The following is a 72,089-nucleotide window of genomic DNA, read 5'->3' as shown; positions in this document are numbered from 1 at the left end:
TCATGGGTTTTTTTGTGGTTAACTTAATTGAGTATTTTGGATTCAAATTTATATTCGTATGTGATTTGTTATGTCCAAAAAAATCCTTCTTTTCTTGTGAAAGTAAGGTCGCTCTTGTTGTTCTTAATTGCCATGTGATGGGGGAGAGTTCATTTTGAACTTATTCTTAAATGCCAAATCTTTGTGGGGAGTGCGGCTGTGGTATTTTTAGGGGTTATCTTGTATCTTTATTAACTCCTTGATGAATGCATTTAGCTTTGGCTTTATGATTGCATCTAAATTTGTTGGTATGTTAATATATCTTTTGGTCATGAAGTATCTCCGCGGAAATTTCATTAGGATCCCACTAATTTTTGTACCTTTGCCAATTTTTTTGACAAAAAGGGGGAGAATTAATGTGTAGTTCACACTACAAATACACATGGTTTACGAATCACTATGTAAGGGGGAGTGGTTTTCATGTTGAGATATGTATTGACTAAGGGGGAGTGATACATATCACCATAGTATTGTTGTCAAAGTTGTGACACAATTGTGTAATAATACTATGACACTGTATACAATGATTGAGAGAATTTTGTTTTCTCATTGTTATAGCTACGGATCTTCAACAACTGTGATGCTAAACTTACAACCTTTAGGATCATGGAGTACTTGGAAGTGTCGAAGATTTCGAGTCGCGTTGAAGATGCCAAGGAGATCAAGCATGTGGATGAGAAGCTATATTTTTTTTTATCTTTTTTGTAATCCATATGTATTGATAGTTTTGTCACTAAAATTGACAAAGGGGGAGATTGTTAGAGCATTGCTCGGTCGAACTCGCATGTGTTGCTATCTCAAGCATGTTTGTCAATGTTAGTGATCAAAACTATAAGTATTGATTTCTAGCCTATTTATAGATGTCTCGTACTAGGACATAGATAGTGTAGTTGAGCTTAGATCTCTCGACGTTCATCTCTTGAAGACGAAGAACTATTAAGGGAAGCTTGTGGAACTTCTTCGACAAAAGGTATGTGGAGACTTGAACTCATCTATCACTTGGAAAGTCTATTTATACTATCTCCTATATTGAGACATAAGTCGTGTTACAATATAGTTTTCTCTATACACATTTGAGATTTCGAGCTGAGTATATCTCGCTTACATATTTCTCAAAATATGTGTTGGTAAGCTTTCGCTTCGACCAAGTACATCTTACATCATGAGAAAATTTCCGAGTAACATCTTACATGGTTTGTGTGATACAATCATTTGATGTAGGCTTGGAATGTTTCGATAATGATTATTTCAATATCTTGAAAATTTCTTTGATGCTAATAGTGTGTGAAAACGGCTATTGTCATTATAGAAGAATGTTTGAATGATTGAAATAAAGAGTTGGTGATATAACCATCTTTGGATATAAGCATATATAGTGTGTTCGCACATTAGTGTATAAATCCATAAACCGGGAACCAAGAGTATGCATATGTGTATACGAAATTGGTGAAGGAGACAAGATAAGTATGCGTACCCGTACGCATACTGGCGGAAGTTTTTGAACCGAAAATATCTGCTGAGTTTGGGAATTACAAACTTCTAAACTAGTCACCTTAAGTATGTGTACCCGTACGCATACTGGCGGAAGTTTTCGAACCGAAAGTTTCTGCTGAGTTTGGAAACTTAACAAACTCAAAATCCGGTTGCTTAAGTACGCATACCCGTACACATACTTAAGCTGGTTACTTTGTCAAATCGGTCAGTTCATGGACTTAATTATTTAAATCATAAGGAATGCAATCTTTGCAAACCGTGGCTATAATGTCCATGATTGATTCAAGTGAATCAAACTAATTTGGTTTCAATTGTGTTTTCTATACAATTGAACAACTCTTTAACTAGTTTCATTTGAGTTATTTGAACTAGTTATGGTTAAGATGAATAAGGTTGATATGAGAGTAATCATATGGCTAACCTCGGTTAACTATTTGTGAACCAACCTGGTATACACGTTTAGGTTACATAAACCTAAATGAGGGTACATTTCATTTGTGTGTAACAAGCTAAGTTCGATCTAACGTTTGAAAGATATTAGCTTGGTTGAATCAGGTTTTTCATCTAACGGTGGTTATTGAATACTTTGTTACCAAGGTAACTTGGATTGCAAACCCTGATATGAAAACTATATAAAGGAGAACTCTAGCAACTGTGAAAACTAATCCCCACACCTCTTGTGTGTTACTAGTTGCATAACTAGAGTCGATTCTCCTTTAACCTTAGGTTTTTTCTCGAGACCCTGTAGGTTAACGACTTGAAAACTTCATTGGGATTGTGAAGCCATACCCAACTATTATCTTTGTAGTTGGGTGATCTGATCTTGCTGTTTCTATCGTGTTGAGTGCAATTGAAATAATTGGCTCGAGATTTTATATCTCCGATAGGCAAGATGAAAAACTAATCACAAACAAACTTCGTCTAATCGTTTGTGATTCCACAATAACTTGTTTCTCTAGTCGATTAAGTTTATTGTGAGGTGATTGATAATACTAGGCTGTTCTTCGGGAATATAAGACCGGTTTATCAATTGGTTCTTGTTCACCTTGATTTATCAAAAGACGGAACAAAAACTCTTGGGTATTTCTGTGGGAGACAGATTTATTCGATCTTATAGACTTTTTTGTGTGGGACAGATTTGTGTATCAAGTCTTCGACTTTGGGTCGTAGCAATTCTTAGTTGTGGGTGAGATTAGCTAAAGGAATCAAGTGTGAAGCATCCTGCTGGGAACAGATACGTAAGGAGCGCAACTGTACCTTGAATCAGTGTGATATTGATTAGGGCTCAACTACAGTCCAGTCCGAAGTTAATTGGTAGTAGGCTAGTGTCTGTAACGGCTTAACACAGTGTGGTGTTCAATCTGGACTAGGTTCATGGGTTTTTCTGCATTTGCGTTTTCCTCGTTAACAAAATTCTGGTGTCTGTGTTATTTCTTTTCCGCATTATATTTTGTTATATAATTGAAATATCACAGGTTGTGCGTTAAGATCAATCAATTAGAATATCCAACCTTTAGTTGTTGATTTACATTGATTGACACTTGAACATTGGTCTTTGGTACCGTTCAAGTTACTCCTCTTAATTAATCGGGCTCGCAGATTTCTATTTGCTGATTGCGGATTGAATTAAGAATTAAAGATATTAAACTCTTTGATATACTTTATTCTAGATTGAGTCTGACAATCTAGTTAATTCTCTAGAAAGTATATTGGAGTAAGTCCTCTCAAATTGCCAAACGAATTGTTGGGTGTGGTTGTTAGACCCCCGCATTTTCAATTATGACTCCCCCTTAGCCGTTAAAAAGAATCCACTTAAAATTAGGTATACCCTAATTAGTCTGGGTATACCCCAATTTGGCCAGGTTGAAAATGCATTGCCTGTGTAATGGTAAAAGTGAATAAAATTGCTGGTGGAATATTAGTGCCAAAGAAAGGAAGCACGTGCATGAGTGGGCAAGGCCACATATTGAGCGAACGACGAATGTACTAAAGGAAGGATATCATTTATTTACTCATTGGATTTTATGTTGAAAGATATTTTCTTAATTTTAGTAAAATTATTTGCTTATTTGGCAAATGAGAATTTTTATCAAAGAAAGGAAAGAATCTGGTCTCCTAGTTATAAAGAGGGTGAACCAATTCATTACTGGGGAGAGCGAGTAGCCAGGAGTAGTTTTGGTTTTGATTATCTTTTTCCTATTCTTCGAGTTTTTCTCTTTGTAATAATGAGGAGTTAAACCCCATTGTTGGGCTATGGAGAAAGTCTTGTTCCAACAACAAAATGATATATTTTATTTAATTATTTTTCTGCAATTTCTTTTATGAGTGCTTGCATTATATTAAAATTGGATTTATGATTTTTTTTAAGTAGTTGTGGTTTCTTTTGATGGTGCATACTTAGTCTAGGACTTTTGATGCTTCATACTTGCGATTTACATCTACTGTTTTGAAAATCTACTGTAGGCAACATTTTAGAATCTCTTTTAACGTAAGAATTGCATGAATATTGTTGTAAACTGAATCACTTAAAAATTGGTCAATGCTGGAATCCATAGTCTCAGTTTTCTCCATAATCTTTGTTCAAGTTTTCTAGTTTTAATATTAGAATTTAAATCTAAAATCAGTCATAATAAGTCCGAGTGAACGATATTTTTACCACCACTCTAATAATCTATCAGAAATCATTATTATTTATGAGCTGAGCTTATTCTAAGCAATCAAGTACAAAAAACACACGAATTCAACCTAGGTTTCGCTTCTACATATAATTGCATGGCAATATCTTGTCCTTAACAATTATATTATGCTACTTCTAACAAGGATTATTCGGCAATTCTGGATTTAAACCCTAGTTTAGCTATATATGGAGATGAAAACATGCTCATTTAATTTGCAACTTAAATAAACTAACAATCAAGCATACATGGAGCTATAAGCGGTACAACATAAGCGATACTAGCAAATTATGAATGAATGAGAATGAATACTTCAATTGAATAACATATTTTCCAAATTAGGACTACATCTGTAACCAACAAGAAAGGTTTAGTTATTCATGGATTTCTTAAAACCTACGTAAAATATTAAAGAAAAAAAAGTAAAGCAAACCCTAGAAATTGTGGAAGAAACCCCAACTCCAAAGCTCTGTCTCTTCTCTTCTTGTGTGTAAAACTAATCGGCAAAATAAAAGTAGAAATGTTTCTTTTATAGGGTTCCCAAAAGTGTAAGACCCGTCCATCAAATCCGTGAAAAAACAGTTGGCAAAACTAGCCAAAACCCCCTCGAAACCATCATGCCAGAGCTTGGTCGTGCATAGAAAATGTTAACAAGCTTAACGGGCCGCTAAAATCTTGTAGAAGTACAGCAGATCTCGTCCATGGCTTGACTCTTTAACAGTTAGTTTTGTGGAACTGATAATATATTCTCTTTACTCAATCCGCGGACATATGTATATCCATGAAGAAATATTTCTTCTGGATTTTTATCTTCTCCGGCCAGTGACTCGCGTTCCCTTGTGTCTCTGTGAAAACTCAAAACATCTGAGTTTTGGTTTTGAACTCCTTCCTTCCCTTGGACCCTCATCTGTCAGTAAAAAATCAAACTCCATGACTTTATATTATTTTCCGTTCAGTTCCACGTATACCCGGCCCTCTGTGAACTACCAACATCAATACAACTCTATGTTCATCAATAGCAGTAGGAACTCTTCCTCTCGAATTATCATCGTCTCTGCCAACATCTCTTCTTCATATTCAATCTCGTTGATCATCATTCTCCATCAAAACAGCAAACAATCATCTTCACCTGTCTGTAATTAACAACAACCAACCACCAATCACCAACATCTCCCATTCTTTTGTAAAACTCTGTCCAGCACCTTTGCTTCTCTGTTCGTCAATACCACAGACTCACAGCTAACAACACCGCGTCTTCCACCAACCACAGCTGCAAATCCATTCTCGGTTAATAGGAGATACGTATATTGGTATATATATATATATATATATATATATATATATATATATATATATATATATATTGTATATATGGTTAGGAAATTTGTTAGTTAGGAAAGATATTATTCAGATATTATTTTATGTAAATATCTTTTGGGGTTTCTCCCTATTTAGTCTTAGAGGAACCGTTTGTAATCTCAAGCTTTTCAATAATAAGAAAACTTCCATCATTCTCTACCTTGTCGTTACATGGCATCTGAGCCAGAATCGAAATAACCTAAATAATTGAAAATCAAAATTTAATCTTTCTTTTAGCGTCATAGGGAAGAATCGACTTCTAATGGTAAACATAGAATTGTTTCACTTTTACCGGAGACATCATCATACCCGTATGATTTGAAGGATGTAAGTAATACAGTGAAATTGAATGGCGATAATTATAAACAAGATGGACAAGTTATTGTTAATACCGCACTTATGAATATTGATGTGACTTCAAATCGAAGTTATCTTTCATCACAAGATCGAGTACCACTTATTAATACTCTCACTGATGCACAACGGGAAGCTATTGTGAATATGCTTAATTCCTCGAATAATGATGGTTCGAAGGAAAAGATTTCTAATAAGTGAATACTTGATATAGGTGCTTCAAGGAATATGACAGGAAGGAAAGAGATTTTGTGTAAAACATATCAAATAGGTTTTTCTTCCGTAAAACTTCCGAACGGCACATACACAATTGTTCCATGTGAAGGCAATGTGGTGTTTGGAGACAATATGAGATTATATCGTGTGTTTTATATGTTCTTGATCTTCAGTGTAACATGATTTCGTTGATTTGAAAAAGCGGGAGTCTAACAACCACACCCAATATTTCGTTTAGGCAATCTGTATGGACTAACTCCAATATATTTCCAAGAGAATCAACTAGACAGTCAGGCTCAATCAAGAAAAATACATCCAAGAGTTATATCTCAATTTCTCAAATCAATCTGCAATCGAACATATAAAATCTATGATCTGGATTAATATGAGAAATAACTTGGATGGTATCAAAGACCAATATCCAAGCGTCAATCAATTTCAATCAACAACCAAAGGTTGGATTTACCAATTTATTGAACTACGCACAACCCGTGATATTTCAATTATATAAAAATATAATGCGGAAAAGAAATAACATAGACACCAGAAATCTTGTTAATGAGGAAACCGCAAATGCAGAAAAATCCCGGGACCTAGTCCAGATTTGAACACCACACTGTATTAAGCCGCTACAGACTCTAGCCTACTACAAGTTAACTTCGGACAGGAATGTGGTTGAGCCCTAACCAACCTCACACTGATTAAAGTACAGTCGTGTTCCTTACGCCTCTTGAACCACGCTGGATTCTGCACACTTGATTCCGTTAGCTGATCTCACCCACAACTAAGAGTTGCTACGACCCAAAGTCGAAGAATTGATAAACAAATCTGTCTCGTACAGAAAAGTCTATTGAATAGATAAATTTGTCTCCCACAGAAATACCTACGAGTTTTTGTTCCGTCTTTTGATAAATCAAGGTGAACAGGAACCAACTGATACACCGGTCTTATATTCTCAAAGAACAACCTAGTAATATCAATCACCTCACAATAATCTTAATCGTATGGAAGCGAAACAAGATATTATGAAATCACAAACGATGAGACGAAGATGTTTGTGACTACTTTTTATCTTACATATCGGAGACTAAATCTCGAGAAAATCTTAGAGAAAATAGCAGTCAACACAATAGAATAAAGTAAGATCAGAACACGCAACTACTGAGAAAATAGTTGGGTCTGGCTTCAAAATCCCAATGAAGTCTTTAAGTCGTTAACCTATAATGGTTTTAGGAAAAAACTAGGTTAAAGAAGAATCGACTCTAGTCGCAACTAGTATCACACATGAGGTGTGGGGATTAGGTTTCCCAGTTGCTAGAGTTCTCCCTTATATAGTCTCCAAATCAGGGTTTGCAATCAATGTTACCTTGGTAACAAAGCATTCAATGCCGTTATATGAAAACCTGATTAGAGTCAAGCTAATATCTTTCAACCGTTAGATCGAACTTACCTTGTTATACACAAATAAAATGTGACTTCATTTAGGTATGAGTAACCGTATCCAAACGTGTGCACATGGGTGTTTCAACAATAGTTAACCGAAGTTGGCCATATGAACACTTTCATATCAACCTTGTTCATCTTAATCACAACTAGTTCAAATGACTCAAATGAAACTAGTTATAGAGTTGTTCAATTGTTTATATTCTCATAGAAGTATATAAGACACAATTGAAGCAAAATCGATTTTGATTCACTTGAATCAATTCATGAACATTATAGCCACGGTTTGCAAAAGATTGTATTCCTTAATATATAAATGTACTTGTTCATGAACAAACCGATTTTAGAACTTAACCCACTAAAGTATGCAAACGGGTACGCATCCTTAGAGTTCCGGACTTGGTTTGGGTTCGCCAGTATGCGAACGGGTACGCATACTGTTATACGTGACCAAACTCAGTTGAATTCCTGGACTTGAACTGTTAAGCCGGTATGCATACGGGTATGCATACTAAGTTCCCGGACTTCAAAAAAAAAAATTAACCATGCATACTATGGTTCCCGGAATTTGAATTTAGCATACAAATACTCTTACTGTGCTATATCCAATCAATGGTTAATCGTTCTAAACTCCATGTTAATCATTGAAACATTCTTGGAAGATGGGAATAACTGTCTCACACAAACTATTAGCTTCAAAGCAATTTTTAAGTGATCAATAGATCAATACGAAACATTCTGAGTCTACATCAAATGACTGTCTCACACAAATCATATAACATGTTACCAGGCGATTTTCACATGATCATCTTTTGACTTTCGTCAAGAATAAAGATGAACTTGGTTAAAGCGAAAGCTTACCAACACATATTTCGAGAAATATGTAAGCAACTCATCTCGAAATATCAAATGTGTACAATATAAAGTCTATATTGCTATACGAATTTTGTATCAATAGGATATAGAATAGAAATAGACTTCTGAGTGATTGATGAGTTCAAGTCTCCACATACCTTTTGTTGATGAAGTTCCACAATCTCCCCTTAGTAGTTCTCCGTCTTCAATCGATGAACGTCGTGAAGTCTAAAGCTCAACTATATATTCTATCCTAATCCGAGACATAGCTATAAGTAGACTAGAAATCAAGACTTATAGTTTTGGCAGCTAAACTTGAAAAACAAGCTTGAGATAGGAACGCTTGCGAGTTCGAACAAGCAGTGCTCTAACAAGCATGTTTAATTAAAGATGTGAAATGTATTGTCACTTTGACTGATAAGTTATGTGTGACACAGGACCACACTTCGAGGACGTTGATTGGTGTGGGAGAGGAACGAGATGGGGTCTATATATTTCACAGTGGAGCGCAGATTATGGAAAATCGAGTTACTATTGGTGAAGATTATTACTTATGGCATAGGCGTTTAGGTCATCCTTCTAATAAGATTATGTCTTTGCTTCCTGGTATGAACAAAGTTGATTGTCAGAAGTTTCTTAATGAACCATGCTATACTTGTTTCAAGGCTACACAAACTCGTGCTAGTTTCCCTATTAGTGATAATAAAGCTAATGACATCTTCATTTTAGTTCATTGTGATGTATGGGGTGCGTATCGTACTTCGTCTTCTTGTGGTGCACACTATTTTCTTATGATTGTTGATGATTATTCTCGTTATGTTTGGGTTTATTTGATGGCACATAAAACTGAGGTGGTGAAGAGTTTTCAAGATTTTTATGCTATGACTAAGACACAATTTGATAGACAAGTTAAGCAAGTTCGCAGTGATAATGGTACGGAATTTCGTCCGTTGTTCCATTTTTTTCTGAACAAATAATAAAATTTCAAACATAATGTGTGGATATACCACAGGAAAATGGGCGAGTGAAAAACAAACATGGTCATATATTCAATATGTCGCGCGTTTTGCGTTTTCAACCAAATTTACCTCTTCGGTTTTGGGGTGAGTGCATTCTAACAGCTGCTCATATTATTAATCGCACGCCTACTACCTTTCTCAATGGGAAAACTCCTTATGAACTATTACATAGAAAGCCACCTATTTATACTCATACTCGAGTATTTGGATGTTTGTGTTATGCAAGTATTATCCCTCGTGATCGAAACAAGTTTAATCCACGAATTCGTCGTTGTATTTTTGTTGGTTATCCTTATGGAAAAAACGCTGGAGGTTATTTGATTTGGAGACGGAACAATTTTTTGTGTCTCGTGATGTTGTTTTCTTTGAAAACAAATTTCCTTATAGGTCTGTTTTGTTAGATAGTAACAATGAAGACCGTTATTTCGATTTAAATGACAGGTTGGCAGAACAGTCAGACTCGAGATAATTTGACACAAATAGTGACGGAGTCACTGTGTATCTGGAAGATAGTGGGAGACCCACGGTACCTGCTGTGTAAGAGAATGCATCAGGTGGTGTACGGACAGGTGAAGATGAGTCACAGACAATGTATACAGACATGTCAGGCAGTGTCTGTGAAGATGAGTTACAAACAGTGTCAGGTGATAAACTTCTTTACAGAATGTGATGTTCCTGAAACTGATACATAACCAGTGACAGGTTCTGAGCATGCGCTATAGACAGGTGGTAAGACTATGTTACCGATGTGTGGTAAGACTGTGTTACAGACACGTACTCAGAATGCTTCAGGGACAGGTACAACAGTCTTACAGACACGTATTCAGACTGCTTCAGGGACAGGTACAGTGTCAGTTGCTCAGACAGGTACTCAAACCATGTCAGATTTTGTCTCACCTGATGAGAATTCACAAACCGTATCAGGCTCGGTTTCATCAAGTAATGCTCAGATACCTGACAACAGGTTGTCAAAAATTATTTTACATGCTACCGGAAGTCATGAAGATATCAGCGACACAACAGTTCGACGAAGTGCTCGGTCCCGATTTTCTAATATTCGATTAAGAGATTATGTATGCAATAGTATGGAAGCAATAAACCCCGGCTCCTCCACTCCTCACTCGTCAACATCCTCAGGTACGCCTTATCCCATAACTAATTATGGGTCATATGAAAATTTTTCTGCCAATCATACTCGTTTTCTGGCGGCGATTACTACACTTAAAGAACCTACCAGTTATGCTGAAGTTGTTCGTCTTCCCGTTTGGCGTGTAGATATGTCTAAGAAAATTAGTGCTCTTGACAAAAATGGTACGTTATCTGTTACTAATCTTCCCCCAGGGAAGAAGGTTATTGGTTGTAAATGGGTTTACAAAATTAAATATAATTCTAATGGTACTATCGAGCGGTATAAGGCTCGCTTGGTTGTCCTTGGTAATAAACAAGTAGAAGGGGTGGATTATCATGAAACATTTGCTCCCGTGGCTAAAATGGTTTCGGTTAGAACATTTTTAGCAGTCACAGTTGCTCGTGATTTTGAGTTACATCAAATGGATGTTCACAATGCCTTTCTACATGGGGATTTTGATGAGAAAGTATATCTGCAACTTCCTCCAGGATATTCGACTAATTCTCCTGGTAAAGTGTGTCGGCTCCATAAATCTCTGTACGTTCTTCGCCAAGCTCCTCGTAATTGGTTTGCTAAGCTTGCAGATTCTCTTAAAACTTTTGGATTTGTACAGTCTTATGCTGATTATTCTCTATTTACCCTACGACAAGCTGAGAATTCTATTAATGTACTTATCTATGTGGATGATTTAATTATTGCTGGGAATAATTCCGCTGCTATTATTTCTTTTAAAGTATATTCAATCTGTTGTTTTCTTATGAAAGATTTGGGAAATCTCAAGTATTTTCTTGGTATTGAAATATCTCGAGGAGTTGATGGTCTATTTTTATCTCAACGGAAATATACCTTGGATATTCTGTCTGAGACTGGACTTCTTGGAGTTAAACCGGCTTCCTCACCTATTGATCAACATCATTGTTTAGATCTTGATGATGAACCTCTGTATTATGATTCATCACAGTATCGTCAGCTTATTGGATGTTTGATTTATCTGACCATTACGCGTCCTGAATTGTGTTACTCGGTGCATATATTGGCTTAATTTATGCAGTCTCCTAGGGTATCTCATTGGGAAGTTGCTCTCCGAGTTCTTCGATATCTAAAGGGACATCCTTGTCAAGGGATTGTTTTACGCAAGGATAGTGCTCTTCAACTTACGGATTATTGTGATTCTGACTGGGCCTCCTGCCTTCTTAGTCGTCGTTCCGTTACTGGTTAATTTATTTTTTCGGGAGTCACCTATATCTTGGAAGACAAAGAAGCAACACACAGTATCTCGTTCTTCTGCTAAGTCCTAGTACCGTTCCATGGCTCATACTTAGAGAGCCCATGTGGCTAAAGACATTATTGAAATTCTAGGTGTGTTGCACTCTCAGCCTATGCGTCTTTACTGTAATAGTTAATCCGCTTTTCATATTGATGATAATCCTGTTTTTCATGAATGCTCCAAGCATATTGAGATTGATTGTCATTATGTGCATGATCAAATTCAGTTCGACGCTATTATTACATCTTATGTTCGCACTAACGCTCAGGCTGAAGACGTCTTCACTAAAGCTCTTAGACGTCCTCAGTTTTAGCTGCTTCTTCGCAAGTTGGGCATTCGTGATCTCCATGCTCCAACTTTAGGGGGAGTATTAGGAGATGTCTTGAGGGGGAGTATTAGGGTAATATATATATATATATATATATATGGTTAGGAACTTTGTTAGTTTGGGAAGATATTATTTAGATATTTTTGTGTAAATCTCTTTTGGTTTTTTTCCCTATTTAGTCTCAGAAGAACCGTTCGTAATCTCAAGCTTTTCAGTAATAAGAAGACTTTCATCATTCTCTACCTTGTCGTTTCATCGATAATAACCTATGCTCCTACTCTTCTCGACTGCACCATCAGAACAACATCATGATCATCTCCAACACTGATAATGGAAATAAACCACCGTTAACGACAATAACCTACTCGAGCAAATCTTATCAACCAGTAATCTCCAGAACAATCAAACCCCACTGGTAGTAACCCAACACCCTATTCGTTCTATCCTTTGATTCGTCAATCTCCAACAACAACACCACCGTGAACCAGAGAAAACCGGTCGGTAGTAGAGAAGAAGAGGATGACCTGCCCTGTATACTTTGCACCAGTGTTGTTAACCATCTTCAAGCAGTGGCATCCCCGAGTAATCCAAGTGTACTGACAGTTCAATTCCTTTCTATACTTTCCTTGAGCATAAAGTACGTATGCCTTTAACAATTCTGTGCATTCACCTTTTTTCGTCAACTTAGACTCGCTTCAAATGCTCCTAACTTTGTCATACGATGTCTGTTTGACCTAATTCTTTCGCCGTTGGCTTCGTCTTTTCGTTCCCTTCAAGATATCGAAGGAATTTCTGATTTGGACGAGTTCCACTTCCTTTTGGTCAATTCAGCTAATGAGAGACATAAAATAGAAAAGTAATAATAATACAAAGTAATTCAAACAAAATAAGTGTAAAAAATGATACTCAAAACATGTAGATTATGCACTCATCAAATTCCCCCACACTTGCCTTTTCTAGTCCTCGAGCAAACTAACTACCTAAACTAAATTACAACAACTCCCTTTTGTCGAGGATACGGTTGCACTTAGCATATGCAACAAGCCTTTAAACCCCTAGGTGTCCCTAGTGGACGAGTTATAGTCTCTTGAGGGTTTACAATAGGTATACCCACAAAACCTTCACCAACTTCAAAGCGTTCCAAAGTCCCAAGCATCAAAGGAGATAGGTGATAGGTGTCTAAAACACCTTGATTTACTATCAATCGATTATGCTTCTTTGATATTTTTCTTGTGAATTTTGTGTATTACGTTTGTTTTACATTTTATGGGTATTTTGGAGTCATGTGACGAGAAACAATGGAAATTAGAGCTTAAGTCATTATTTTGCGAGCTTTTGGTGAGCTCAAGAGTTGATGGACCCGAAGCGTAGTAAAGGAGTCTACAATGCGCCGGAAATAGAAATTACTGGAGCACCAACACCATTGTCTCAAGGAATCCAGTGAAATACAATTGCAGTTTACTACAGGACAACCTAGTTTTGCTAAGGACACCATAATCATCTTATATCTATGTCAGGACCGGGAGAAACCAACTTCTCCCCATTTCTTCCCCACGACCAAGACAACTGCACCAGTTCCTACCATCGGCAAGCTAGGGTCTTGTGGATACTTCGAAGGGGTATGACAGGTTCTTAAAGGCAAGAACAACACGGCAGACTTATGTACGAGTCTGTGATATTTCTGGGTTTAGTTTTAGAACCGAGAAGAAAACAAGTCTGTTGCCATGAAATTTGTGGATGTTTGCAAAGGTTTAGGACAGATACTTGAAGCCGAGATGGAAACAGAGTTTGGGTGCTCAAATTTGTGGGAGTTTAAAACTCGAAATAGCAGGAGAGTATGGGATCGAAATTGAACTGATTTGGGTAATGGTTGGAAGTGAACGATGCAGATTGTTGCATTTGAATGTTTGTGAATGACTGGCAGGAGTCTGATGATAGGTGTCTAAAACACCTTGATTTATATCTATTGTTTATGCTTTCTTTCCACGTTTCTTGTGAATTATGTATCTTATATTTGTTTTTGAGTTTTATAGGTGTTTTGGAGTCATTGGAGCAAAAGGAGGCGAAACCCGCTCAAATCTCGTATTTCTTCTCATCATGTTGAAGTGAACGAAAGGACGAAGCCACCAGTAAAAGAATGACGTGATTACGACGTCATACAAGAAAGTTATGAGCGAAAGCATTGATAAGGCGGAACTGACAGGCCATAGATGAACTGGGTGGCCCTTATCGACTGCACCTGAGTGGCTATATCCGTTTGCTATTCCTACACAGACCCTAAAAGTCGGAGAAATGAGAAATCATTTCTCTTATCATGAAAAAATTGAGAGAGGAGTGAATGGCGGCAGAGAAATTCAGAGACGAAATTGGGTATTACATCTGCAGATCGAATTCGAAGAGAAACAGGGAAGAAAATGAGTGTAGTTGCTCAGTTGATGACAGAGATCGAGAAGAAGCTAGGGTTTTGAGTCCAGGGTGATTGAGAACTGAGATTCAGATGATGAGTGAACTGTAAATGTCAAATTAGGAGATGGGTTTGGTGATTCTAGAGCCCTGAAAGGCATTAGAAGACGGGGGTTGCTCTCAATTGCTCTTGACGATACGAATTAATGGGGTTCTGAAGCTGGTTAGGGTTTGGATAGTGGTAACTTGATGGTGGTGGTGGTGGTCTCTGTTGAGTTGTTCCCATGGAAGAGAAACAGAATCGTGGTGCTATGTTTCTGTGTTGGTTGCAATGGTTCATGGTTCTGGGACTTGAGCAGATGCTGTTTCTGAGAAGAGAAGGAACTGGTGTTTGTGAAGAAGGTGTTTTGAGTTTGGTGGTTATGACATGGATGAAAACTCATAGTGCTGTAGCTGCTGACATGAAGAAGAGTAAGAAGTTGTTGCTTCTGCTGGAGGAATTGACCTGAGAAGATTGAGAAGGACGGAGCTGAACTGGTGCTGTAAGCTGGTGTGCATTGGAATAACAGAATGAGGTATTGCTGGTGATGTGAACTATGGCAGAGATGAAGGAATGATATGAACAATAGATGAATGCTTAGGAAATTTGAGCAGGAACTGTATATGCGCAGCTGAGTTGAAGCACATGGAGTCTGAGGTGATGCCTGAAACAGATGAGCTCAACTGTTGGCGGTGGTTGATATGAATGAGATGGAGCTTCTACCGGGTTTGAGATGTGCTGGCGATGCTGTGTTGCAGAACATGAAGTCGCAGCTGTAGTTAAAGCTCAGATGGAACTGGAATTGCAGGTTGTACTGAAGTTGAGTTTACAAAGTCAGTGAAGCAGAAACTGTGGCGATGAGTCTGGTGGTACTAGTGAAATTGCAGGAGTTGTGGCTAAGAAAAATGGGTCTTGTGTTAGCTCAGAAACTTATGTAGATGCAATTGAGCAGAGTTGGAGCTGATGAAAATGGTGTTGCCAGTGAAGATTTAGGAACCAAAATGTGCAGGGGAGATGGTTTTGCAGGCATGTTACAGCTGCATTTGCAGGTGATGGGAATTATCAAATGGATGAATGAGCTGGTATTGCAGAGTTATTGGCCTGACCCTGGTGGTTTGCAGTTGATGCAATGGCTTTGAAGCGGCTTCAGATGCCAATGAAGACAGTTCTGGTGCTCAATGGCTTACAAGATAAATTGCAGGTGAACATGAGATTCAAGACTGACAATCAGTTGAAGCTGCTGCAAGCCATGGTTTTGATACAAGAATTAGGAAGTGCACAACCAATTTTGCTGGAGTTTGATAAGGGTGTATGGCTCCAGAATGAGTTGAAGGCAAGGCTGAAATGGAGTTGATATCTTTTGCAGTTGAACACAAGAACAAGCAGGAATTAGTAATGAGGATGTGCATTACAGGGAATGGAATGAATGAATGTTTAATTAGATGAATGTTAGGTTTGCAGGGGAGAAGAAATTGGCCAGGAAATTGCCTGAAAAGAAAGGAAACTCTGCCAGATTTTCTACTGAGGCGAGTTGACTCAGTGATCCGATATGACTCACCTGATCCAGTACTTACTCAGATGGAGATGGACCTGGCTAATGGGCTGTCTGAGATTCAGTTTTGGCAATGGGCTAAGCTAGTTATGGGAGTCGAATCGAAGGTGACCAGAAAGGATATAAAAGCAAGACCTTTCCTATCTCATAAGGGATCTTTGCTTCTACTTTTTGTTCTAGGGTTTAAAAACATGGAAGCTTTTTTTTTTCTGCTTGTTATGAACTCCTTTGATATGAGTACCTAGTTTTTATCATTGGTTAAGGAATAAATTGGACATCCAAGCATGAGTTTTGTTCAATAAATTAGTTTTGTTTCCATACTTTGTCGCTTATGATTCACTATTAATATTGTTACATGATTTGAATGCTTGTTTAGTCGAGTCTAAAATCGATTGAGTTTGTTTTCATCTCTATTGCTAGATTCCTGATTACAAGTAGCATAATTGTGATTATACGCAAAAGTGATAATCATGTAGTGATACATGATTATCACTAAATGATAATCATACGCAAAAGTGATAGATTATTGCTTGTAGTGATAGATTATACGCAAAAGTGATTATTGCTTGTAGTGATATAGATTATACGCAAAAGTGATAGATTATACGCAAAAGTGATAGATTCCTGATTACAAGTATCATAATTGTGATTATTGCTTGTAGTGATACATCCTAGTAGTCACAAGTGAGTCATAACCTTTGTTAAATCAGATTAGTGCTTTTACACGTTCGATTACTTTGATTGGCCTGATTTCATAGAACTTAATGCATCTAGGGAATTAAACTTGATTATTGCTTTTACACGTTAGGTTGTTCTCTTAGGTAGAATTCATATTCACATCTTTTAATGTGTTTGTTGATGACAAGAGGAAATTAGCGGGATATTCTTGCGATCAAGGTATGCTAGGGCTTTTGATTAAGTTGAGAGTAAATATCAATTCTACTTATTGTTAAAAAGCATGTTTGTGAATGAAGATGAATCCTTAACTGATATCTCTTCTACTTGATTTGTGTGCTTTATTTCTTTGTTTTGTTTTTATTTTATTTTAGTATATAAAAATCAGAAAAGCCTCCATTGTTATTTATAGGAAACCGAAACAACTTGACAACCCAAGACCTCTCTATGGGAACGATCCTTTTTTGCCCTTGCTATATTATATATTTTGTGTAGTGAGAAAGTAATTTATTATTGACGCATACGACAACAATCATCTGGGTTATGAATGATGTGAAATTGCTTGCAGGGAAGGAGAAGTGGAAATATTTAGAAATCAAAAAGTGCAGTTGTTCTCCATTGTCAAAGTCAGGCACATCAAGTGTTTGCAGAAATGCCTGAACGAGTAAATTTTCACTTTAACTTCAGCCACGACAAGTTGTTGTACCAGGTTTTCCATCAACTTGCCATGAGTCTGTGGGTTATCTTCAATGGCCTAGTACGTAATTTGTAAACAAAGAAGAGGTGGTTCGATTCTGAGTTGTGGTGCTTGACAAAATCTTGGCCAAGAAAAATAAGGTTAGAACGCGAGGAGATTAGGACAAAAAATCGAAGTTTGTTGTTGCCATGGAACCGATGGGTGCTTGCCAAGGGTTATTTCCGGCAAAGGTAAGGTTCTTATGGATGGTTAAGATGGGTTCAGCTGGAGTTTTGAGTACACAAGGCTTTGGTTTTTTTTTGTTTGGCGACTAGATACTTGGCCGAAAATTCGGTCACAAATATAGTTGTTGTGGCTAGTTTTTAGGGTGTTGAACAACTGAGAGAATTTATAGGTAGAAAAAACACTGGAGTTGGGTCTTTATCGGGGATTGTAGAACAAGAAACAAAAAGATATAAAAGAAGACCTAAGCTACAAAGAAAGGATATATCCCCATACCCCCTCATCATTGTTCGCATCTCCATCAGAGAGGAGCTTTGCTCCTCTCCAGAACTCTACACCATCTCATACACCATCTGCATCACCGCATCATCTGCATAACTATCATACATCACCTGCATACATCCACATCAACCCCAACTTCGCATACCACCACCACTACACTAGCATATACCATCACCACCAGCACTTCACGGATCACTTGAAGGTCCTGAACTCATTACTTGCTCGCTGCCATCGCTGCCTCACCTTCATGCCACCAGTCCGTACATTCAGCTCCACTATATCAGTAGCAAGAAGAGATCGCTGACCACTACATCACCATTAGGTCGTTCCATCACAGTTACAATCGCGGCATCCATCACCATTCCATTGTTACCAGGCCACAGTTCCCCACAACCACAACATCACAACTCACTTCATCTCGCCGCAGATGTGTTGGTTTGCTTAATTGGTTTCGTAGTCAAGTTTTCTATATGTGTTTTGTTTCTTTATCATGAACTCCAGTAGCTAATTGCATATTGATACGGGACGATTTCAATGTCCGGGACTTGAATTCAAATTGATATTTAAACTGCCTGTTTTCTTGCAATTATATTGTCATTGTTTATTTTCTACCATGCCAAAAGTGTTTGTGAATTATTCTTGAGTCATTTAAGTTGCAAATTGAATGGTTGATTAATAATTCTATTGCTAGTTAAGACCTCTGCGACCCTTAATTGTCTAGAGATTATTAATATGAATATTGACGATGGGATTTTGTTAAGTATTCGTATGTATTGAATGACACTAGTAGGTGATTCAAGCTTTATAATTCATCCCTAGGAGCAACCTTATCTCATAAAACGTAAAGCACTTGTTTAAGTCACACCTAGAGAGCATACTTCTAGGAAACTTGATAAGTAGAATCTAGTAGTCGAGCGCTTCCGTGTCTGGTGAACTTAGGAGATAATAACGGAATAGTTGAGCGTACTAATTTTTCTAGGGTTGTTAGTAACAAGATACTTTGCGGAAACTAGCTATATCAATAAGATTCACGTTTTGTGACTGAGAAGGAGTTCTTGATCATTCTCATCCTCATAGTTTCATTAATATTTGTGTCCATATAGTCTTGCATTATTCTTATTCAGAAATTAAATTGACAAATTTAGCTCAACTCTCTCTTGGGACGAACCTGCTTATCCGTATACTACTAGTTAGTTTAAAGAGAAGTGAGATATTTATTATTTGCGAGTTGACACCTCGTCAATAGGAGAACATAAAGATTCTCAGCTTATTGTCAAGAAGTCGGAAGTACAAGAGAAAATTCAAATATAAAGTGCGATTAACCGAATGAAGTGTGACCGGTCAACCTATGCCTTATGAAAGAATGCAAGTTCGAGTTCATTATGTAAGGGGGAGTGGTTTTCATTGTGAGATGAAGTATTGACTAAGAGGGAGTGATACATATCACCGTAGTATTATTGTCAAAGTTGTGATACAATTGAATTTTGATGTTGTGTAATAATACACTGTATAACAATGATTGAGAACAAATGTTTTTCATATGTTTTTTTATTCTTATGGCTACGGATCTTAAACAACAAAGATGTTGAGTTGAATACGTTCATAATTATTGGAGTACTTGGAGTGATGAAGAATTCAAGGAATGTTGAAGAACCAAGGAAATCAAGAATGTTGGATGAGAAGCTACAAAGTTTATTTATTTTGTAATCCATATGTATTGATAGTTTTGTCACTAAAATTGACAAAGGGGGAGATTGTTAGAACACTGCTCGGTCGAACTCGCAAGCGTTGCTATCTCAAGCTTGTTTGTCAAGTTTAGGTGATCAAAACTATAAGTCTTGATTTCTATTCTACTTATAGATATGTCTCGGATTAGGATAAAATGTGTAGTTGAGCTTTAGACTTCATGACGTTCATCGATTGAAGACGAAAATCTACTAAGGAGAGCTTGGAGGAACTTCATCAACAAAAGGAATGTGGAGACTAAAACTTATCTATCACTCAAAAGTCTATTTTATTCTATCTCCTATTGAGACTAAGTCGTATAGCTATATATACTTTTACATTATACACATTTGATATTTCGAGCTGAGTATAACTCGCTTATATCTTTCTCGAAATATGTGTTCGAAGCTTTTTGCTTTGGCTACGTTCATCATTATTCTTGACGAGTTTAGTTGGAAACAATTTATTTGTTGGAAACTAAATAATAAGTCAAAATATGATCATGTGAAAATTTCCTTGAAACACCTTACATGATTTGTGTGGGACAATCATTTGACGTCGACTGGGAATGTTTCATATTGATCATTCCATCACTTGAAAATTACTTATAAGCTAATAGTTTATGTGAGACAACTATTGTTGTCTTCTAAGGATGTTTCAATGATTGAAATGGGAGTTTAGAACAATTAACCATTGTCTGGATATAGCACAGTTTGCATACCAGTATGCAAACTGTTGTGGTATTATTCAGGTCCGGAAACCAAGTTTGCATACCAGTATGCGAACTGTTTTAACTGTTAAAGTCCGGGAACCAAGTTTGCATACCAGTATGCGAACGGTTCTAACTGAATTAGGTCCGGGACGGAAGTATGCATACCGGTTTGTGAACTGTCGAACATACCAAAGTCTGAAGCTTAAGTTTGTGTACCCGTTTGCAAACTGAATTGGTTTAAGTTCTAAAATCGGTTAAGCATGATTTCATACTCATGAACAAATACATTTGTTAATTAAGGAATGAAATCTTTGTAAACCATGGCTAAATGTTCATGAATTGATTCTCTTGAATCAAATCCGATTTTGTTTCAATTGTGTTTTGTATACTTCTATGAGAATATAAACAATTGAACAACTCTATGAGTAACACAATTAGATTTATTTGATTATCATTTGATCTATAAGTGTTAGATGAATGTGGTTAATACAAAAGTGTTCATATGGATAACTTCGGTTAACTATTGTTGAGCCAACTCAATATACACATTAAGGTAGGATTACCCATATCTAAATGAAGGTATATTTCATTTGTGTGTAAAAACTAAAAACCTAAGATCATATAATGGTGAAGAGATATTGCTTTGGTTTTAAGCAAGCTTAGCTTGAATCTTAAATTAAGATTTCATCTAACGGTGAATGTTGACTATATAAGCTATCAAACCCTTATTTGAATACTATATAAGGGAGAACTCTAGAACCTGAGATACCTAATCCCCACACCTCATGTGTGATACTATTTGCGTAATAGAGTCGATTCTCCTTTAACCTAGGTTTTTCCTAAAACCTTTAAAGGTTAACGACTTAAAGATTTTATTGGGATTCCGAAGCCAGACTTACTTGTTCTGATCTTACTTGTTCTATCGTATTGAGTACTATCTTCTCTAAGATTGGCTCGAGATTTATCTCCGATAGGTAAGATATAAAAAGTAATCACAAAGCTCTTCGTATCATTCTTTGTCATTCCACAATAACTTGTTCTACTACCATATAGTTAAGTTATTGTGAGGTGATTGATTTTTCTAGGCTGTTCTTCGGGAATATAAGACCGGATTATCAATTGGTTCCTGTTAACCTTGATTTATCAAAAGACGGAACAAAAACTTCGTAGGTATTTTTGTGAGAGACAGATTTATCTATCAGAATAGACTTTTCTGCGGGAGACAGATTTGTTTATAAAATCTTCGATTTTGGGTCGTAGCAACTCTTAGTTGTGGGTGAGATCAGCTAAGGGAATCAAGTGCGCAGAGTCCTGCTGGGATTCAGAGGCATAAGGAACGCGACTGTACCTTAATCGGTGTGAGACTTGGTTAGGGCTCAACTACATTCAAGTCCAAAGTTAACTTGTAGTAGGATAGTGTCTGTAGCGGCTTAATACAATGTGGTGTTCAAATATGGACTAGGTCCCAGGGTTTTTCTGCATTTGCGGTTTCCTCGTTAACAAAACTTCTGGTGTATGTGTTATTTCTTTTCCGCATTATATTTATTTATATAATTGGAATATCACATGTTGTGCGTAGTTCAATCAATTGGTAAATCCAACCTTTGGTCGTCGATTGAAATTGATTGACACTTTAACATTGGTCTTTGGTACCGTTCAAGTTATTTCTCATACCAATCAGGCTCATGAATCTCTATCTGTTCGGTTGAAGATTATGTTGAGAAATTGAGATGTAACTCTTGGATGTTTTTCCTTTATTGAGTCTGACTCTCTAGTGATTCTCTTGGAATTATATTGGAATTAGTACATACAGATTGCCGATTGGGTGTGGTTGTTATACCCCCACTTTTTCAATATGGTATCCGCCAACTTACAAACAACTAGAAACTATTCCTCATCCCGATGCTTACAAACTCATTATGTACCATGAAAGCGACAAAAAAATTCTCCTTGAACACCAAACTTGTATTGTCTCGGATCAGGTTGTTCTTCTAGAAGATTATGAAAAGTTTTTAGCTAACCCTAAAAATTGTTTCCTGAAAGCAGTATTTTGGGCCCATCTTCTTCATCTACCAGTTTATCTTGTTGATAAAGTTTCTATTGAACAACCAATGAAAGATGCAGGGACGGTGTTAGAAGTTGACTTGCTATCGATATCCCCGAGAGCTAGGGTGGAGATGGACCTCAATAAACCTTTCTTTCCAGGGCTGTTACTCAACACTAGAGAACCTACGTGGATTCAATATGCTTATGAGTATCTTCCCAACATCTGCTTCAGATGTGGATTCATTGGTCATCTAGCCAGAGACTGCACCAAGTTCACTAGCATGGACCATGCACTACAAGAACAACAGTTCCGAAATTTCCCTTATCATCGTCTCAACAGCAGGATTAAAGCTCAAAGACCACAAGAGAAGAACCCAAATACACACACCTCCCCTCCACCCACCTTCCCATCTCACATATCACTAAGAACCCCATCCTCATCTCAACCACCAATGCCTACCAATACTGGATTCGTTACCACCACCACAACCACCACCGCACATCATTAACCACCACCAACAGCAGCAACACCACCACCATCACCTTTACCACCTGCAAAAACCACTGTGGCTAAACCGATTCCAACCCGTCTGTCAAGCATCATGACTCAGAAAGGACTCAGTTGGAACCCGGTCCCCATAAATCAAGGAAAGACAAATACTTTACCGGCTAAATCCAAGGGAAAAGAGCACTCTGACAACCAGCCTGCTACGGAATCTTCAGTGAATGAGCACCATGTACCTGATCCAAGTATCGATAAACCAGCTGGCCAGAAGAATGTCCCATCTGATAGGCCTACCCCAAGGACCTATGGATCTGGGCCAAACCCTTCACAGTCGGAGCATCCATCAAATACCCGTATCCATGTGGGTACACCGGTAATGTTAGGAATTCCCAACCCAGCAAAAGTTGTTCCGGAGATGACACAGGTCGGGCCCAGTGGGTCGACTGATAAAGGAAAAGAAGCACTACACCCACAACTCCACACCTCTTCAAATTTCCATATCAGAGATATATCCCGACAACCTGTGAGCTCAATTGGCACTGCCACGTGACAACTATTCCCTCTCACCACTTATTTTTCCTTGAATTTCTCTCAATTGTTTGCTAACTTTTTGCAGAGAAAGGATGTTGTTATCCAGTTGCAGGTTACCAGGGTCCCCCAATATGAAAATGACACACAATCATTCAGAAGAGCCCGCCAACAAACACTGCCACTACTTATGCAGCTGATAGTGCAACATCACACGAGCCTACCAGTCCACCAAATGTGGTCACTCTGATGAGAACATATAAAAGGAAAGCTAGTCGAGAGAGAAAAGGAACTCCACAACACCTCCACCTCCCACTTACACCTAACTTTGGAGCACAACCACCACCAGCAAAAGTGCAAAACTTTCAGCCATCAAAGGTGGATCAAGCAGACCGAATCATCCACAACATGAAGTACCTACCCAGAGAACCAGGAAACCACGATCTGCAATCTATGTTGGAAGAGACAAATTGAATCAACCTGCTCAAACCACTACACCATCTTCCCCAACATGGCAACTATCTCTGCGAGACGAAGAGAATGATGCCACTGCTAATGTCACTCCTTTGCGAGTTGTTGGTCTTAACCAACACTCGCCAACATTATGAATTACTTGGCCTGAAATTGTCAAGGAGCCCACAACACCTTGAAAATTCACAAACTACGTGAGTATGCACGCAAATTCAGTCCCAATCTCATTTTTTTTTGTCCGAAACTTTATCATATGATGCTCATATTTCTTTCTTGCAATCATCGTTAGGATATGATGAAAGGTTCTCAATTTCTTGTAATGGTTATAAGGGAGGATTGTGTCTGTTGTGGAAATCCAACCTTAAAGTAACTGTCTTAGTAGCTAATCAAAGCTTGATCCATGTTTACATAGTGTTTGTAACCTCTTCACAACCATGGTTGTTCACTAGTATCTATGGACCACCCCAATCCCTAGCCATGTGGAATTTCTGGGAGGATTTCAACTCAATCATTCCTCAACACAACTTACCATGTCTACTCATGGGAGACATTAATGAGGTGCTTACTGCTTAGTCAAATGGAAAAAAGAGAGGAAGAAGACCAGTTAGCTGCAACCAGGAAAACAAATTAAAGGATGTTATAGACACGAATAGGTTCATAGACTTGGGATTTCAAGAAGATCCATATACATGGACCAACAAACAGTTGGGAGCAAATATCATAATGGAAAACTTAGATCGCAGTCTCAGCAACCAACTCTGGCTGAATTTACACTCGTACATGATTGTCAAGCACCTTCCAAAAATTACCTCGGACCATGCACCACTCTTACTCCAAGAAAAACACATCAGCCCACCACTTGCAAAAAGCTTTAAAATCGAACACCTTTGGTTCCTACACCCACACATAGAAATGTTGTGACTCAATCATGGAACCAATCACAGTCACCCTTACCACCACTAAATCTCATGATCAAAATGCAAGATACATCAATGGTATTACAACTCTGGAGCAAAAATACATTTGGTCACTTACTCTCTTATACTGCAAAATGAACAATGAATCTGGATGACAAGCCCATCAGTGATTGTGGATGCCATACAACGGTTCTTCACCAACCAATATGTGGCACCACCCACAACCATAGATCACACCTTATTCAACTGCATATCCAACAGATTAACACCAACTCAATGCCAAAGCTTAACCAAAGTGGTGACGGAGGAAGAAATCAAATTGGCACTACACTCAATCGGCCCAAACAAAACACCAGGCCCAGATGGGTTTGCCAGTAAGTTTTATAACACTTTTGGCCCAAGGTAAAAGACCAAGTTTGCGCCATGGTCCTTCAGTTCTTTGAGCAATCTCAAATCAATACCCCCTACAATCACTCAAACATAACCTTGATCCCCAAACACCAAAACCAACAAAACCAAACCACTTTAGACCAAATGGTCTCTGCAATGTTGCATATAAGATCATTTCTAAAATTCTAGTCAATAGAATCCGACTCTCTTGAAATTTATGATTAGCCCCTTTCAGAGTGTATTTGTACCCGATAGAGCCATACATGACAACATTGCTATAGCCACTGAGCTATTCCACCATATCAGAACCACCAAACCAACCAAGAATCCAAAAATTGCTCTAAAACTGGACATACAAAAGGCATATGATAGTCTGGATTGGGGCTTCATAGAGCTCACCTTGATGAAAATAGGCTTTCCAACAATCTTTACAAATTACATCATGAACTGCATTACTTCAGTCTCCTACTCCACCAACTTCAATGGCTCAATTCAAGGAATAATCAAACAAACAAGAGGCTTGCACCAAGGTGATCCGCTTTCCCCTTATATTTTCATCACATGTGCTGAGGTACTCTCTACCAATCTCGGGGTCCTTGAGCAACAAGGAAATCTAAAAGGCATCAAAGTTGGGAAAAAAACACTACCCATACTACACCTCATGTACGCTGACGACTTTCTAGTCACTTGCATGGCTGATCATAGGTGATGTATAGCGTTACAAAATGTTTTGCACCGATACTCATCTTCTGCAGGCCAAGCTATCAACAAAGAAAAGTCTTCACTGATCCATCATCCAAAACTGAAACCTGAGTTAATACAATACCTAAAGGGGACCTTCAATATCAACACCACTGTTGATCCACCTACATACCTAGGTATTAAATTCAGGAGAGGTAGAAATTCCTCCCATTTGTTTGTTGAATTACTAAACATGATTGAAAGGAAATCCAAAGTTAGATTGCAAAGTGCGTTAACCAAGCTGGGAGACTAGTCTTGATCAAGACAGCTCTGACGCCTACGAAAAACCACATCATGCAAGCATAACAACTACCATGTAATGTCCATAACAAAATCGATATAATCACTAATGATTTCTTTTAGGGCCACGCCAACCATTCCAGGAAACTGTACCCTATTGGCTGGGAAGGTGCCACTAAGCCAATAGCACTTGGAGGACTTGGAATCAGGAAAAGCAAGGAGCATAACCAAGCATTATTACTCAAGAGGGTGTGGCATCTACAACACTCAATTTCGGTATCAACGGGAATATGCACGCCAAAATTTCTTGACCCAAATACCACTTCAACCACAATCCCAAACCCTCCCTCATCAGCCAGTAATTTTTGGAAATGTTTAGCTAACGTATCTTCTTTTTTGCAGGAATTGGTTTTCTCACAAATAGGAGATGGACAAAACACAATGATTGGTCAGCATTGGGTTCCTCATACACCTCCAAATCAACCATACCCAGTGAGCCATATCCTACCACCCATCACCTTAGTGTCCCACCTGATTGACCAAACATCAAACACTTGGAACCATAACACAATCTACCACTCCTTCTCAACATATATGGCTCACCAAGTCACCAATATCTACCTACCAAATAACCCAACACCCGACAAAACCATTTGGCCTTTCACAAAAAATGGAAACTACTCCTCAAAATTTGGCTACACCCATCTCATCTCCATCCAACCTCCCACCCACCCAAACAAACCAAACCCATTCCCATCAACCTGTGAACATCAAAGCAATCTGGAAGCTAAGATGTCCACCAAAGATCAGACTTTTATTATGGAAAGTCGCACACAATGGCCTACAAACCTTCAAACGGCTACACAGGCTAAATATCACCACTACCAGTACATGTCCACAATGTAACAACCACCCGGAGTCAGAACAACACCTATTTTTCGAATGCGACTACTCAAAAACAATCTGGCAACTCATAATATCGCACCTGGCGAGAAGCCCTAGCACTGATCAACAAACTCGGCTAAAAGGGAATCACAATCAACATCAACAAAAAATTCAACATCAACCTCATCACCAACAACAACACCGGCATATTTCCCCAACAAGTATCCAAGAGGTGCTAGAAAACCACTTAGAACCAACTCGAGGACTAATGGGATTTACGAAATGGCACATATGGATGACAAGGAATGCAAAAGTGTACAAACGACAACAAAATCGACCACGGAAAATTTACCATGTCATAATGGTAATATTTGAAGAATACCAATGGGCTCAGACACACACATCACAAATCATGGCAAACAGACCGATACTTCCAAGAAATCAACAATAAAGGGCTACCACGGTTACTATCTACAAACGATGGATAGCCCTGACACCAAATTGGATCAAGACCAAAATGGACGGAGCCTCAAAAGAAAACCCAGTACCAGCTGGCGCAGGCATCATATGCAGAAATAACGATGGTCAAGTACTCAAAGCAATGGCAGCACCTTTAGGGATAACCACATCAATTCTGGCAGAAACATGGGGATTACTGAAAGCAACAAGAATAACAACACAAAACCAATGAAACAAGATTTGGTTCGAGGTCGACTCTCAAGCACTCGTTTATCTCGTACAATCCCAAGAACCAACACCATGGTACCTAACTTATATGATCAAGGAAGTCAAAACTCTCATGCAGAACATTTCCAATTCACCAACTCACACACACACTGAGGGAAGCAAACCAGACGACGGACGAACTAGCAAACCAGGCGGTGAAAAATCAAACACAACAAACAACACCGACAATGACGACCAATTGAGAAAACGCATGTCCTACTTTCTTACAACACATTGTACTGGATGATAGAATTGGAACCTATAATTGTAACCTTTCTTCTTGAATAAATAAACTGGTTACCTTTTTTAAAAATAAATAATTTTGATTTAACATTTTTCTAATCCTCCCCCTTAAAGGTCTTGACTAATAAAGCTCTCGGTTAAACGGTGATGAAATAATCGCTTCCTATTGGCCTAGAAAGGCCTTTTCTAATATAGAAGATATGGTGAGGACACTTGGCATAACTCTATTGGCTAAAATAATTAAAATTTTGTTACACTTTGTTTACATGAGCTACTTCACTGTTCGTTAGTAACGGTGTTGACAATAAAGTAGGTAAACTATACTTATGTTAAAATTTAAACTTCAATTATTTGGTTACACCGTATTTACACCTATACTTAACTGTACTTTAATATGGGTGGACAAAACTTACGTCCAAATCGTTAAATAAAAAAAAAAACGTGTAATACATGAATTCCTGTTAAAAAGCAAATTGGATATTCACCGAACAAAGGAAACCGGTTATTAAGGAAATCAGGAGTTTTCGCGTCAAAAAAGGAAATCGGTAATTATGGAAATCATGAGTTTTCGTATCAAAAAAGGAACTCGGTAATTCACCTTAATTAGCCTTTTTTTATATACAGAATTTTCGCCTAAACCTAAATCATGGAAGCCTTTTATCATCATCAACTCAATCAACTCAAAAAAGAAACAACTAGGATTGCTAGGAGTTTGAGGCTGAATCTTTTGCTATCAAAATCTTTGCGGACTTATCTAGATGAGATTTCATAAGGTAAAGTTCTGTCTGATGCTTGAAATTTGGGTGTTTGATAATTTGTTTTTCTCTTAGTACCACAAGGTTTCTGAAAATAGGGATTTTCATGCTATACGAGTAAGTTCTCCATATACTTCAGTGATTTCCTTCACTTTGATTGGATTTTGTGTTTTTGCATAATTAGGCATCGAAAGTTTGTGACATGCACAAAATACAATAATTGTTGTCATTTTATGCTTTTGGAACTGATTTGTTGAATGAACTTCTCTTACAAATACGGGGATGTTTTGAAAATTGAAGGGCTATAGGATGAACCAGTTGACGATGTTATGGTAAGTTTATGAATCAATGATTTTTGTTGGATTTTTGTTTATCGATTGTGATTATGATATTGGGTTGGAAGGATAAGAAGATTATTTAACATACTTTGGCTTACAGATCACTTAGGACCTTTTTTCAGCAATTTTGCAAAACTTTAAATGTAAGAAGAATCCACGAACAATTATTCGGTGGTATAAGTGATAAGATTTTTGATTGTTATGCAAAGAACGTCATTCTGCGAGTAGGTCGTGATCTTGATGCTAAGCATGATGCGAAATCTCAAGATGAAGATAGAAGGCTTAGGTTTCACTTCCAATCATCTGTGTCATTCAATGTGGCCAGCAGATTCTTTTGGAAGTCAATATAGCTGAATGATGCATAAAAAATTGCATTCATATTCAATACCCTTAAACCTTAACAGGGTCAATCATTCTAACAGCACAATCACGACATTGTGGAGAAAACAAGCCTTAGATTAAGTATACTGGATTCTCTTTGGGTGTCTAAGATGATGATTCCAATATGTCAAAAGTATACTCTACAAAACTTTTCAAGCTTTAGTTTAGGAGACTTCCCAGGCTTCCCAAGGTGAGAAGGAAAAATACTACTGGATTGTATTTTTGAACGTATCATTGCACCATATATTTGTATTTTAGTTGTTCTCTCCAAGCTTTTACTTCCTGCTGACTCGGCATACTTTGGTGTGTTTTTTCTTCTAATTTTTCAGGGGACTTATGATTTTGCAAAAGAGCAAATGGCCGTCAGAGGGAAATCATTCAAAATTACTGATGAGGTGTTTAAAACACAGAGAGCGTGACCCTTATTGATTTTGAGATTAGGAGAAAAAGCTTTGAAACCAAGTCTAAAGAGCAAGTGATTATTCTGGCAGAATCTTAATCCAACGATAATTTTATTATTTAGTCTTACAACTCATTACAAATACTTTTGGCACTTAAATCTCTAAATATACCTCTCATAGAACACTCATACACCATTGGTGCGCTCCACTCTTTAACACCACCACTCACTGTAAGGTAAGATTAGCTCTCTCTTACTATCTACTTAATCTTGGTACGTATAGAGAGCTTTGCTTACAAGTTCTATACATGAATACATGACAACCTCTTATTTATAAGAGTACTTGACTGAATTTTCTAGATGTTTACAGCTACTTTAGGAGTACTTGACGACTTCAATAGATGCTTATTATTTAGTACCTGAAGCTTATTCATAAGTTATAACTAGCGTTCTCTAGATTACATGCTAAGTTGCTAACTATCTAACTGTTGTACTCTGTATAATAATAACAGTTAAGTCTAACACTTGGCACTCCAACTTTTGAATTAAGAGCACTCATGGGAAAATATAGTGAGGAGTCGAAGATGGTTTATGACTTTGCCGACCAAATAATAACAGTTACGTCCGTTTTCTGGCCACTCCTCTATTTTGGAATTTTGATTATCTTTGTATTTTAATATATTTTAATAACCGTTTTACCAATGATCATGGGTTTGGTTGATCAAAGAGAGTGATGATAAATAAATCTTACTAGCTGGAATCCTTGCAAGCATATATTGATTTCTCATTTTTTTTTTTTTTGAATTACATTCTTTGAAAGTAGAAATTAATATTTTATATAATCATGTGCGAAAAGCCTGCAGTATTCAACAAGAAAATAGTATGGATCAAACTCATGCGTCTGTGGGGAAACCTCATGTTCCGAAAGTGTAGGGAAACCTTATGTTCCTAAAGAAACATTGGTCGTGACTCAAGTACTCATATTTGCTGGCCATGACCTGCCTTTGGCTTTAAAAAATATTTTTTGCGAAAACAGAAGGAATAAATAAATAAAATTTACACATATTTTCAATATTTTCTTCACCTATTTAATGTATTCGTCTCACCACATCAAATCCACTTATTTAATATATTCGTCCCGTCACACCAAATCAAAAATACATTATCAAGGAGCAGGCGCACACTAAACAAAAAATGCATTGCTGCGGGCAGGGCGAAGCCCCGCATAAATAAAAGGAAAAACTGCCGGTGCATAGCATGGGCACAAATCTAGGCTCTTTGTAAAACAGAAACGGAAAGCTGTTAATCATTCCGTAATCGTGAAACAAGAGTTGAGACAGACACGTATACTTCCAAATCCAAAATTCAATTTTCAACTGCCAGGTTTAGAGCTTCTCCAATGGTGGTTGTGTGTGTTTCCTAGGTGGCAACACAAACAAGACATTTTCATACCAATTTTTCCTTAAATTTAGGGGGAAATAATAGTTCATCTCCAATGGTGTTGTTTGTGATATTTTATGGATTAAATGCGTTTTTTAGTTTTAGAAATTTTTAGATTTTATTTGAGCTAAAAAGGGTTATTTAATATATTTGAATTAATTTTAGGAAGCAAAAGCTTACTAGGATGGCTTGACATTGTCAAGGTGAATGTCTAAAACTTGACATTCATCTTGACAATGTCTAACAAATATTAAGTCATGTCATCTTCACATTGATTAAAGCCCCGCTTGGGATTGTTTTTTTTCAACCAAAAACACTTTGTAACAAACTTGTAACAAACTTTTACCAAAAATTGTGTTTGGTAAATTTTTTTCAAAGTGCTTTTGGAGAGAATCACTTTCATTTTAGGCCTGCTTTTAAAAGCTACCCGGCACTAGCTTTTAAAAGCTGGAAAAGTAGAAGTTGTGGACCCACATAATTCAATTTAATTGATTCTCTATTTTAACCTTGTTAATTTATTATAAAGACAAGTTTTACTCTCAAATATTGTATATTTAACATTATATTTCTAAATTTTATTTTATTTCTCCTTTTTTTTCATTTTTTTGTCTAATATAATAAAGACAATAATAATTAAAAAATATTATTTGAAATAATAAAAATTTTAATAAATATTAAAATAATGATATTTTCTAAGCAAACCATAATCAAATTTTTTTTCTTAAAAAAATAAAATAAAATAAATATTACTTATATTTTATTAAATATGTTAAAATTAGAAATATAATTTATTATAATAAAATTGTATTTAAAACTAGTTTTTGAAATATGTCTATTTTCGTCATTAACTACATCACCAGCACTTTTAAATACCAGTTTACCAAACAGAATTTACAGTTTGTTAATTGCACAGTGCTTTTTAAATTATAATTTACCAAACGTCATGCCGATTTATTTCCAAAGCACAATATAACAACGCACAACACAGCAACGCACCGCACAACAGAAAATCGCTTTTTTGTAATTCATAGCAATACCAAACTAGCCTTAAGAAGTTGGGGTTGTAGAAGAATTTTAGGGAAAATAAATGTCTATCACGGGGACTTAGACATTTACCTTCACATACATTAGATTGGAGAAACTCTTGGTGATGTACTGACGAAGCAGCCCACAAGAAGAAAGAAAAGAAAAGAAAAGCAGAAGAGGAAATCCCAAGTAATCCCTCTCTCTCTCTCTTAACTGATCAGTCTCTTTTCGAATCTTAACATCATTTTATTTTCCAAATTTGAGTCTGATTGATTAATTTTTACTCTCTCTCTTCTGCATCAGTTCAAGTACTCATAAAGATCCATCAAACCTGGCATGTAAGTTCTTATTAAAAACCCTAATTTGTTTTGTAAAATTTGTTGAATTAAGTTATCTGTATCGGTCGATCTTTGATGATAGGTTTTGTTTTTGTTGTTGGGCCAAGGATTGTAGTAATTGATCTGTCATTGTTCACATTGATAGTTGTTACGGGATCTTAATTATATATATTTCTCTTTTGCTGATGTAGGTTTGATCTCCTGGAGTTAATTTAGAACTTAATTGGACTTCTGTTGTATATCTGTTTTGCTCATAAGTAAGCTAACTTGGGGTAAATCTGAGTTTTATTCCTTAAGTGGGAGTGGGAATTAATGCTAGTACGTTCGTTATTGTCAATTATTGTTGATGTGTTCTATACTGAATGATAATTGTTAAGTTTTACCTTTTCTCAGAAATGGGCATATACCTCAGCACGCCTAAAACTGAAAAGTTTTCGGAAGATGGCGAGAATGGCAAACTAAGGTTTGGATTGTCCTCCATGCAAGGATGGCGTGCTAGCATGGAAGATGCCGTGAGTACTCTGTTCAAACAGTGTAGTGGGTGTTGTTTCTGATTTCTTCATCCTCTTTGGATATGCAACCTGATTTTGAATGTAACACTTTCTGCTAGCTTGAGTTACCCTGTTATTTCTATATGTGGATGGGGTTTAATAAGTGTTGTCTATCTCTGTTATAAAAAGTACGGGTACTTCACAATGTATAATTTACTTTCTATTAGAGAGTGTTGTAACAGCCATTTGCAGGTGCCTTCTCTGTGTCTCTGTAAGATAGATGACAAAAACATATTAGAGATAGATACAGTTTGTTGGAAACCATGTGCTAGGCTTTCTCTAGGAAACTTACTATGTCTGTCGCAACAGCTAGTCCCCTCCCTCCCAACCTACACAACCATGCACACAGATTCACACACAGAGACCTTTGCTATGCTTAATATTCCACTTTCTAATTGTTGTCATGCCCAACATGGATATAATATCTGTCTGTCTGGTCTGTAGCCTAGGTGGTGAAAGAATTCTCACCTGTCAGCTACTAGATGCATCAATGATTATCTTACTGGACCATCTGCCACATTTTTATAACCAAGTGGGCCTACTCTTTGCTTCTTATTGTTTTCTATTACTAAGTGGTAGATTTTTTTAAGTTCTATTTATCTCTCTTGCAAAGATTGTGATTCTGACCTGGAAATAACGATTTCATACGCAATAATACGGGGTTTCTGGTATTCTATATAATGGATCTTTTCTCTCGTCGTTATCTGACCATGTAATTATGGAAGCTCGAGTTTGCATTTAATTACTGTCCTATGGTATTTCCCAAGAAGAAAATTTCATCTTATATGATATAAATGTCATGTCATATGTTACCATTGTTAAGTCAAGTTAGAGGTGAACTTGGTTACTTAATTAGCAAATCTGTTTTGGATGATAATACTAAGTTTGCAAGGCATTCATGTCTAATTTCCATCCCTAATGCTTTGTGTTGTATAGCATGCAGCATTTCCTGATCTAGACAATTCGACATCCTTCTTTGGTGTATATGATGGTCATGGAGGTAGGCAGTTGTGTTTTAGTCTTTTAATTAATTTATTTTCATTAATACTTTTTTATTTTTGGAAGTATCTTTGTGAAATCTCTACCTCAAGTAGGAAAAAATTGCTGGCCTATCTATCCAAATTTTTATGAACACGTTATGGACCAAATAAAAATTGAGATGGGTCACCGTTGGGAGACTGTTCTCTTGTTCTTTCTCTGTGGTCGTCATGACTCATATTACGAAAGTAATTCTGTTTCCGTCACTTCTCCTTATCAATGTTCATGAGTTCCTCAATGTAGGTTGACCTTAATTCGAGCATCACGGTCCATGGATGTGCTTTATGACATTAGACGGTTGTTTGGTTATCTCATGCATCCATTATTTAAAACAGCTTCAATCCTTGTTGTGCATCTGTAAATCTGCAATTCTTGCATCATATCTACCTAAGTATTTGCATATCAGATGCTGGGACAATCTCATCGCTCCATCCATTCTTGGACTGAGAAGTACCCATGTACCAATTGACTACCAACTTAAAACTGAAGTTGATACGTGTGACGAAAATGAAGAAGAGTGGTTTTTATCTCAAAAGTAGGAAATAAAGAACCCCAAAAGCTTTGTTAACTAGTAGCTCAGATTCTAGAGTACGTAGTTTATTTGGCAGTCAGCATCTCTCTACCGGGTCTTTAAATTAGCTAATCTTTGGGTATGATTGAGCTAAAACATCTTAGTTACAGTTCTCCACAAGAGCTGCTGGAGAAGTTTTCGGTTGAAATTCGACTCTTACATAGGTCCCATGGATGTTCTCTGTTGAGCTGAGATTCGTCCGCTTCCCATTTTTGTCCTTTATCAATTCGTGGAAGGCCTACTCGTAGTCATTTACATTGGATGAGCATCAGGACGTGCTACCTTTTATTTTTCTTTGCAGCAAATTCAGCCATATAATCTGCATTTTGGTCAAGTTTTCGCAATCATTAGTTCAAGTTAATGCAACCAAATAGCGCCACAATATCTAGAGTAGACTGGGAGCCGGATCACCATTAGTTTCTGGAGCTGTCATTTCACTTTTTGTTGGAAAATTAACAGGAGATGAGAGGCGTGGCAAGATACTTTATGCATAATTAGGAGACTGATCTGGAACAGCACCGCGCGTTTGCAACGTGCAAGTTTTTTTTTTATATATTTGGTATTCAACCTGTTAGCATTACATTGTCCCTTTGAAGTTAGCTATTTGGAATAAAAAGTTGTTATTAGTAATATCGTATACCTTGTTACTCATGGAAGTGTGTTTATTTGCAGGTAAAGTAGTTGCAAAGTTTTGTGCTAAATACCTCCACCAGCAGGTGCTCAAGCAGGAAGCTTACTCAGCTGGAGACTTGGGCACTTCCGTTCAGAAATCTTTTTTCAGGTTCTTCGATTAGTTTTTTGCTCTTTTGTACGATCTAATGTTGGTCTGTTCTATTCTTACTTAATTTTTTGATTAGAATGGATGAGATGATGCGCGGACAAAGAGGTTGGAGAGAGTTGGCAGTATTGGGGGATAAAATTAACAAGTTCACTGGAATGATAGAAGGGTTGATATGGTCTCCTCGGGGTGAAGCTAATGACCAAATAGATGATTGGGCTTTTGAGGAGGTATCACTTAATTCTGGAGACATAGCTCGTCGTGCATAAGGCAACCCTTTTTTTTTATATCTTTATTACACGTGTCTTTTAATTGATTTGTTGATGCTAATCATGGTTGTTTTTTTACACGTTATGGAAGATGTAATTTCCCTTAAGTGTAGAACACATTAGGAAATCAAGCACATTGACATGGTTATCAACTCAGTTTCTCTAATTACATTAATTGTTAACCATCCTAATGACTGATTATATGCTAGAAAATGGCCAGAGATGTTATGTTTGACACTGCATCATGACTAGATGGGACTTTTGTACCCATTATGAATTCTACAACCTTTCCATGACTTCTGTTCTCCGTGTTTAAAAATAAAGTGCCAATTAGCAGAATAGCATGTTAAACAAAGAATACCACAGGCCTTCATGATACACCTAACAACTAAATACTGTTTATCTTGATATATACAAATCAGGTGTAAAACGGATTTCCCCAAGTCAACTGCTGTTATATTTTTAATAGCCTATATAGTTGCTTAATTTCCTTACAAAATCGGGCATGTCTGAGAATATATATTTAGTATACATATTTTTTATGTCTGCCATAAAAAATCCAGCATGAAGGCTTTAGTCTGAAAAGGGAAGTGTTGAATTAGCTACTTCCTTGTAACCACACCTGCTGGATTTGATGTATGTATATATTCTCCTGTTTAAATCAGCAATCGTTGAAGTTGGGTCGAATTAGCAGGATTTTTATAATCTACTGATATTTCGTGTATTTACAATGAGACATGCTTTGTTGCTGCTTTTTACTTCACAACAGTTACGTTTAACATTAACTGTAAGGCTTGTCTTACTTGTAAAATTGAATCAGGGTCCCCATTCAGATTTTTCGGGTCCAACTTCTGGAAGCACAGCGTGCGTTGCAATAATTCGAAATAACCAACTTGTAGTTGCTAATGCCGGCGATTCTCGGTGTGTGATATCTAGGAAGGGTCAGGTAACATTTTTCTTAACGTGAGCATGTTCAATGCGCTTGTCCTTGGTAGACTCTGTAAAATACAACGACTTTGCTTAGCAATCGACCATGCTACACCAGATTGTGTCCTATCTATGAATTGAACTGGTAGCTATGAATGCTGAAAATAGTTTCTCCACCTGGTGATCCACCAAGGACCTTACCCTAATCATGATTTTAGGCAGCTCATATAGTCACTGGAACAACTTCTGTAGTCGTGATAACCTATTTTTATACCTTCTGTAAACAACAATGGATGTGTTAAGGTCACTGAGTTTGTATTGGTGTAGGCATACAATTTGTCTAGAGATCACAAGCCTGAACTTGAGGTGGAGAAAGAAAGGATTTTAAAAGCTGGAGGTTTCATCCATGCCGGGCGTGTCAATGGAAGCTTAAATTTAGCAAGAGCAATCGGTATTTCTCAGTAGTACAAATGAATCGTGCATACAAGCCCTTGAAATCAGAGGACATGTTTTTCTTACTTCCCAACATTATTTCTTTCCAACCCTCCATTTGCAGGTGATATGGAGTTCAAGCAGAACAAGTATTTGCCTGCAGAAAAGCAAATAGTAACTGCCAGTCCAGACATAAACACAGTATGTTTTTGTGCCCCACCGTATTCTCGTTAATAACTGCTTGCATATATCAGGGCCATGTTGCTTTTATCTTTTGAATAGATTTCCTAGGTCACAATCATGCTTAATGATGATGAATATAATACATCATGGACTAAAAGGTAAAAGACCTTGAAAGAATTTCGTTAAGTAAAGTTTTTATAAATTTCTATGTAGTTCATGACCTAGAACATCACATGTTACTATAAGTACACTGCACTATTAACATATAAAAGACCTAGGATAATATGTACTGTGGATTCAGCCAGTGGTTACCCATGTTTACCACCAAAATTGTACTGAAAAGTTTCGGTATACAATCGCATCCTAAGATAGGGGAGAACATGTCAGTATGGTAGTCTAGAATTCTAATTTTCGCTATAAAATACAAAAGCAGCCTTGTTTATCTAGGATTTTGTATTTATCCCAAGGAAAACTTTCAATTGGGAGTGAACAACCATTCATCTCTTATGTTTGTGCTTCATTTCGTTAAAATCGGGTTGAGCTTTGTGATGATGGTGATTTTATGGTGCTGGCCTAGAATTCTAATTTTTGCTAGGAAATACAAAAGCAGCTTTGTTTATCTAGGATTTTGTATTTACCGAGGAAACCTTACAATTGGGAGTGCGCAACCATTCATCTCTTATGTTTGTGCTTCATTTTGTTGGAATTAGGTTGAGCTTTGTGATGATGATGATTTTATGGTGCTGGCCTGTGATGGTATCTGGTGAGTCTGTCACCCCTTGTTCTTTTTCTTTCCTGTCCTGTTTATTTATTTTTCAATCTTCTTGTTTCTTTGTTATTATGAGGTCCTTGAAGAAAGTCAACTGTCAGCAAATTCAGTCATGGTCTCTAGTAGTTTGTAGTTCAGAAGTTGTTGAGGTGCTCATAATTTCATTAAAGCACCCATGGTATTAGTCCATGTGTCCTACACTACAACTAAGTATTTGTTGGGAAACACAACCTACTTACACTGTAGACACTGATGGTGCTTAAATATGCTTAAAATACCAGGTAAGCACATATAATTCAAAATATGAGATGCCAATAGCACACCACTTCTCCACCATTCTCTTCAAGTTTACTTTATCACAGTTCTGAGTTCTCCCATCTACCTTTAACCATTGTTCATCCAATCACTGCCTTCTACACACTGGCACCACATGTGACCATGACTCTTCTCTGTTCATTTTGGGGATGAGAGGGCTGAAGTTCTGCGTCAAAATTTACTGGTACAGTTCAGCAATATATTTCGATAATCCATCAGCTTCTTATTAACGCGACTCCACCATAAAGTCCCCAAAAGTATTAAATTTAAATTAAACCTTGCATCTGCTTTACGACTTCAACTACTCAAGACCATAGGCAGGGCTAGGCGCCGTATTTCACTAGGCGGTTTAATGAAGATGTAAAAGACAATACGCAGCAACTAGCAAGGCTAAAATAAGCCTTCTAAATTAGAATACTGCACCATTTGATTCAGTTATCTTAGTAGGACGATAATAAATTAAAGGTATACTAGGGCACATGAAATTTTGGAAGTACAGCCTCTATGGCGAACAGTGTGTTATATTTAGGGAGGCAACTACATGAATCAAAATCTTGATCTGGGTAAACATTTCTCGAATCTGATTGTGCTTCATTGAATAACGTTGAAGTTGAAATGTCTAAACCAATGAAGTAAGATTGTGGTATGTAGTCTGTGTAACAGAGAAGGGTTTTGTGTGTGATCGCAAATAACTTGTTCTCCTTCCCCTCATCTCTTTTCCCACATCACACAATGATGCTTCCTTTGCAAAGTTGAGGCTCAGTGTTGCTATCTCCTGGCTCAATCAAATTGGCAATTCGCTTTTTGTTGTTCGACATAATTCGAGACTTTTCACATTTGGTTTGCCAATATCTTGATTGTGGTCTTGCCAATCCCCTGGCTTCTAGGTTTCTGTTACTTTAGCTGTTGAAGCGTGTGATGAGAACTCTTTAATCTTAGGTGGGTGTGGGATGATCTACTCACCAATCACCATATAATTTACACGCATGTTCACCCGGTTCAGTTTTTTTTTTTTTACCTTGTCGAAAGTTAGTTTGAAACTAAATACAGGGAGATGCTTACTAAGTCACCCAGCTTATGATGGTCTACAAAAGTTAAAATGGTGTGAATTTATGGATAATTTACATCTTAAGTAGGTCATCGGTCATCGTCACTGCCTTGCGTCATAGCCATGTGGGTTATACAACATATTAGGGACTTATGCATTTAAATAATTTTGTACTATGCAGCCCTCCTATTTGACTACATTTTATCAATAATCTACACTGGTTCGCTGCCTGGATTCATCTACATAGTAGTTCATATTTCGACAAGAATTCTTCTTGATCATACTGTGGTGTTTGGCACCGATAGTTCTGTAGACAAGTTTAAAACGTCTACTTACCTTATTTTTTAATTTTTAAAGTATATTATTTGCCTCATAAGAAATAAGAGAGAAGCACTCTCATAAGTTGTTTACTTCACCGATTGATGCACAGTTTACAGTATTTCTTTTTGGAATTCACTTAATACTAATTTTGGGTTCTGAGTCATCTGGTTATTGATGCCACTACTATGATTGTTGCCAGGGATTGTATGTCTAGCCAGCAGCTTGTTGATTTCATTCATGAGCAGTTAAACTCTGTAAGTAGACCTCTGATCCTTGTTTTGTGTAGCATATACTGCCCACTATTGCAATAGTTGGTCCTGGCATGGGCCGCATGGCAGCTGGCAGACACCCTACCTTTGGGTGCTAGATCCATCATATGATCATCAAAGGAAATAGTCCAATCTGAAAACTTCGGTGGTTAGTTGTTTGTGAATTGAGCACATACCAATTGCAGTTTGTTAGTATCATAGGTTGAAAGGCTAAAACTTAGGCGGCTCTCTTGTGCACGATTTGGCTTATGACATTTTAAATAATTAATTTTAATAAACAAACTAAGTACTCGAGTATAATAAAAAGAAGTTGATGGAAGAATAAATCAATAATTGTGAGCTTCTTCAATAGTTTACGTTCCGTTGATCTGACAGTGCCCCAGGCAGATTATAATGCCAATACTTCAGTTCCGGTTATATAGCAATTTCATCTCTCGCACTAAATCATGAACTGGAATGATGATTAATGGGCTCTCGTTTGTTTTTGTTTCGCGGTTGAAGTGGTATCTGTTGATGAACCCTGATTTTGGGCATACCTAAATCTTTCTAGGCATACCTAATAAAGACAAAAAAAAGATGTGAAATAACAAAATCAGAAGCCCCCTTAACCAATTTTTTTTTAATGGCAAATCTGCCCTTTTAGGATTAGTGTTAATACTAATGAGTAGTTAAAATAATTCTGATTAGTGATTAGTGATTAGTTCTAAGATTATTTAGTTATAAATTTGTGTAGATGAAAATTTTTGAGTAAGAAAAAAAAAGTTCGATTTTTTTGGAGAAGGAGAAGGGAAAAATGAGAAAAAAGCTTGTATTTGATTCAATGGATGAGGAGGGTACACTTCTATCCTATGTTCAATCTCACTTTTGTAGCTTAAAATGATAAAAAGTTCGTGTTTTTTCACTAAAGTTCGGCGAGTCTGGAATATGTTCGGCTTAATATATCAGCCGAACCCACCTAGATATTGACAACTAATGAACAGTCCGGCAAGCTGAAAGTGTTATTATTATGAGCCGAACCTACTTTGTAGTCCCTAGTTCGGCTTGTTTAAAAATGTCATAGTGAGCCGAACCTAATCCTGTGTGATCTGGAAGAAAAATTATCAATCGTAAGCGCCGAACCTTTTGGTAGTACATGGTTCGGCTATTTACATAAGTATTATATAAGCCGAACCTGATCACTTATATTCCTGATAATTGTTGGGGTAAGAATTTTGTATTGGTTCGACACATAATGTGAATATCTTAATAGCCGAACCTCGTAAATGTGCTAGGTTTGGCACATATTATGATTATCGAATACGCCGAACCCCTAAGCATCTCTATCTGTGAGTAGGTTCGGCTTGAAATTTCATGCCGAACTGTTCATATACACTTACAAATTTTTTTTGTGAAGAACAGTTCGGCTAAAAACGCAACTCAATTTTGAGCCAAACCCAACACCGTAACCGTCATTTAATCGATGAAAAACAGCAAATAGGAGATTGGGTTTGTATAACTTACTTTCTTATCCTCATTTCCGGAGTTGGAGATGCAGTTGGTTCAATTTCTGGTTCAATTGGTGGTTGCTTTTCAGTTTTTACACCTTCATCTCCAATTGGATCTTCTTCTTCTTCAATTGATGGATTAGAAGACGATTTGGTTCGCCTAGTCCCTGCTTTTCTTTGTACGAGTCATTATGTGGTTGAGTTTAGTCGACGATCAATTTTTTACGAATCGATAATTAATCATGGTGATGGATTTTTTTTTTCGCGGGAGGGGAAGAGTTCGGCTAGAGGAGGAAGAAAAAGAGATGTTAAGGGAAACTGATTTTGATTTTTTAGAAAACTGATTTTAGATTTTTGTATTATGGGTATATAGGTAATTGAACTACTCATAGGGTACCCCTTATAAGGTCATCCAAGATGGGACTACTGTTTTGTATGCCTAGAAAGATTTCAGTATGCCCAAAATCAGGGTTCTTGTTGATGTCCCTAGTAGTTTATACTACAAGCTTTCTTGAAATTGGATTCGCTCATATCATTCAACACCATAAATAATGCAGGAATCTAAGCTCTCAGTGGTTTGTGAAAGAGTGCTCGACAGATGTTTGGCACCATCAACAGCTGGTGGTGAGGGATGTGACAATATGACCATGATTTTGGTACAGTTCAAAAAACCTATTCTCAACTCTGGAAGTTCGTCCGCGGAGGTACCAGCATCACCACCTGAAGTTGCTGCGAAGGAATCGAACCCAGCAGAGGCTGAGTCAAACTAGTTTGAAGTGGTCTGTCTCTTGCTCTCTTCATATACTGATCGACCTCGTGAAAAGAATCATGCTAAATCTTGAAAAACTTACTTGGATGCTGATATCTGTATATGTAGATTATTGGTTTAGTGCAGGTGTACATTAGCATTAGCTTTATAAATATTTGCTTTGGTTGTGTTTCATGATTTGATTTGCTTAGAATCGCTTATCTATAGGATCATGTTGTTTTGAAATTAAGTGTACAGATGCTTGGAACTCATCCCCAGATTGTTTAAGAAAATGAGATTGTTGCGTGCAAAATCAGGTGGGTGTTCATCTGTCTACCAACTTAGGGGAGTATTAGGGTTGGCTCGGCTGCTCCATGTGGTTGCCGCCTGGGAATGCCAGTTTGGTTGAGAAGTACCCTATCTGTTGCCACCCGCCAGTGCATCTTATTAGAGAACTACTTTAACTACGGGCGTTAAAGTATTGCTGAACAATGATTTTGGTTTGACATTCACTTGTCTTAGACATGTATGTACAAAATATCAAATTCTAAATAATTCACTTCTTTTATCTAGCCTTTATTGAATGAACAAAAAATCAATCTAGATTTCAGGATTATGCTTAAAATTTTTCCGTCAATGTAACCTTTATATAACTGCATGTATGTTATCAAGGGGTCGGCCAAATTTCTACTTAGCGTCATTATATGCCGTCTGTTCTAATGCTATCAGGACGGTTGTGGTTGCACTTTTTGATTTTGTGGATGTTTTTTGAGATTACACGAAACTTCTAATATTTGATTTCAATGTCTGCTTGGTTGTTATATATAATGGACGAATTCTAACCTCCCGGGGGTTTCATTATCAACTAGGTAACTTCAGCACCCTACTACTAATGGGACAACTCAAATTTGTAATTGATTGTTAACACCAAAAGTGACGACGCCCTGTTTATTATGCAGGGAAAGGAAAGAAAATAAAAGAAAGAATCAAAGAAATGATTATTTGCACCAAACAGATTGATGATGAGAAATCCACGGAGTAGTCTTTTCTTGACATTAAAGACGATCCTCCACTTTTATTCGATCGTCTCTTGATGACATCTCCACGACCGTATGCTTTTCCTCCCTCTCCTTTCTTCATTATTGCATTCCCTTCTAGTTTGTTGATTTCTCTTTCGATCATTCCTGGCTTTTCCTCCTGCTCCCTTGGACCTTGAGCAATAGAGAATAAAATAAATTAAAGATAGAAACGGCTTACAAACGTCTCAAAGTATACATTATACAGTATGTCGACCTTAAGCAATCGACCAAGTATGTAGAATCTCATTTTTAACCGACCATAGGTCCAAAAACAGTTCACAAAATACCTTGAAGTCTAAAAATTAAATTCAATCGACCAAGTATGTAGAATCTCTTTTTTTTGCTCGATTAAAGTACGTAGAATCTCATTTTTAACTAACCATCGGTCCAAAAACAGCTACATCACAAAATACCTTGAAGATGATTTTGATAGACCAAGTGTTGAGAACCTTCATCATCTTGCTTCGCCGGAATTGAGATGTCTTGAGTTGCTCGACTAAAAGACACGAGGCAGCAGAAGAAAATAATTCCAAGCAAATTTTTCTTCATTTTTAGGGTTTTCCCAACAGCAAAAAGGTACTGTATGTTGAGTTTTCTGGAGTTGAACGTGTTGATGTTTTCTGATCGGCAATCGTTAATTGTATATGTAGAGTTTTCATCAGAAACAGTCGAAAGACATGACAAAGAGGCTGACTAGCTCGATTCTAAAAGAAGTCTGCTGTGCCCTTCCTTTTTTCTTTTCTTTTCTTTTGATTCCCTCTCTTTTATTATTCCACCTGCATGCATGTGACTCTGTTAAAGTATCGTCCAAGTGTGTGGTCAGACTAGTTTAATCCGTGATTGAAAGAACCGAGCAATCATGTATTCAACTTTATACCTTAACAAAACAGAAAGTGGTTTTTGAGCTGTGGACGGTCAAAAAAACATTTTGATAGATAAAAATGTTGTATCCGACCATCCCAATTTAATCCTAAATAAAAACAACCATGATATAAGATTTGTAACTTCCTTCGATTATGAATATATACAAATAATTTAGAATATTTCCACGTGAAGCTCTCCGAAGAAGATATTCAAGGATTATACGGTTAACCAAATATTATTTTAATAGGACACTATCGTTACTATGTAATAGGTCCTGTTTGAGTTTGTTTTTCTTTGGTTTTTCAGGATGTACATACCGTAAATATCCTTTTTTTCTTTTTAATAATTCTTTTCCTTTTCAAAAAAAATAAAATTAGTTCCTCACCAACTAAAAAAATTAAGGCTTCTCTTAAATATAGCCCATTCATTTATTAACCATAATCCAAAAAGTTTAAGTTAAAATAAAAACCCAAACAAGTTTTAATTTTTTACTAACAATTAAACTTAACTATTCTTGTTACTCAAAATCAAAATAAATCATAAACCCTAACTTTGTTTTTAATCATTATCATCATTCTTTTAGTATTCTCACAAATTGAACAATTAAATAAATATATCAAAAAGAAAACCCAATAGGCTTGTCCGTTAGAGGCATATAGGTATCAAAAACCTTCACTGAGGTTGAAGCAACTCTTAGGATTTAAAGTACGTCAGCTAAGGGAATCAAGTGCATAGAATCTTGCGAGGTTCAAGAGACATAAGGAACACGATCGCAACTAAAATGCTTGGAGGTTGAATTCAGTCTCGACTGCGTTCCAGTCCTATATGATAGTAGGCTAGTGTCTATAAAGGTTTGATACAGTGTGGTGTTCAAAGTTGGGTGAGGTCCCAGGGTTTTTATGCAATGTGCAGTTTTCCTCGTTAACAAAACTTCTAGTGTCTTGTGTTTTTCCTTTTCGGCATTATATTATTTATATCTTTATAATAGGAATAACACAAGTACTACGTAACCAATCTAGATAGTTTAAGTCCTTATTATTTGAGATCAAAAACAAGACTTGTTCTTGTTGAATTAGTATCTTGAAAGATGTATTGCAAGTTTCATACTTGTTAGAATTCGGATCCTCTTAATTCAGATACGACTAGATTGATCTTGGTTATTGATTTTGAGATCGTCCAAGAAATCTTCTACACAATCAGGTTCACACACCTTTAGTTTATACATATTGATTGTCAAAGAGAAAGATAAAAAGTCTATATACAACCTTCTTCCCGGGTCTTTGCTTTGGCCTACTTGTGATTGTATTAGGTTTTGTCCATACGGGTTGTCGAATGGAAAAAGTTAGTGGTATGCTTGGTACCCTCTCCTTTTCACCTTCGTTTAGTAACATTGTGGTGCGTTCTTAGTTTAGCAACGCCACATTGATGATTCCTAAGCATCATGAAGATCGAGTAAGCAACACGTCATAATGATACTTTCGCATTGTATAGGCTTTACCGATATGCACCTTCAACCAACACCCCTTCCTTATATATGTGTTGTTGACATTTTTAGAAGTAAAAAAGGAGAGATGATAGACATGCACCAAGTTCACCTGCTTTCAAGACGACGAGTTTCAGAAATAGCACCACAGTGGTGCAATTTCAGTTCTGGCCTGATGGACAACTTGAATATCGCACCATAGTGGTGCAATATCGCTTTTGGACAACCTTCTACCAGCGTGATGCACCATTGTGGTGCTATTCTCACTTGGCCATCCTCCTACTGCCGTGATGCACCATGATGGTGCAACTTCTTTCCTGGACCAACATGCCCTAAATGGACATCTTTGTGCATGTGTCATGCAAAAAGTGCAGGTGTTACAAAGGATGTCCCTCTTAAAAGGAAACATTTTAATTATATTGTTTGCAAATCAAAATGCGATTCCCACTGTTGATAACCTTGTATAAGAGGTTGCCACATTACACATACCCATTGTTTCTTTTGCAACAATCATCTTCTGGTGATGTTTCCTTTCTCAAAGGACATTTGGACTTTTTTCAGCTCAAGAATGGACCCATTTTGACATCAGAATGACAATGTAAGAAGCTTGAAAGTAAGAATTGGGTGTTCTTGTATATACCCCTAGAAATACTATCGGTACCCCTTTATCTATGTACCCCCAACAATTATCTACCTACCTCGTCATGTATCCTAAGTTTTTGTACCCCCGATTCCGAGAAAAACGCACACAGAATTTCCACCCCACTGATCAATGAAATGCAAATTCAATATCTTCTCCTAAAACATCACAGAAACGGAAAGATCAAAATTGAAGTTTTAAGATAATGATATTTCTTCCGTCATCCCCATCATCGTACTGCCATTAAATTAGAAAGAAAAAAAAGGAAAGTAACATAGGATCAGATCAATTCAATTATAATAGGTTAAGATCAAACAACAATTGATCAATCACATAAGAAAAAACACGATTACTATGGTAATCTTCGATCAAGATCTAATTGAATATGCTGAATCAAGGATGAAGAAGAAAATCGTGGACCACTAAATGGTTTAACCGTGTTTATCAAAAAAGAAATGATCTATCAGTACTACTTAACCTATTACAAGTGGGTATCTTTAGATTATCTAAACAAAGCATAACCTATCTAATTGAATCACAATTAATGAAGAAATTTTTTGCAAACAATTAAAAACTCTGCAAAAGCAGTGATTGAGTGAATTATAAATTATAAATTAGAGGAAATAAATGATTACCAATTATTCATGCGTAAATAGCTTCCTCATTGCCTTGGTTGTGGGAGAAATTAGCCTCTCATCATGTTCGAAACACGCTCAAAAGTTGATTTCATTTATGCTCAAAGATGGGCTTACAAATGATAAAAGTGTGAAAATAATTAAAGTTACAGAGAATGATATATGTTGATTGTCGCTGTCACTGTAACAAATAAGACTGTCATGCGACAGTCGCTGAAACTGTAGCTTTTAAGATTGTTCTGTAACAGTCGCAATCACTGTAGCATAAACGACACAAGGGTGTGCGTCTTATGTTCTTCGTGTTCTTCAACAGCAGCAGAAAAATGGCAGCTCTGTAACTTGATTTTTTTCGACTTTCTGGTGCTCTAAAACTCTCACAAACTATCCTTCGTCCCTCCATGTAATCCCAGCAGCCTATAAATACTACTCCAGGCACCAGAATCACGCGTCATAACTCTCAAAAATTCTTCATTTACTCGGAAATATTTTTCTTGCTGGCCACGAGATTCTTCCCTGAATTAACTTCCCACGCTGTTAAGGATTGCTAAATAGTTCTGAATCTTCCTTTTTTAACTACTTCACGCTTCTGCAGCGGTCAGTCTCTATCCAAACACACGTATCCACGCTGTAATCCCGTGAATATTTCCTTTGAACCGTGCTTGCTCTGTTTTCTTCTCGCGGAAAATCTGGCCACGCTGGACTGAAACGAACACCTATACCATGCCTGTTAAGCCAAACACAACCTCCCCACATGATTTCAGATGTTGAGTCTCGTTGAAACTCCTAAAACAAATCCAACAGAAAATAACGCAGTGAACTGCATCATTTTCCCGCCAAAACAATATTCAAACGAGGAAGGAGATGGGTGCCCTTATCCAACATCCAGGGTGCCGGATAAAACAGTGGGTGCTATAGACAAATGGGCTACACATAGCCGTGGGTGCCCCTTAGCAAAAGTGGGGGTCCGTATAACGATTGTCCTCTGGGATGTTCCGAGCAACTTTTCGAGCCGAATTTTCCAACAATATTTATTTCCAAAAAAAATACCTACAAACAGACAAAACGCCATAATAAGGACGAAAACGAGTACTAACAATACGAAACATTGAGGACAAATTAGACATATAAATGCGTCTATCAGAGGGTACCATTAGTATTTTCTAGGGGTACATAAAGAAACTCCCTAAAAATTAGCTCATTCTTTAATTTGCAATAACGTGGGTCAGATGGATAGGGAACAATATGGGAGTCATGGCCAGGAAGAGGAGAAGGGATACGGACATGCTTATCATCGAAGTCGGGAGAATTATTTTTCAATGGAGATCAGTCTATCACTAGTTTAAATTCATTGGTTAATATCGATTTTTATATTTTTCAGTGTTGGCTTGGTAATACAAAAGCCAGTTCAGATCAGCTGTCATGCTAATGTTCCTGATTAGGTTCTGGAAATTGTTTCTCGTCCATAAAGTTGATGACACTAAAATTACATATGGTAGAGATGTTTGCTGGTAATAGATTGTCAAATCTGCTAACTAAATAGAAAGACAAAGCTTTAAATACTAGTTTTTGTTGGTAGTTCCAACATATGAATTATTCGTGAAACATCCTTCCTTGGTTTAACATACATTCCGATTAGTAATTGGAGTGTTGGCTGGGAATTGCTTTCGAAATCGATATGATGACCGCTCAAATCTGTTTCCCATTTGAAAGTATCTTCATCTCCATTTTTCTCCAGTAATTCTCTTGTTTTCCAGCTTGAGGAATCTTCCCTTTCTTCTCGGCAGAAACCTGCATCATCAATCAAAGTGAGACCTATGGCAGAGTTGCATCCGTCAGGGAGCTTAGATAAAGAAATATTGATCTTAACCTAATGAACCCTGGATATTTAGAATTATTGAGGTTAGTTGTTTGTAAGTTTATATCTTGCATTAAATGATAGTGAGACTCTGAGTGACATTTTAGTTCGTGTTGTTCACATATCAAGAGTGCATTGATATATTTTACTATTTTAGTTTGCAGTAATCATATTGTTTTGGTACTTCTCGTTTAGAACTTTGTTGCACCTAGTTTTCCGGATGTGGCAAGGTATAATGTTGCAGAGTTATGCCCATCCCATATGTTGAGCATTTCTTTCATTAGTTGTTAGAAATCTGTCAACCAATCATGACAATTGATAATATTTTATTTCACATAATCCATATTGAACTTCAAGTGATTCCAAACCTGAATAGCAAAGTTACACGCGAAAAACACGTGAATTAATGATTCATTTTGAGTTCTAATATTGAATTGAGAGGATGTAATCGGTAAAGATTAAGCTAATCTTATTTTTAGGATTGTGGTATGGGAGTGTTTCTCAAGTCACATTCCAGTTTGTTTTGTTTTTCATTTGTTCTTTTTGTTTTTACTAATAAAATTTGATTTTTTTTTTCCTCAAAAAAAAAAGAAAAAGAAAAAGAAAGAAAATTCTACATAATATTTGACTAACCTGCTGATCAAGGATGATAGAATGCTTGAATCTAATTTACGCCTTGCCGACCAAAGAAGCTATAATCAAATCTTTTGTCAAAAATATGGCCTTTCAAATGGTTGCTTTTATAATAGGAAAACGTTATTACAATCTTAATTCTTACGTAAATAATTTATGTCCCGAAAATTCTCCCGTTATACACACTAGTGGGACCCAAAGCCCAACCCCATATTTCCTTAGTGTGGCTCTCAGGGTTATTTGTATGGGAGAATTCTTCTGCCAGTGTAGATCACCATAATTCTTAACACATACTTCACCCGAAGTCGCGGTCTATCGATTTGGCTTTTTTTTATTATTTTTTTTCTCTCGTGAAGCAATTTAGTTATATCTGCTCTCGTTGATCAACTAAAGCTAATGATTATGTATTTAAATACTGATGATTATGTATTTAAATACGCTTCAAAGAAAGAAAATTGTATTCATATAACTTCAAAAATCTTGATAGTTCATAGAAAATATAGCATAATAAATAAATTATTATTATGTATATGAACAACATTTACAAGAAATTGATCACTAGAATCATACACCAAAGAGTTGCAATACTCAAATACATAGCAACTGATAAAGCTAATGTTGGATTCGCTGAAGATGGTGATTTAACTCGTGGAACTCGCCTCACTTTTTTAATATGAGCTTGTAATTTGCTACTAGTGCTCTTTGCAGTTGAAACTACAAGATGCTTATTAGGATTAACCATCGCTCAAGAATCATCACTTGGGTGTTTTTGTTTTTGATCATTCCTCAAACTTGACTCGACTGAAGTTGTAGGTAGCAGTAGCGACGTTGATAAGAGCACAATCAATAAAAGAGATGGTACTAACCATGTGATGATTGTAGGCGTAGGCATCACTGTTTTGGTGTTTTACAAATACCAATTGTTGGGTTCTTAGACTTCAATTGAGAAAGAGAGAGAATGGGTGGCTGGTGACAGGTTTAGAAGAGGAGACGGAACTTCTAATTTTCCGAGTCTTATATTTATAAGAAAGAAATAAAACTATGGTACCAAGACTCGATCCTATACGTGGTTGCACACTGTCACACCTTCAAATGGCCCAGAATTTTTTTTGCGAAAGTGTAACCCGACAGCAGCACAGTGGTTATGTGAATCAAACTTCACCTACCTGCACTTCAGCCTTATAAGTTTGCACCAATTCAAACAACCAACTCTTCAGTTCACCAACGGAAGTCTTTAGCCTTCTTTCACTTCTCTTAACTTCTCAAATGCACCCCATAATGCACTCAAACAATGCCATACATTACGAACAACAATCAGTCAACCAAGAACACTTAGAACATGACACAATCAACTCATTTTATTGCATCAAAGGGAAGATATACAAAACTTATCCACCCAGGGACTTAAACAGACTTGTTCACCTTGAACCAACCCTTCGTCTTACAAAAACTCTCCTATTTTGAGTCCCACACTCTCCTATCTAAGCCTGCCGAATTTCCCATGCCTTAGGACTATTTATACAGCAGCTTTACTTGCCAAAACCGTGCACAACCGTCACACACGCAGGGGACAGCCATATGTCCCATGGAGCAGTTCCATAACCGCCTATAAAGTGCCACCTTGACCAGTTTCTCTTCAAACTCGGGCCAACACTCAACACCTGTTCCAAAGCAGTTAAGAACTCTCTCTAATTATAAACTCCTTTTATAACCGTCATTTCTTTCCTCTCGTGATTGGCATGCTTGTGACGCCCGTAACCAACTCCTAACCGTCACTTGAGGTGTATTGCACAACTGTTGCGCTTTGCTAGACTTAGCCTTGATCCATTGCTCAGCCACCTTGGCCCTGCAAACTTCTTGCTCTAAGCCAATGCACGAACAATACTTGTGCTTCAATCATCAAGGCCAATTCCTTAAACTCATTCTAGTTATTCATGCATCATATGCTTCACTTCGCCAATTTGCTTGACAATGGCAATGCCACTCTTGCATTACTAACTTGTTTGCATTGTTCAAGCTTTGGCCCTGCCTAGAACTAATGCATAGACTAACTCTTGGTCTATTCTACCTTCTTGCATCATCCTTGAGTTTGGGCCAACTCAATTCCATGGATATGCCTTAATGACAACATCGCATGTTGTATCTTGTCACTTTGGCATTGCCTTGCCTTTCCCTCAATGAAGCCTCATTGTGTCGGCCAATAAGCTTCATTACTTAGCAAATGTCTTTACAGTGTAGCACTACCTTTGCGCTTCACTGGCCCTATAGGGTTTTACCATTCTTAATACTTGACAGTCTATGCAGTATCGCACAATCATTCTCCGATACTGACTTGGCCTGCAACTCTGTAACACACAGTCATTGTGCATCACCTTGCCTGACCGGTCATACACACCATCACAAGAAACTTCCAAGTATTTGGTTGGTGCTTCTTTAAAAACTGAAAAACGTCAATTTATTTATACCAACTGATCAAGATATTCTCTTAAGTTGAAAATTGGTCAACACTTGGAGGAGTCTAAACGTGTACAATCTATTTAATAAGATACAGGTTCGGTGTAGATTAGATTGAAAGGTCAAATATGTGTGCCTCCAACTGTAGTTTTGTTAAAGTTCAATCGAATAGATTCTCCAAGGCCTTAAGCTGGTCTTAATGCAGAACGGGTAAAAGTTAAGAGCACTGGCTGGCGTTTTTTTTCTCAACCTGGCATTTTGTTTTTTCAACTTTAGTGCGTTGAAGAATCAAATACATAATTGAATGTTACCAGACACCTAGAAAGGGGGAAAATGAAGAATGATGGTTAAAGTTTGATCATTTCAACAGGGATGTGCAAAACAAAACCTATAAAAGCTTTGAACTCGTCGAGGCAATTTATGCAACTGCCAAAATATACGCAGACATCAAGAACATCAAACATACATTTAATACTTGCAGATCATCAAGAGAAAGTAGTAGAGAAACATACATTTAACACTTGCAGATCATCAAGAGAAAGTAGTAGAGAGAGACGCCATAACATGGTTCGGCACAGTGGCCTATTCCACCGGAGAGAAATAAAACCTCTAGCCTTCACTACGAGTGGCATGCCATTTACAGTGGCCTCCTAACCAAAACAGTAAGTCCAAGTCAGTTCCCCTGAAATCTGTTATATATAGCTCCATACCAAAAATTATTAGAGTTATACTATGTTACAATGGTGAGTAGGGGTCTGACCTTTTTATTTATATATATACCCAGTGAATTTGAACAAGATAAATTAGTGAAACAGAATTGCAAGAACTTCTGGGCTGAGTGTTGGGAGACGTGAAAGCTCACCGACTTTCTTTGCCAAATCCCCTGTAAGGCGGTCCATATACAAGACATATAGCCCATTCCTGCTTTCTAAGAGACTTAATGACTTCCGGGCTTGAAGAACAGATCTTACCCACTCTTCAAATAATACTGCATCGCAAAACATTCATCATTATCTGCTGTGTGATTTCAAGTTTTCATCAAGTTGGTTTAATATCCATTTCTGAGTAGTGGTTGCTTATGCAAGTAGGATTGATTTACCACAATTTAGCCTTACAACATGTCTGAGGTCTACGAGTAACTTACACTCTAACGTCTGCTGTTCATCCTTTTTCTTCATTGGTAAAGGCAAAATTTCCTAATGCTCTTAGTTTGAGTTCAGGTTGGAAGTATTATTAATATCTGGTGTTTGGTATGGATAATCGAAGGACGACGGTCCACAGGTGTATTGCTATTTGCAGCTCATGGATTATTGAATCACTAAAATGTGTATAGAGGTGCAAACATTATGAACATGATCATAGTAAAGCAAGCTCCTAAAAAATCCAAATGAATGTCAAGTACAAAACTTGAGAGAGTATGGCGTAATATTTACCGTTTTCAAAGCATTCATTATCTAGCCAAGTTTGTGCGTAGTCTGATATCAGAAATTCAACAAGTTGGATCCTGCAAACAGAAAAAATAATTGAGCTAACCAATGTATCCTTGTAATTTATTACCTAAAATCACGTTCTCCGTTTTTGGTCCGACTCTTAAGGAGTTCTTTCCACAAATTACTACTGCATTGTACACTAAACATTATTAAGTTTCACTCCAATAAATAAAACCGTACCTAGCCACTTAAATAACCAAGGATCAATAAAATTGAAAGTTTCTAACCACTAAATAACCAGGTAACTGCGGCATACTAACTATTTGACCATGTCGTCAGGAGTTATAACCCCTTATGCTATTACCTGAAATCAGAACCAAGAGTAACGAAACCTACTTTTAATCACTTTACAAAAACACCGCTAAAGTCCCTACCATGTTTTCATGAAAATATGCATTGATGCTGAAACTGACGACACAAAACAAACAAATTTTCGACGCAAACATAATCCAAGCGGTAGATGCTCCCACCAAAGTCTTAGAAAAGTGATCTAAGAAAACCTTCAACAGATACCACTGCCAGGTTGCCTTTCTCAATTGAGTAAAACGGTACTAAGTGAATAAAATTAGTAAAGTACTTTTATTTTCCTTCAGTGTTATATAAACATGAAAATGAAACTATTCAGATAAGCCCATGGTGGCAAAGAGTTTTGTTCTGTAATATGTACTTACAACATAAAAATGCAGCTGTGAGTGTTATAGAAAGCATCATCAAACGGATCCATAAAAAGCAAACTCTCTGACAACATAGAAATCCTACGAGAAACTTCAAGGATTGTTCGTTGACCAATATATGCATCACCTCCCAGCTTACGAATTAAGTGTTGAATGTAAAATTCAGCATCAGTATGAGAACAAGATGATTCTGTGACATCAGTGAGCAAGAAAGTTCAATAAAAAGTAAAAAATTATGAACAAGAAGTGTGATATAAACAACCCAGCAACCAGATAATTGATTTACAGATACCATTAAGAGTTTTCTGAAGAGTTTAACGAAAATGCTTCCAATGATGGATGAAAATGGAGTGGGAACTGAACCTTGAAAGAGGTGTTCCAAATTAGCAATAACGAGAACTGTTTTAAGAGTGTGATATCAAGGTTTCCAAGATTTGGCCACTGAAGTGGGTCCGAAATCAGGAGCAAATAGATAACAGAGAATTAGTAATTGTCGCAAATGCTTTCTGAGAAGGATACACTACTTAAAGTTACTCATTCCTAATATAGAGCCAATGGATTTTCCTCAATTGCCAAACCTAACAAAGTGACTTGTAGATAATTTTGTTTGTCTCAGGACCTATTCATTTCCTAACCTAATGGTCCATCACCTCACATCACAGAAAACATAGAAGGAATTGAATACGATTAATGTGTACAGGGTGACTTTTGGTGAGCTGATCCATGTTATAATTATAATTTACAAGAGGGATATGTGCCTAACAACACATAAATTGGCAACAAACAAGTTATAGAACAAAAGATTGCCAGGAAATGTAGATTAAAAAATGCTTTGGTAAGGCTACAGCTTTTATTAAAACAAAATTAGTCCCTACGATGATATATCTGTAAATGTGTGGTAAAACACAAAATGAAATGTATTATGAGCAGAGAGAGCACCATAACTATATGTACGCAACAAAATTTCGAGGTTCCAAACATAAATCTAGGAGAAAAAACAAAAAGTGCCAGCACATTTCAAGCATTGAGTATTTGAGTGTCATATCTAGATTTTATTAATTAATCTATTCAATTTACCATCTCCTGGGGAGGTACACAACGCTCCAACCAGTCTTGCAATCAAGCTGCTGACGATCCCTTCAATAAGTTCATGTTCCTTTTCCTTTGCAGGTATATTCTTCAATGAAGCTTCAAATGATTTAAAGAAAAGTCAACAGCAGTGAAGAGACTTAGTAGTTAAATTTTTTTTATGAGGAAACAATACAAGTGTGAACTATATAAACACAAATAGAAAGATGAGCATATATCACACACACCTCTCCTAAAAAGGAATTGAAACAACAAGGAAATAGCAAACCTGTTAATGTGCTACATTCTTATCTCAAGTTAAGCAAAATAACTATTCTGATGAATTAGACGGTGCAAGAGGAATCTGTTTTGTGTTTTTTCCATGTCCATGATATGACTAAGCTGATTGAAAAGTGACTTGAAGTGGTAATCCAGAAATTTATACATTGTAGTAACTGGTAAACAAGTGATTGTATTTTTATTCTGCGCTATACGGATATCTGATATAAGATGCTAAGATGTGAAACACTGATAATTATACTGGCAAAAGAATTGAATTTTGAAGGATGTTTCTTATTTTCCTAAATCAAGAAGCTGATAAAGAAATCTTTAGTATATTGATAACATGTAGTAAATTAATAAAGATATAGATGTGGCATGTCTAAGACGAAACTTCATCATGCAAAACCTGCTAAAGCAAGAATTCTATTTTATCCTTTGTTAACAAGGAAAACAACAGAATTTTGGTAGGTCTAACTTAAAACTCATGAATTTTCTAGATATTGTAAAGTCAAAGTATGATGCGTTACCATCATCACACCTACCAGGAGAACAATTGAAAATATCATCCCATACGATACTAAATATTCACCATGAACTGGGAATCTTGTACCATATCCTACTGTAGACAATCATTTGTTATGTTAGTGGGTCTGCACGAGCTATGTGAAACCGGAAATCGCATCCACTAGCAGAATCCTTAGGTGCCACCAACTCTTGAGAGTCGGAGAAAATTATCAATATCAGGACCAGTACCAATATGTGTGATGAAAAACCGTGTCCATTCATTTAGGAATGACACTAGTTTATGTAGACTCCTTTTTATGGATATTGATCAGTACAAACATCAAATCAAAGGCATTATCGCCATTATCACCATAGGTTAAGTCAATAAAAAGTTCTAAGTTCTTAAAACAAGATGAGAATTTACATTACTCAAACTGCTTCTGATCAAATTCAACAAGAAAATTTCTTTCTGCAATTCTTAATGTTCACTGAACTAGAATATCTGGGAAACATCTAAACCCTGAAAAAACAAAAATTTGCACCCAAAACAAAATCGCAAAGAAGCCACAAAAATCCTAATGTGAAGTGCGGGGAAATTTTTGTAACAAAAGGATCCACATATTATTTTAATCATGCAGTTGACACTGAGAATTAGTTAGTTCTAACTTCTTTACAGTTGTTGGTCAGAGTTCAACTGCAGTAGTATGCAAATGTTATGCTTCCACATGGGGTTCGACTCTACATAATTATGGACTTAATGTAATCTCTTCCTATATCTTTCTAAATATTATATTATTTACGTAACTTTCAAGTCTTACGGAATAATTACATAGTTCTATAATCTACTCAATTACTCATAATCACAAAAAAGCAATTACTTGCCTTTTGCATAAAAAAAAACAAGTAAATTAAGCAAGTCATCTGTCTGGGAATTTCAAAACATGTATAGTAGGAAATGAAATGCAAAAACAAATCTTGAAGGCAACAGCAGCAATCCAATATCCAAATTGAGCGGATAGATATTACCTAATATCATGTCGACTGCTTGGTGTGACCAATTGGTAAAAGAAGTATTAGTCACCTACAATACAAATTAAACTATTGTATATCAGAAAAGCAAAAGGAATAAAGTGAAAACAGAAGACGATTGTGTGTGTAATATGGAATATCATGAAAAAATGATATGCTCTTACAGGATCAAGGGTCTTGCATTGCTCCACCAAGAAATCAGCAGAGGTGCTAAGTTGCTCTATCTGGTCTTCAGCATTCAGTTCTACCAAAAAAGTTTTTGAAACATACAAGAAATTTAATAATGACAAAGAAAGTTCTCAACTGAATCTGCATCATTGTATAAACACTATGAAACCTCCCTAACATGTCCAATGTACACATCTTTCTTTGAAATTTAACTAACACGGACACCGCATATGAATGAATAGCTGAAATTAAACAAATGGAATGCCGGACTAGAGTGGGCTGTGATATCATTATATGGTAAGGATTTCATGGGTTTTGCACTACTGCGGATTTGGACTCTAGATAGCACTTCTGTTCTTATAACTTGTTCATTTAAGAAACGATGAGAAAACTAAGCAACCAAATGACCAGCGGAAATTGAACAATGACCTTTCAACTACTTTAAAATAAACCCATTAAAAGCAAAAAATAGCTTAACTGGCGGATAATCCAAGGAAATGAGGTTTAAGTGAGTTACCTAAATCATGTTTTCGCCTGATAGATGTGCAAGGTCTTTTATTTCTTTCCACAAGACGTACTGTAAAAAGCAGATCACGGAATTTAATAGTATTAAACGATATACTAATTCAAAAACAAAAGGCCCGTTTGAAAAATAAATGAAAGTGGCCAACCTTGTCGAAGGAATCTACGCCGTAAAACCTCATCGAACCCGTGATTATGGCTATCTCCGAATTTAGGGCTTAATTTTCCCAAATTATCAAAGAAATAACACTTACACGACGCAATTTGGGGTAAAACATCGAATTGTTTTCCATCTGCAACAAAAATAACCTTAACGAAATCAAAATTTCTTTCCCATGAATGAAAAGGGAAAGTAATACTGGCGAATAAAAATACCTTCAAGTTCTTTTAGTTCTTGTTTTAGCTTTAGAATCTCTTGCTTTCGCGCTTTCGCCTGGGTATTCAGAAATAAAGTTGAGCAGTTAGATTTCCGATCAAATTTTGAGCGTACAGAAGTGTATAGAGAGAACCTTCGTCTTCCAACGTTGAGCATCAGATCCAGTAGAAGTAGAAGTAGAAGAAGTTTGATTTGTAGATTTCTTGAGCAGTTTCGATTGCATTAGAGCGATTGCTATTGCAAATTTTAGCGATGGATCTGAATCCATTTCCTTCTCTCTCCGGTTTCTTTAGCGGGAGTCTTTACGCGCTACGATTTTCTTCTTTCAAATAGAAGTGATGCAGTGGGAGTACAATTTATACAGCACGAAACGCGTGTTATGCACCCGGTACGTGGCAACTTTACTCTTTTTAAGGAATCCTAAAACCGGACCGGCCGGTCAAATCGGTGAACCGGCGACCCAGTCAGTTTTCCGGTCCGTTTCAACACTGACCCACTAATTTTGTCAAAAACCGCTCTAATTTTTGAAAACTGTCTGACCCGGCCGGTCAGATCGGTAAATCGTGCAACCCAGTGCGATTCTAAACTGGTTTGACCCGCTATGATTACTGTAAAACTGAAAATCTAAAATTCATCAAAAGATGATGTTTGAAGATTCGTAAAGAGAAAACTAGAAACAGATCACAAAATCACTATAAGCTTGTAGACAGAAATCAATCTTCCAACAAAAGAGATGTTTGTTGCAAACTTGCAATAAATCTTCTCGCTGTAAATTTGTTTGTTATGTACAACAATTCTTGAATTTCTCTTGAAGCTATGGTTATAATTAAGAGACTAGATTTTGTGTCCATGCTACGCCCATGCGGCTTCGCAAACTTGGTTCAGCAATTCAATCTATAACTACGAATAGAATGGCATGACTATGCACCAACTACAAATACAATGCATCACTGCCTCTTTCTTTGAACCATATTTTTGATTTGGTAAAGCTCGGCTTCGCCCCGCCCCGCCCCATCCTCATCAATTTCTTTGGTTGCAAGGAGGTGTGCTTTGTCACAAACTCTATAGCAATACCAAAAGATATAGAAATGTTATACCGGTGACTTTGATCTCTACAAGCTCTATAACAATACCATGAACAAAAAGATATAGAAATGTTAGGATCATATGTCTCAGGGTTTAGAAACCATCTGCTGGAGTTGTTCTTCCCATTTGAGCTATCATTAACATCACTGCTCAAGAATAACACATATGTACCTAAGCCGTCTGTATACTATCTTGCACCTGCAGTATAAACATCTTAACATTATTATAGACATCACCACTCCCTGTTGTACTGGAAAAACAAAAAACAAAAAATCATAAGCAAACAAAAAAAAAAAAATAGTTGGTTATGCATGTCAGCACCTCAAGGACATCTACAAAGGACAAAAAAACTGTCAGTGCAATATGTCAAAGATATTTACAATTAAAAAGCGATGAAATATGTCTAGAGTGCGATTCGTCACAGTAATCAAGGAAAAGTTTTACCGTGGAATGGCGTTCCAGACTTTGCATCTCGGTGTTCCATTTGAAGAAGGCGCCATGATCACCTATTGCAGGTCATCATTCAGGTTTCTCCGTAGTGGTGTTGAATTTCTCAAGTCCATACACTTCCCACTGATAGATTAGTGGGTCGAAATTTCGGATAAATTCCTCAAGGTAATCCCAGCAGCCCTACATGCTGCAACAGATTCCTTGACACAGAATGTCAGCGTTTACATTAATCTAGAACAAAAACAGGATAAATCTGCAAGAATTATTAGTATCGAGAAGTTGCTAACTTGGGTTGAAATTGAGAAATTTTTTTTGGAATGCATTATAAAAAGTACAAAAATCCAAGCCAAGCTGTTATGTATATGTGCCTTACTTCTTCGTTCCTGTTAATTAATAACATAATGAGAAAAAGATAAATAAATCGAAGAAAAACGGAGAAGAAAAGAGGCGAAAGATGGAGGGCGGCACAGAAGAATGGTTTTAGGTTTTGTTCTAAGATTTTTCTTAACCCCTCGACCAATAGAATCTCGCCAAGTGTCCTATAGATTTTAATATACAAACTCTTCTCTAAGCGAACCTCTCCAGGTTTATTATACAAACTCTTCTCTAAGCGAACGGTGACACTCACCATTCAAAAGTGAGGGCTCATATGAGATAGGATTTAGGAGTGATGTGGGCACACAAAAATGATTCGGCTAAAAATAGACACAACCAAAATTACCTTTCCTTTTGGTTCTTCGCTAGAGTTCATGGCTAAGTTTACCAACACAGACACTATCATTTTTCCTTCAAGAAATCCTCTGACTCCCTGTTAATGTTGATATCAACCTTCATTGCCTATTTCGAAAAAATGTTTTAAGTATACCCATTTAAAGACCAAAGGATTAAAAAAATGAAGGGAACAACACATCAACGTCATACAGCAAAGACTCATAAGCTACCACCAATAAATCCTGGGAAAAAACTTATACAAACCTGATGATTCTGACACATAGAGCATGAAAAAGTTTAGAATGAATAGGCTGTAGACAAAGGAGTTACATCCAGTTGTTATTAACTGATACGCCATGAGTCTTTGGCGTTTGTACAATTGGAGGCCAAGGTATAGGTACATTGCAGAAACAGAAACATAACAGAAAATTAACATCAGAACTAAAATAAATAGAATTTTCCATTTCCGAATTACTACGGCACATAGATTTTAGAATTTCAATTGTTGTGTGTGTGCTGCTACACTTGACACCAAAATAGGGAAATTGCAGAAAGGGAGAAACATCTTACCAAATGATTTGCTCCCAAAACAAAATCTAGACAAATGAAACATCATGGTATTATTGCATACTGTAGATGGAGAAAAACGATTTGCTGGTTTTTACGGAATTGAGGAGACGTCCGTGTGGAGACTCCTTGAACCGAGCGAAATGTTGAACCTCACACAGATGCATTGCAAGAAGGGAGTGCTTTAAGTTCGAGAGATCAATATGTAGGACTCCGGCCTAAACCAAGAACAATGGCCGTTCCAGAGTCAATTCGGTCACAAGAGAGGATGGGTTGATCTGTAGGAGGGAAGCTGAGAAATGTATGGGATCAATGGTGATCTGAGATTGTAGGTGTGTTGTGAATTCAACGTAAGAACGCTCTGAATGATCGAATCTTACTCAATTGAGAGTGATTGCTCAGACGATGAGTTCGTGTAGACGAAAGATTGTCTGTATGAACTTGCCGAGAAAATCCTTGTTTAGACGAATGTTCGAGTATTCGAATCTTGTCCTTTCAATCATGATTCAAAGGTCTTTTTATATTACTAAATTAAAAACACCATGATCCCATGAAGTGTGACAGTTGCTGGAATCAGAGAGTGGGGAAGTGGGAAATCGTGTTAAAACCAGTTGCTCATCGTGCGGAGACTTGGTTAATTTTCCACCCACTACTTTGCTGACTCTTCCAACTGATTGCACACTTGCTCACATTCTCGTCGTGGGTGAACACATGTGTCGTAGACCGCCAGACCAAAATCCTAGTTAATATCCCCCCATGTGACACGATTGATATCTCGTGATTGTGGAGTCAGTTGCTGACTTTATGGAACGATGAGTCCATGTATTGCTGAGTTGAACATTAGTTGCAAATGTTCTGAAACTCATGAATTAAATATGTCTGCTGAGACGAGGTATTATTATGTTGATTACCTAAGACGAGCAAACTGTGTTGCTGAATTGTTGAATATTGATAGTTGAACCAATATTCTTGAATCTGAGCAAATATTGCCGGTTCGAGCAAATATTGCAGGTTTGAGCGAATATTGCTCATTTGATGAATTGTTGGTAGCAGGACCAAATAAAATATTAATTTAAGATACTGACTGCTGGGTCGAGCATAATAAATAAAAATGTTGATCATGGAATCAACATAAAATTATCAGTTTTTTAATCTGCTCAGAATCATGTTTTTGCAGAGCCCTGGATTCAAAAATCCTAATTTTAATGAAATGATGATTTATTCAAAATCAACCGCAGAGTGAAGCAGGGACCGGCCACATGGGATGATGAGTCCACCATGTAACGCCCAAATGCTCGAATGAGCAAAATACCAAAGTCTCTTGAGGACCAGTTGGTGAAAGAATGATTAAATGCTGGTTTAATGATTTATTAAAATAATGCTCGTGTGAGCGACATATAACAAAACCTAGCCATGAAAAGATGAGGGACCGACCAAGAGGTCATGGGACCGGCTCTTGGTAACCGTGGGACCAATTGATGGTCGTTTGAGCAAACCCCCAATTGTTTGGAAAGAGTTTGAACCTAATATGAGCAATTGAGCAAATTAAGTTAAAATCATTAAAACGTGTGGGACCGACTGTTTGCAAGCCTTAGGTCACCCTTAGTCGGTCAAGGGGATGTGCCCGTGTCACCATAGTGTCCGTGTCTCAGTCCTGAGAGTTTCAATATTTTCCGATGCGCGTTTGAGCAACATTTTGAGAAAATATGTAGAATCCAGGGTTTTGCTGAAACTAGGAAAAATACATAAGATGATGAAAAATAATAAATAAAACAGGGAATTGCAAGGTGTGGGACCGGCCACGGCTAGGGCATGGGCAGCCGGCTGACAAGCACGGTCCCACACTTTCCCAGTTTTATGTAATTTTGCGTATTTTCTCTGAATTGAGGGAAATCCCATGAAACCGGAGAGTTTTATGAAATTAGGGAACTTCCATGAGATGAGAGAAATAAAATAATAATAAAATAGAACATGATGGAGTGTGGGACCGACAATGGCTAAGGCATGGCCGGCAGGCCAACGGGCACGGTCCCAGAGCACTCTTCCCAATTTTATGTAATTTTCATGATTATAGAGAATTTTCATAAAATCAGAGAGATTTGTTGAAACCAAGGTATTTTGTTGAAATCAGGGAGTTTTCATGGAGTGAGGAAAACAAAACAAATAACAGTAATAAAATAAGAGGCGTGTGGGACCGGCTAGGGCCCGGTTCCACGAGTTTTCTTAATTTTATAATATTTTTCATGGGTTTAGGGAAAATTCATGAAATCGGGGAATTTTCATGGTTTTAGGGAAAATTCATTAAATCAGGGAATTTTCATGGATTGAGAGAAATAATAAAATAATGGGGACGTGAGGTGTGGGACCGGCCACGGCTAGGGCATGGCCGGCTAGCTGGTGCTCGGTCCCGTGACACCTTTCCCTAATTTTATTATTTTCTTGACATAAAGAAATATCATGAGATTAAAGAATTTTCTTGAATCGAAGGAGATTTGCTCGAACGAGAGAATTTTCATGAGATCAGGGAAAAATAATAAAATATGATAAAATATAAAATTGGGCGTGGGACTGGTCATGGCATGACCTGCCGGCTGGTGAGCCCAGTCCCTGGCACCTTTGCCAATATTTTATTATTATTATTTTTCCTTCCTATTTTGCATAGGTTCATCGTTCATTCGTATTTTTGAAATGCTCGTTTGCGCATTCAAATGTTGGTCTGTGCATTATTACTAAGTACACTTGCACCATTTTAGTCAGGGCTTATTCGATGCTCAGATGCCTATTTCGTTGAATATTTATCACTAACCCATGGAATTCTGCTGGGAAGAACCACGAATTAAAATGACGAAATATAACGAAGAATCGTAAAATATTGCTGGATATCCAGGCGATTAGAGATAATTAACTGATGGATCTATACTAGCAGGGATTCCTATTAGGAGCATTAATTATCTGAGAGTTGAGCAATATGAACTTGCTGGAGTATCATATTTCTCCTATATAGTCAAGGAAAACCTGGTTGCATCCTGAAGACGTTGTCGCTCTATACTAGCAGGCATGCTGTCTAGGAGCCGTCCAATCTTTCGATTCTATATAGAACAATTACTGAAATTGCTCAGTATTTATGAGATGTGCCGTGGTCTCAGCTGAGAGACTACACATCTACATACACTCTGAGAGACAGCCTTCTCAGTCAGAGATTTTATGGCATGAGCTTTCATGCGAGACATGAATCTCCATACTCGTCCGATTGCCGGATCAGGAGCATGTATAATTACTGAAATTGCTCAATATTCATGAGATGTGTCGTGGCCTCAGCTGGGAGACTACACATCTACATATACTCTGAGAGACAACCTTCTCAGTCAGAGATTTATGGCATGAGCTTTCATGCTTTAAATAAGAGACATGAGTCTCAATACTCATCCGATTGCCGGATCTGGAGTGTGATCTTACAATTTTACCCTTGTCGAAAATCCACCATCCACATTAAGTCATTGCTTAGTGAGGGACAGTTATGTTCCTCAGTCAGCATTGAATGGTGATTTTCCAGGTACAGACAAAAATAAGTAATTGAACTTATAAGATAAAATGTTACCGGATTTAGACTGAATGAGCAAACCATGGTTTGAGTGCAAACCCCAGTGGCATAATAGAGCGTCATCCAGCGAGCATAAATTGGTGTAGAACCGCTGATTTGATGGTGGAACCTTGGTCGGTTTAGGATTCACGGATCCAGGACCAAGAAAGGAATCCGTTTTAGCGCGGATGTTCGTTCGTCCGTTAGTTTAAGAAACAAACAAAATAGACCTGAGTCATTTTGGTACGCGTTTGTTATTGGTATATCCATGACTCCATGTCTTTCGCCTCAGATAGTGGTGACTTCTGGTTACAACCACTCTTCTGGCCCTTCTGGGGAACGCTCCAGAAATATCAAGTCAAAGATGAAGACTTCTGCAGATGTTCATGCCGAGGTGAATCAACCTTTCAGAGACGCTGGAAAGCTGATGCATTATATGTATTTCGATCATCTGGGAGTGTAGATGGGGAAAACGATTTGCTGGTTTTTAAGGAATTGAGGAGACGACCGTACGGAGGAGACTCCTCGAACCGAGCGAAATGTTAAACCTCACACAGATGCACCGCTGCAAGGGGGTGCTTTAGATTCGAGAGATCAATCTGTAGTACTCTGGCCTAAATCAAGACAATGACCATTCCAGAGTAAATTCGGTCACAAGAGAGGATGGGTTGATCTGTAGGAGGGAAGCTGAGAAATGTGTGGAATCAATGGTAATCAAAGATTGTGGGTGTGTGAATTCTGAATATGATAAGCTCTGAATGATTGAAATTTCTCAATTGAGAGTAGTTTTTCAATTTATGAGTTGATGATCTCGTGTTGTCAGTTTGACGTGAGATTGATGATACTGATGATGCTTCAATCATGATTCAGAGACTTATTTATATTGCTGGAATTGTGGACACCATGATTCCATGAAGTGTGACAGTTGATGGAATCAAGGAGTGGGGAGGTGGAGATCGTGTTTGAAACCAGTTTCTCAACGTGTGGAGACTTGGTCGATTTTCCACCCACTACCTCGTGAATTCCTTCAACTGATTGCACGACTTGCTCACATTCCATCGTGTGTTTGAACACATGTGCCGTAGACCGCCAGACCAAAACCCTAAGTGATATCCCTCCAAGTGACACGATTGACGTCTCGTGGTTTGTTAATCAATTGATGACTTCGTGGTTTGATGGGACGATGAGTCCATGTAGTCGTTGAGTTGAACATGATGTTTTGAAACTCGTGAATTGAACATGTCATGAGACAGAGGTATAGTTCTTACGATGAAGTAAGCAAGTATTGCTCATTCGGTGGATCGTTTAATATTGATTGTTGAACCAATATTCCTTGGTTTGAACAAATATTTATCATCTGAGCAAGTGTTGCTCATGTGATGAATTGTTGAATATTTGATCGTCTGATGGATTATTGGCAGCGTACCAAAAATATTAATTAGAATACTGGTCGTTGAACCGAGCATAATTAATAAAATTAATGACCATGAGGTCGTCATAAAATTATTAAGGTTAGAATCTGGAATGATGATCCTTGGATTCAGAAACCCTAATTTGATCAATTGATGATCAATTCATGGTTCGTCAGAATTTCAACCATGGGACGAAGGAGGGAGCGACTACATGGGACCGTGGATCAACTATGTAGTGTCCATATGCTCACGTGAGCAAATACGAAGAACTCCTGAAGAGTTGACGATTTGTTGGTGAAAGAATGATTAAATGCTGGTTTAATCATTTATTCGAAAATGCTCGTCTGAGCCTTAGGTGAGAAAACCTAATTAATTATGACAAGGCGAGGGACCGACCTTGGAGTCATGAAACCGACCCTGGGTTGTCCCTTGACCGCCTGGAGATCACTTCATGAAAATCCAAAGTGTTTGGGAGAGTTTTGGACCTAATACGAGCAATTGTGCAAATTAGGTCAAAACTGTGAAAATTGATGGGACCGGCTTCCATGTGCCAAAGAGCCAATCTTGTTCGGTCAAGATAGCATGCTCGTATCCCCAAGGCGTCCGCGTCTCAGTCCTGAGAATGTTGATATTTTCTGGCGTGCAATTGAGCATCTATTCGAGAAAATATGCCAAAATTAGGGTTTCGACGAAACTGAGGAAAAAACCATGAGATGATGAAAAATAATTATAAAATAAGGAATGAGGAGGCGTGGGACCGCCGTGGTCAAGGCATGGTCGGCCGGTCGTGACCACGGTCACGTTGTGCCTTTTCCTTCATTTTATAATATTTTTGATGATTTTATGAAAAATTCATGAATTTTGAGAAATTTGATGAAGTTTGGGAGTTTCCATGAATTGAAGGAGTTTTCATGAGTTCAAGGAAGCAAAAAATATTAAAATAATAAAACAAGGGCGTGTGGGACCGTGGAAGGCATGGCCGGTCGGCTAGGGCCCGGTTCCACGAGTTTCCTAATTTTTAATATTTTTAGATATTTTGATGATTTGAGGGAATTTTTCCTAATTTGAGAGAAATACCATGAAATCAAGGAATTTGATGAATTCAAGGAAAACTAATAATAAAATAATAAAACAAAGGGGCGTGTGGGACCGGCTAGGGCATGGCCGGCCGGCCAAGGCCCGGTCCCACAAGTTTTTATAATTTATTTTATTTTATTATTATTTGATGATTTGTGCAAAAATACCATGAAATCAAGGAGTTTTTTCATGAAATTAGAGAAATAATAATAATAATAATAAAATAATAAGGAACCGTGGGTGTGGGGCCGGTTGGGACCAAGGCATGGCCAATTGGCCAATGGTCACGCCCCACACTCCTTTCCTTAATTTTATATTATTTTTTATGGATTTATGGAAGTACCATGAAACCGAGGAGTTTCCTCGAGACGAAGGAGATTTGATAAAATGAGAGAATTTCATCAAATCATGGAAAATAATAAAATGCATTAAAAATATAAAACTGGCGTGGGATTGACCACGACACGGTCGGTCGGTCGTGTGTCCGTGCTCCTGGCACCTTGGTCAATATTTTTAATTATTTATTATTTTCTTCCCTATTTTGCATAGGTTCATCGTTTCGTAGTATTTTTGAAATACTCGTTCGTGCGGTGACTGTTAGTGTATCGTCGTTGAATACACCTTCACCATTTGAATCGGGGCTTACTTAGAGGTAGCTCAGATGCCCGGTTGTTGATTATTTATTACTAATTGTGGAATTCGGTGGAGAATAATCACAAAACTGAGCAATAAGATGTTTATTATTAATTCATAGGATCAGCTGAGGATTCGACTACGAATTCAGAATAATAAAGTGAGCATTACCATTCCATGGGATCGTAGATTCGACCATAGAATCAGAGTAATTAAGATTTATCTATTACCATTTATGAGACCAGTTGTGGATTCGATCATGAAATCAGAGTAATGAGATAATATAGTTATTGTTATTCTATGAGATCAAGCCGTGGATTCGATCATAGAATCAGAACAATTGTTATTGCCATTCCATGGGACCAGTCGTGGATTCGACCATGGAATAGGAGCAATTAAGAATAATTAACTTTATGGCTCTATACTAGCAGAGCAAGCTGTCTAGGAGCATTAATTATCCCGATATGAGCTTGTCGGTAAGTCATATCCTTTATATAGTCAGGGTAAACTTGTTGTTTGTTCCTGAAGACGTTATCGCTCTATACTAGCAGAGCAAGCTGTCTAGAAGCCGTCCATCTCGTGATGCCATATAGAAATAATCACTGAAAGTATTCAGTATTCATAAGATATGCCGTTGTCCAGTCGTGAGACTATATATCTACATGTACTCTGAGAGAAAGTACTCTCCGTTGAGAATTCGATGAGAGACCCGTGTCTCGATACTCACGTCTGATTGCTGAATCAGAGCTTCGTATGATTATGAGTTTACGAATTTAGCCTTTGTCGAAAATCCACCATCTACATTAAGTCCCCTGCTTACTGAGGAAAGCTGTGTTCCTCAGTCAGCATTAAATGGTGATTTTCCGGCCATAAATAATAATACCAGTAATTGAACTTAGTCGTAAGTTGAGACGTTACCGGATTTAAAGAGCATGAGAAAACCACGAATTGATGAAGGCTTTAATGTCATTATTGGAGCGTCTTTTGATGAACATAAATTGGTGTTGAACCGCTGGTTTGGACAACGAGTCCGTGGTCGGTTAGGATTCGCGGGTCGGGCCCAATAAGGAAATCCTTAGAAAATTAGGTTTTGGAAATAAAAATTGATATAAAAGGGATTAATCCTTTTTTTTTTATTCCTCCCACACACGACCAACACCTTGGTCAACTCTTCATCTTCATCACGCCAGCAGCAGGAAATTTTTGCCGGAGCTCCGATCGCCGCCGACCGTTGCCGCCACTGTCCGGCCAGTTTCCGGCCGGCGCCGACCAGGTGAGTGATTTTTTTTACATGAATTTCATGAAGTGATCATGTTGAGATCATATACATGTGTATACAATTGGTGTGAGTTTTATGAAAACCCTAGTTTTTTGTAAACGTATGTTCGTTCGATCGTTAGTTTTGTAAACTAACTATAATCCCTGATTTAGGAGAGATTTTTTTTTTTAGTATATGAACCTAGGTTCAGTGATACAACTTAGTTTATGAGCTTTCATGTGTACCAAGGTTTTATCATAAAAGAAGTGAATTTTCATGAAATTGGAAAAATCCTTCGTTTTAAAGACAAATAATGATGACACGAAGGAAAATATGTATGATGAACTTGTGTCCGGTGATAAAATTTTTTCTTATGAGATTTCATGTGAATACAAAACTTTATCATATGTATGAGATGTGAGCTTTCGCACTATTTTTTTTAATAAACCTTCGTTTTAAAGACAAATATTGACGACACGAAGGAAAAATAGTTTTTTTTTATATAATATATATATATATATATATATATGCAGCCGTGACATATATTGTGCAAAATATGATGATATATTTTATTTGCATGAGTTTGTTTTAGTTAGATAAAATCCCTGAGAATTTATGTAAGCAATGTTGCATTAATTGCTGTTTTTTAGAAAAATCAGAAACGTGGGTTTTGAGGAACCTTCGAAGATAGACAATATATTTATGATGAAATATTTTATTGTTATGAACTTCAGAGGTCAGTTGTGAATGTAAACATTATGAAAATTGTGTCCGTGATTTCATGAAAAATCAGTTTCGGAAATTAAATAAAGTTTCGTTCGTTTTTGCAGTTTTCGAAGAGACGGACGATTTTGAGGTGTTAACTCTAGCATTACTATCACTGTTGTTAGTGGAAGTATAAAAGGTAAGAGTTAATAGTTACCATTTTTGCTTGTATTTCCTTGATTTATATCTGGATGGCATACTGAAGTAGAACGTAGTGTGAACCTTTTCAGCTACTTAGCAAAGATGTCCAATTCCCAAGCTGACGACGCCTCGAGGGAAGAGATGTGCGTTGATGATGGTATCTCCAGAGATGAGACATGCATGGATGAAACTTCCGTTGGGGGAGACGAATATGAAATCCCTGGGATTAAGAATGTTCCGAACATAGATGATGCATTCTTTGAAAAAGATATTCCAGGAGCTGAGCAACATTTGAAATCCCCAGTGTATCGTCTTTTGATAAATCCCAGAACTGTTACTCAGAAGAAATTGGTGACTCCTAAGACAGTGATTCAATTTTGTCTTGAACGAGGGGTCTTCGCCTCATCAATCGTAGAGTTTAAGCTTTCTCGATGACCTTTGGAGAAATTCGCCGGCTGAGCGAGGCATATGTTGGGTTTTCCTCATTGAGGACTATGCTCGACCAGGCGCAGGTGACGAGAGCTATTCAAGCTTCTGGAGAGTTGTTCATTTATCATGACGCAAGTGGTATTGTGGCTCTGTTTGCTCGCGAGTGCATTCCCACTCACACTTTCATATGTAGATGGGGAGAGTTTACCATTACCTTGGAAGACGTAGCGGCTCTGATGCATCTCCCAATCACGGGCAATCTTCCTGGGAATCTTTCAGATGAGGAGACCGTCGTTTCTCATGTCTTGAAAGCTGTAATGGAGAAAGCGAATAAGACTGGTAGTAAAGGATGCTATGCTTCCTGGTTGACACACTGGTGGCCCAAAGACGAGGTTTATGATAAACCCATCGACAGTATGTTACCCATTGCTGCTTTCTTATGTTTATGGTTGTCCAGAGACGTTTTTGAAGACAGTGAAAACTTGTTGAAGCCTTTTGTGATTCCCTTTGCTATTAAGATGGCTCAAGGTGAGCAACTTCTGATAGGTAGTTTATTCTTAGGCTCCTTGTATTACAACCTGGACTCCTTGATTATAGACTCCAGTGTGTCGAACGGCTCTATGAAGATTGAGTGTTATGACAACACGATGTTTCTTCAAGCTTTGATGTGGGAGCTTTTTAAGAATTATGCACCTACTCCACGTAATGTTCTGCAAGAACCGAATACTGATGCGCGCCATACTTTCCCTGAGAAAGATAATGCTAAGATCATGCGTTGGTCCACAAAGAAGCCTCTTTCTAAAATACGCTTTATTGATGTGTTAGATGAAGAATCTGAGTTCAATTTTCTCCCGTGGGTGTCAGTCCCTGATTATGTTTCTCAGCCGATGACTTTCAATACTGGAGAAGGCACGAGTTTGACGTCTGGTGCGCATCTGAGTGATGGAGACAGATCTTTCATGTTGAGTTGCACTCCTGGTCTTTTGCTATCAGTCACGTTTGGAGAGATTTCAGTGGAGGAGTATAACATTGATAGAGCAGCTCGACAAATGGGTATGGATCAGTGTGTTCCAACCATACGGAGGAGGAAGCCATCAGTTGAGCAACTCAGGACTCATCTGGATCATACTCACGTGGATGGGAGTAGCTACTGGTTTCCTGGTTCTGGTAGATTCGCCTATGTAACCCCAGGTTATGTAGAATTCTGGGATCAGCAACTTGGGCGTTTGCGTGGCTTTGTAAGATTTCCCAGATCTCCATTCAAGGATCTTCCTTCGGCTGAGATGATTTCCAGTCGACCAAGATTGAAGTATCTTTCTGGTGATAAACGAAAGTCGTCTCCAGGATGCTCTCAGTTATGTTTTTTTTTTTTCATATAATCTTCACGAAATTATAAGAACTGTATTCTGATTATATTACTGTATTTCACCACAGGACGGTCGTAATACACGAGAATTGGTGTAGATTTCTCAGAGACTGAGGCGGTTATTCATGGCGGAGAAGGCAGGCATAAAGGTTATAAGTTGTTACCCAATACCGTAAAGTCCCCAGTCGGTGCTTTGGTGAGTTCCCAATATTTCTCACCGTGAATTTCATTGCTATTAACATTAGAATCATGAAGCCAATGCTGTTAATTTTGTTGCAGAATTTTACTCCATCGAGTCT

At 37.3% G+C, this 72,089-nt stretch overlaps 2 protein-coding genes and 2 long non-coding RNA genes across 12 annotated transcripts; 2 read left to right on the top strand and 2 right to left on the bottom strand.

Annotated features, from left to right (window-relative positions):
- Nucleotides 1-28,693: 28,693 nt before the first annotated feature.
- Nucleotides 28,694-30,241, top strand: LOC113293588. Its single transcript, XR_003332382.1, has 3 exons — nucleotides 28,694-28,951; nucleotides 29,234-29,265; nucleotides 29,982-30,241. It is a non-coding gene; the product is annotated as an uncharacterized LOC113293588 (long non-coding RNA).
- Nucleotides 30,242-32,582: 2,341 nt separating this feature from the next.
- LOC113300034 (probable protein phosphatase 2C 60) lies at nucleotides 32,583-43,258 on the top strand. 5 transcript variants are annotated; one of them, XM_026549168.1, is made up of 13 exons: nucleotides 32,583-32,707; nucleotides 32,822-32,856; nucleotides 33,048-33,113; nucleotides 33,250-33,368; nucleotides 34,344-34,407; nucleotides 35,689-35,797; nucleotides 35,874-36,024; nucleotides 36,884-37,009; nucleotides 37,318-37,441; nucleotides 37,547-37,623; nucleotides 38,316-38,368; nucleotides 40,258-40,312; nucleotides 42,369-42,872. In XM_026549168.1, the coding sequence occupies exons 4-13, from the start codon at nucleotides 33,252-33,254 to the stop codon at nucleotides 42,579-42,581; spliced, it is 1,089 nt and encodes a 362-aa protein (XP_026404953.1). In that variant the 5' UTR covers nucleotides 32,583-32,707; nucleotides 32,822-32,856; nucleotides 33,048-33,113; nucleotides 33,250-33,251; the 3' UTR covers nucleotides 42,582-42,872. The 5 variants fall into 5 exon arrangements, with proteins under 5 accessions (XP_026404953.1, XP_026404954.1, XP_026404955.1 ...); XM_026549169.1 differs by having other exon boundaries at nucleotides 33,048-33,128; XM_026549170.1 differs by lacking the exon at nucleotides 33,048-33,113 and having other exon boundaries at nucleotides 32,592-32,707.
- A 175-nt stretch (nucleotides 43,259-43,433) lies between these two features.
- LOC113300035 lies at nucleotides 43,434-44,381 on the bottom strand. Its single transcript, XR_003335363.1, has 2 exons — nucleotides 44,052-44,381; nucleotides 43,434-43,770 (listed from the first exon to the last, which is right to left on the bottom strand). It is a non-coding gene; the product is annotated as an uncharacterized LOC113300035 (long non-coding RNA).
- Nucleotides 44,382-52,528: 8,147 nt separating this feature from the next.
- Nucleotides 52,529-58,644, bottom strand: LOC113300032 (protein MULTIPOLAR SPINDLE 1-like). 5 transcript variants are annotated; one of them, XR_003335361.1, is made up of 12 exons: nucleotides 58,449-58,644; nucleotides 58,315-58,372; nucleotides 58,089-58,232; nucleotides 57,935-57,994; nucleotides 57,414-57,493; nucleotides 57,247-57,301; nucleotides 55,444-55,554; nucleotides 54,364-54,556; nucleotides 53,636-53,706; nucleotides 52,963-53,190; nucleotides 52,715-52,852; nucleotides 52,534-52,628 (listed from the first exon to the last, which is right to left on the bottom strand). XR_003335361.1 is itself a non-coding variant. In XM_026549162.1 (11 exons), exons 1-10 carry the CDS (start codon nucleotides 58,581-58,583, stop codon nucleotides 53,006-53,008), a joined length of 1,092 nt encoding a protein of 363 aa, XP_026404947.1. In that variant the 5' UTR covers nucleotides 58,584-58,644; the 3' UTR covers nucleotides 52,529-52,852; nucleotides 52,963-53,005. The 5 variants fall into 5 exon arrangements, 3 of the variants coding, with proteins under 3 accessions (XP_026404947.1, XP_026404948.1, XP_026404949.1); XR_003335362.1 differs by having other exon boundaries at nucleotides 53,065-53,190; XM_026549162.1 differs by having other exon boundaries at nucleotides 52,529-52,852.
- Between the last annotated feature and the right edge of the window lie 13,445 nt (nucleotides 58,645-72,089).

This window comes from Papaver somniferum, chromosome 7 (assembly GCF_003573695.1).
Source record: "Papaver somniferum cultivar HN1 chromosome 7, ASM357369v1, whole genome shotgun sequence".
Classification (NCBI taxonomy): domain Eukaryota; kingdom Viridiplantae; phylum Streptophyta; class Magnoliopsida; order Ranunculales; family Papaveraceae; genus Papaver; species Papaver somniferum.
The sequence above is the reverse complement of the archived record's forward strand: the minus strand, read 5'-3'. Positions and strand labels throughout refer to the sequence as shown.

Bases quoted from the DNA above. Each gene is read 5' to 3' on its own strand.
- LOC113300034 (XM_026549165.1), top strand. From the start codon at position 33,252: ATGGGCATATACCTCAGCACGCCTAAAACTGAAAAGTTTTCGGAAGAT. The intron at 36,025-36,883 runs GTATCACTTAAT...AAATTGAATCAG, and splicing joins ATGATTGGGCTTTTGAGGAG to GGTCCCCATTCAGATTTTTC. The intron at 37,442-37,546 runs GTATTTCTCAGT...CTCCATTTGCAG, and splicing joins AAATTTAGCAAGAGCAATCG to GTGATATGGAGTTCAAGCAG.
- LOC113300032 (XM_026549162.1), bottom strand. From the start codon at position 58,583: ATGGATTCAGATCCATCGCTAAAATTTGCAATAGCAATCGCTCTAATG. The intron at 58,373-58,448 runs GTTCTCTCTATA...CTGAATACCCAG, and splicing joins CTCAACGTTGGAAGACGAAG to GCGAAAGCGCGAAAGCAAGA. The intron at 57,494-57,934 runs GTAACTCACTTA...CTTTTTTGGTAG, and splicing joins CAGGCGAAAACATGATTTAG to AACTGAATGCTGAAGACCAG.